The 60,245-nt window shown below is 38.9% G+C and overlaps 4 protein-coding genes across 7 annotated transcripts in view; 3 read left to right on the forward strand and 1 right to left on the reverse strand.

Annotated features, from left to right (window-relative positions):
• The window catches only part of LOC108434376 (transmembrane protein 25), a 14,005-nt gene extending 206 nt beyond the window's left edge, over positions 1-13,799 (forward strand). Inside the window, exons 2-9 of one of the 4 annotated variants that reach the window (XM_017709444.2) lie at positions 3,374-3,455; positions 3,566-3,916; positions 5,517-5,807; positions 7,561-7,692; positions 8,854-8,887; positions 9,173-9,276; positions 10,175-10,261; positions 10,729-13,799. In XM_017709444.2, the coding sequence (XP_017564933.1) occupies positions 3,374-3,455; positions 3,566-3,916; positions 5,517-5,807; positions 7,561-7,692; positions 8,854-8,887; positions 9,173-9,276; positions 10,175-10,261; positions 10,729-10,802 (1,155 nt within the window). In that variant the 3' untranslated portion in view covers positions 10,803-13,799. Of the gene's footprint in view, positions 1-3,373; positions 3,456-3,565; positions 3,917-5,516; positions 5,808-7,560; positions 7,693-8,853; positions 8,888-9,172; positions 9,278-10,174; positions 10,262-10,728 lie in introns of those variants that run through there. The other 3 variants (XM_017709445.2, XR_005131749.1, XM_037546900.1) reach the window with 3 other exon arrangements.
• Positions 13,800-17,534: 3,735 nt separating this feature from the next.
• LOC108434377 (T-cell surface glycoprotein CD3 gamma chain) lies at positions 17,535-26,852 on the forward strand. Its single transcript, XM_017709448.2, has 6 exons — positions 17,535-17,665; positions 19,020-19,112; positions 20,699-20,890; positions 24,039-24,179; positions 26,056-26,105; positions 26,354-26,852. Exons 2-6 carry the CDS (start codon positions 19,052-19,054, stop codon positions 26,411-26,413), a joined length of 504 nt encoding a protein of 167 aa, XP_017564937.1. The 5' UTR covers positions 17,535-17,665; positions 19,020-19,051; the 3' UTR covers positions 26,414-26,852.
• A 4,526-nt stretch (positions 26,853-31,378) lies between these two features.
• On the reverse strand, positions 31,379-37,825 carry LOC108434370 (T-cell surface glycoprotein CD3 epsilon chain). The gene is made up of 5 exons (XM_017709440.2): positions 37,653-37,825; positions 36,637-36,834; positions 34,516-34,653; positions 33,550-33,602; positions 31,379-32,767 (listed from the first exon to the last, which is right to left on the reverse strand). Exons 1-5 carry the CDS (start codon positions 37,786-37,788, stop codon positions 32,708-32,710), a joined length of 585 nt encoding a protein of 194 aa, XP_017564929.2. The 5' UTR covers positions 37,789-37,825; the 3' UTR covers positions 31,379-32,707.
• A 2,040-nt stretch (positions 37,826-39,865) lies between these two features.
• LOC108434371 (myelin protein zero-like protein 2) lies at positions 39,866-52,791 on the forward strand. The gene is made up of 4 exons (XM_017709441.2): positions 39,866-39,970; positions 51,280-51,440; positions 51,754-51,964; positions 52,252-52,791. Exons 1-4 carry the CDS (start codon positions 39,910-39,912, stop codon positions 52,416-52,418), a joined length of 600 nt encoding a protein of 199 aa, XP_017564930.1. The 5' UTR covers positions 39,866-39,909; the 3' UTR covers positions 52,419-52,791.
• The last annotated feature ends 7,454 nt before the right edge of the window (positions 52,792-60,245 follow it).

The raw sequence follows: 60,245 nt of genomic DNA on the forward strand, positions 1-60,245 counted from the left end.
TTGAGTGCATCATTACCATCACCCTTCACTGTCGTCGTCCTGAAGGAGGTTGTGAGATGTAACTGCGCTATCAGTCGTGCGGTTCTTGTGTCCTGCTGCTAGAAACAGCCTCGACGTTCGTTTGTGCTGTAGGTTATTGATCAGGGACTGCAGGACGCTTGTGTTGTCTCGGTCAGCATATGCGCCTGCAGCTGGGCCTCAGCGAGATAAACACAGCTGGGCCTCGTTCACGCTACTGCCGGTGCTCCAGGCACATAGTCAGGCGTTCCATAGGCCTGTGATGGAACATCTGGGCTGATAAGCAAGAAATACAATGTTTTGTTTAAAGATTATTTCGTTCTATTATTTTAACAAATTCTCACCAAGACAGATACACAAGTGCAGCACAGGTTAGCTTTCTTAAAATGCTGGGTGCTAATGCTAACTAGGGATGCACGATTATATCGTAATCATATCGGTATCGGCAGAACCTTTTGATAGCTTTATTATATGTTTTGATCAGCCGTTTCAAACCAATGCTTGATGATGTTTTGATTGTATCTCAAACGAGCAGAACATTTAGGCCAATATACTAAAAGATCTGTATTTTACTCATTTTACTGTGTTTGTAATCTGACAGAAATAAATGCTACATTTGTCTGTAATGCTAATCAAGATAGATTTCTACATTTCCACACATTATTGGTGAGTAATATATTGGCCGCTGATGAATATCTTTCAGTCCTGACTGCTTAAAACAATCTTGCTTCCCTAAAGATGCTTTGCTTGAGGCCAATTATTTGCCAATAATGTGTGAGAATGTGCCAATTTATTGCACAACCACAGGAGAGATCCAAACAGTTCTAGGTCACAATTTACACTGTTGGAAGGGTCATTAAGAAATGGCAGTTAAGGGGAACTGTGGAAGTCAAGGCAAGCGATAGACTGAGATAGAATTGCTCACATGCTGGCCAAGGTATGTTTGGAGAGAAAACAGCATATGATGAAAGGAACACCTTACTTGATTAAGATGCTTGATGTCCTAATCCTAACAACATTCCTGATTATTGATGAATAATATTTTCCATCACCGTTTACTAGAAACAGCCTTACTTCCTGAAATGTTTAATGTCTAATTTTAACCTGAATAATTACGTTATGAAGGCGGCACGGTGGCGTGGTGGGTAGCGCTGTCGCCTCACAGCAAGGAGGGCCTAGGTTCGATTCCCTGGCTGGGTGATCAGGGTCCTCTCTGTGTGGAGTTTGCATGTTCTCCCTGTGTCTGCGTGGGTTTCCTCCGGGTTCTCCGGTTTCCTCCCACAGTCCAAAGACATGCAGTCAGGCCAATTGGACATGCTAAATTGCCCCTAGGTGTGAGTGTGTGAGTGACTGTCTGTGTCTGTCTGTCTGCCCTGCAATGGACTGGCGACCTGTCCAGGGTGCATCCTGCCTTCCGCCCGAAGACTGCTGGGATAGGCTCCAGCACCCCCCGCGACCCTGACGGAGAAGCGGCTTAGAAAATTGATGGATGGATGGATGGATGGATAATTACGTTTTCCATTTATCGGCCAAAAATAGACAAGAATGTGCTGATCTATTGGACAACCGTAGATTTCAAAGCTCTCCACTGTCTGAAATTATCACTAAGAAATGGCAGTTAAGGGGAACTGTGGAAGTCAAGGCAACTGTAATATGCTAGATGTTACCCTGTGACCTTGTCTGCCAATAATATGTAGGAATGTGGGGATATATTGTGCAACCGTACTCTGATCAGTGATAGCTGATCAATTCTGCCTCCCTCAGTGAGTAAGCCATCCAATTAGCTTGCGGTGAACAGCTTGATTGATTAACTGCCAGCTTTATCCTCTCTTGCCTCTGTTTTGGGTTTCCTGTGGAAGCTCAAGAAATCCTGTGAATTATTGATCAGCTGGTCATCGACAGCGTCATCACACCCTCACTCTTCCATCCCTATTCGGTCATCTTGGAATGTTAGATCTGCTGAATGAAGAGTATTTTTATACTTTTTCTTGTTAAGGGAGTAAAAACAAAAATGAAAAGAAAATATAGGAGAAATAGACCAACAAAAGACTTGATAGGTAGATATTCCTACCTGTAGACATCTACGGGGCTACAATAGATCCTTTTGGGATGATTTCACAGATTTCCAAACATTATTCCTGTTGCTAACTTTGGTAACACCTTATATGCAGAGTATGTCTATAAGAAACTATGATATACATATTTATAAAAATACATTACACTTTATAGCCATACATCTGCATTATGAATTGTTAACATAATGCATTATAAGTAGTGTTAATAACACACAACTTCTGTAATCTTATTCAGAATATATTGGCCACCGATAAATATTCAGTCCTGCCTGCTTAAAGATCTTGCTTGCCTAAAGATGCTTGACAGTCGATGCTAATTTAATTTTTCATTTATTCTATATTATTTATTTTAAATATCAATATTATTATTAATGTATAAGAATGTGCTGATTTATTGTAAAGCCATAGAAAATATCAAAACACTTCCCAAAACAATTTCCGCTGTTAGAAACGTCATTAAGAAATGGCAGTTAAAGCGAAACTGTGGAAGTCAAGGCCAGCTCTGGCCAGCTCTGGAGATATGCTAGCCTGAAAGGTAAAGCAAAATCCCCACATGACGGCAAAGAGCCTGCAGGAAGGTTCAGCTGATACAGGAGTGATGGTGCACCGTTCTACCCTGCGGTTGTTTCCATAAACATGACCTGCATGGCAGAGGCATCAGCTGCAACCTTACTCACTGACAGTTTTTGGAGATCGCCAAGAAAAGCCAGAGATCAGAGGTGAATCAATGTTTGCTTGGGGCTCACAGATTGGCTCTTGATTACAGTGTGGGGATTGTTCAAGGACATCATCCAGGAGACTCGCTGATGCCTTGCAGACACCCGAAAGACATCAAGCCATTTAAATGTCAGGGAGTCCATGTCCTGTAGGGTGAAATGTGTCGTGAATAGCAGTGAGTCGGTTGAACTACAGCTGACATCTGTTTTTGAAAGACAAAGTTCCCTGCCTTGTGCTTGGTATCGCCTCATTCCCCGTCTTGAAATTGATTTAGAACTGAAATTGAACAACGATCATCGTATCATCCTAATTACAATGTGTAATCCAATCAGGAGCCAATCAGCTAATTACAATGTGTAATCCAATCAGAGCCAATCAGGTGTGTCGTTGGTGGGCTGTTTACCCAAAAGTCAGTATTTCTGATTGGATGAAATCAAGATGTTTTTTTAATAGATTGAATATCTTTACTAAAATTCTAAGATGTGGAAAATAGTACAAATTGAAAATTAAGTATAGGCATCCACACTTTTGAATGGTACTGTATATGTGTTTGTTTCCTTTAGGACACTATGGAGTGGGTGTGTCTGAGGAAGGGGGTGGGTCTCTCAGTGCTCCTCCTGCACACCTTTACCTGGGTTTGGACAGGTGATTGATTTTTTGATTGCCCTGTCTTGTGGTGAATGTGGGTCTAACGTCTAGCTTCATTAATATGTTTTGTCTGACTGTCTTTGGTTTAAATGTACGGACCCTTTTAGGCGCAATCGAACCCGCCCCAAAGATTGATGGACAACAGCGTTCTGAGGTCACCCTGCAGGAAAACGTCTCCCATCGCTTCAACTGCGAGTCGGAGGGCTGGAGTGCACAGGCTCCGCCCCTACTGACCTGGTACCTGAATGGGGAGCGGCAGAGCGAGGTGACTGGCAGCCAGGGCGCTGCACGACTGGTGATGACATCACCAGAGGATTCGGGCAGGGTGAAGTTCAGCTCGGAGCGAAACAGCAGCTTCACGCTCCGGCCGAGGAAATGGGACCGCGAGCTGGTATGTGCTGCCAGAAACCCAGGAGGTGGTGAGAGCTACAACGCTACGGTCATCCTAAATGTTCAGTGTAAGCGGTTCCATCTCTGATGATTAGACTGTTTGGTTTGGGTTTATCAGGTTACAGAAGATTCAGGCAGATCTTTGAATTTTGTGGGCTACAGTCGGTTAATGACAGAATTTTATGGGGCTACAGTCAGTTCAGGCAGAATTTTGTGGGCTACAGTCAGTTCAGAAATACTTTTGTTTGCCTACTGTTGGTTCAGACTGAATTTTATCTGGTTACAGTTAGTTCAGACAAAATTTTGTGAGGCTACAGTTGGTTCAGGTAGAATTTTGTGAGGCTACAGTCGGTTCAGGCAGAATTTTGTGAGGCTACAGTCAGTTCCGACAAAAGTTTGTGAGGCTACAGTCGGTTGAGGTAGAAATTTGTGAGGCTACAGTTGGTTCAGGCAGAATTTTGTGAGGCTACAGTCGGTTCAGGCAGAATTTTGTGAGGCTACAGTCGGTTCAGACAAAATTTTGTGAGGCTACAGTCGGTTCAGACAGAATTTTTTGAGGCTACAGTCCATTCAGACAGAATTTTGTGGGCTACAGTCAGTTCAGAAAGACTTTTGTTTGCCTACTGTTGGTTCAGACAGAATTTTATCTGGTTACAGTCAGTTCAGACAAAATTTTGTGAGGCTACAGTCGGTTCAGGTAGTATTTTGTGAGACTACAGTCGGTTCAGGCAGAATTTTGTGAGGCTACAGTCGGTTCAGACAGAATTTTGTGGGCTACAGTCGGTTCAGAGAGAATTTTGTGAGACTACAGTCGGTTCAGGCAGAATTTTGTGAGGCTACAGTCGGTTCAGACAGAATTTTGTGGGGCTACAGTCGGTTCAGACAAAATTTTGTGAGGCTACAGTCGGTTCAGACAGAATTTTGTGAGGCTACAGTCGGTTCAGACAGAATTTTGTGAGGCTACAGTCGTTTCAGACAGAATATTTTGAGGCTACAGTCGGTTCAGGCAGAATTTTGTGAGGCTACAGTCGGTTCAGACAAAATTTTGTGAGGCTACAGTTGGTTCAGACAGAATTCTGTGCGGCTACAGTCGGTTCAGACAGAATTTTTTGAGGCTACAGTCCGTTCAGACAGAATTTTGTGCGGCTACAGTCGGTTCAGGCAGAATTTTGTGAGGCTACAGTCGGTTCAGACAGAATTTTGTTGGCTACAGTCGGTTCAGACAGAATTTTGTGAGGCTACAGACCGTTCAGGCAGAATTCTGTGAGGCTACAGTCGGTTCAGGCAGAATTTTGTGAGGCTACAGTCGGTTCAGGCAGAATTTTGTGAGGCTACAGTCAGTTCAGGCAGAATTTTGTGAGGCTACAGTCGGTTCAGGCAGAATTTTGTGGGGCTACAGTCGGTTCAGGCAGAATTTTGTGGGGCTACAGTCGGTTTAGGCAGAAATTTGTCAGACTACTATCATTTTAGACATATTTTTGTGAGGTTACAGTCAGATTTGGACTGAATTTTGTCTGGTTTCACTTGGTTCAGACTGAATTTAGAATTTACAACAGAAATTTACTGACTACAATTGGTTCACTCAGAATTGTGTTGGGCTACAGTCTTATCCCCTTTCTCAGAATGGACTGTTTGCCCTTTTGATTTTGTAACTTTTCTCTCACCCAGTTCAGCCGGAGATTCTGCGAGTGAACGCTCACTACAGTGAAACCTCAGACCCTGGTCTCTCCTTGGTCCTCTTTGCTCTGGTTCGCTCCAACCCCCCTGCCACTATCACCTGGCTGGACCAGTCTGGCCAGCTGGTGGCCAACACCTCAGACTTCCTCATCCTGGACTCCCGGAGCTACCCCTGGCTGGCCAATCACAGCCTACAGGTCACTTTGAGCAGCCTGCCGGGAAACGTCTCAGTCAGCGCCAACAACAGCGTCGGCGCCGTCCAGACCAACCTCACTCTAACAGGTCTGATTTAGCTCCTCACGTGAAGAGTGCATAAGGAATTAGTCCAGTGTCTTTTCAACCTGTTCTCTGCAGTGAGTGTGAGTCAGTGGAAATCAACAGTAGGATACAAACCCAGCATATAGAGATTATTTCAGGAGTCACTGGAATATTCATTTTAATAGTCTGTTCTAATTAGGTTAGTCTAATTAATCTAATTAAGCCCCTTTAATGAGTGTAGTCAGGCAGTTCAAATTAATGAATGACAGTTTGATCCTTTGGGTGCTGCAGTACATTTGTATACATTTCTGCAGCCCAGCAGATCAAACTCATCATCAAAACATGGGATTAAATAAAGAGCGAAAATATTATGTTCACTTTTTTGTCCAGTCTAGATGTAGTTACTCTGCACATTCATGCTAAAGCAGCTGCTACGTGTCCTGAAACCAGCTTATTAGTTTGTTCGCTGATTATTAGCCAGTTAGCTGGATCATTAACCTGTTAGCCGTTAGTGAGTTTGCCTAATTGTAAGTCAGGTAGCTGATCTTTAACCAGTTAAGCGGTCAGTTGCCCAGTTACTGTGCTTATTAGTCAGATTACTGTGCTTATCAGCCAGTTAGCATGTTTTTAGACAGTTAGCTTATCGTCAGCCAGTTAGCACGTTTTTAGACACTTAGCTTATCGTTAGCCAGTTAGCACGTTTTTAGACACTTAGCTTATCATTAGCCAGTTAGCATGTTTTTAGACAGTTAGCTTATCATTAGCCAGTTAGCATGTTTTTAGACAGTTAGCTTATTGTCAGCCAGTTAGCACGTTTTTAGACACTTAGCTTATCATTAGACACTTAGCATGTTTTTAGACAGTTAGCTTATCATTAGCCAGTTAGCATGTTTTTAGACAGTTAGCTTATCGTCAGCCAGTTAGCACGTTTTTAGGCACTTAGCTTATCATTAGCCAGTTAGCATGTTTTTAGACAGTTAGCTTATCGTTAGCCAGTTAGCATGTTTTTAGAAAGCTTATCGTTAGCCAGTTAGCATGTTTTTAGACAGCTTATCGTTAGCCAGCTAGCATGTTTTTAGACAGTTGGCTTATCAGCCTGTTAGCATGTTTTTAGACAGTTAGCTTATCGTCAGCCAGTTAGCACGTTTTTAGACACTTAGCTTATCATTAGCCAGTTAGCATGTTTTTAGACAGTTAGCTTATCGTTAGCCAGTTAGCATTTTTTTAGACAGTTAGCTTATCGTCAGCCAGTTAGCACGTTTTTAGACACTTAGCTTATCATTAGCCAGTTAGCATTTTTTTAGACTGTTAGCTTATCGTTAGCCTGTTAGCATGTTTTTAGACAGTTAAATTACGTTGGCCTGCCTGTTATTGTTAGTTTTTTTTCAGCCTACTCACTTATCAGTATCCAGTGAGCTTGATTGTTAGCCAGTTAGCTGATGGTTAGTTTGTTATCAACCAGTTAGCTTGATTGATAGCTACTTAGCCTGATTGTTAGTCACATAGCTGATCTTTAGCTTGTTAGCTGATTGTTAGCTTATAGCCAGTAGCTCCCTGAGAGAAATTACCTGCTGAAAAAAATAGCATAGACCACCTGTTTTATGCTGGTCTGGTACTGATGGTTCTGGTTTAGCTGGTCACCCCAGCTTGGTCATAGTGGTTGACCAGTATTCCAGCATCCAAAGCACAACATGTGGTGTTTTTGCTGTGATCAGCCATGCTGGTCTATGCTGGTTTTTCCAGGAGGGTTATTTTGAACCTTTTTCTGATTTCTCAGAGTTCCTGCAGTCACGGGTGGAGGTGCCAATGCTGGGGATCGTCACTGGCGGCGTTGCTGGCTTCATCACTCTCCTCATCCTCACACTGATGGTGCTCTGCCTTCTGCACAAGGATAAAGGCAAAGCCATCGGTATGGCTGCCCTTAGCTTTGCTCCTGCTGACCATGTGGTATGTCTAAGGATGCTTTCGCGAGCCAAATTTGGTTCCCCAGATCACTTGTGAATATTCTGCAGGATATGTTCATATTTCGGGGGAAAAGTTATGTGATAGTCTCGGTTAATTTCCCTGGTCACTCCACCCACAAATGTTGGACAGACCTTACTGAACGCTAACAATAACCCCAACCAGCCTAATGAGAAACTGTAGAACAGACTCGGTTTATATCACAATACCTACATTTAGAGTCGGTTATTCATTCAGCCTAATGAGAAACTGTAGAACAGACTCGGTTTATATCACAATACCTACATTTAGAGTCGGTTATTCATTCAGCCTAATGAGAAACTGTAGAACAGACTCAGTTTATATCACAATACCTACATTTAGAGTCGGTTATTCATTCAGCCTAATGAGAAACTTTAGAACTGACTCGGTTTATATCACAATACCTACATTTAGAGTCGGTTATTCATTCAGCCTAATGAGAAACTTTAGAACTGACTCGGTTTATATCATAATACCTACATTTAGAGCCGGTTATTCATTCAGTCTAATGAGAAACTGTAGAACAGACTTGGTTTATATCACAATACCTACATTTAGAGACAGTTATTCATACATTTAGAGTATACATATATAATCAGGCTCATGTTGCATGATGGCACATGTTTCATGCCCAGTTTCGATTAACACAACTACAAAGCCTGCATTGCTACTGGTATTGATTTCTGCAGTTTCTCATTAGGTTAAATGGGATTTTTACCTGCCAAATATTGAATTATTGAAGAAACCGAGAAGGACATGATATTGCGATAATTTCATGGCTCTGTCAGCAACACCGGCTCTAAATGTAGGTATTGTGATATAAACCGAGTCTGTTCTACAGTTTCTCATTAGGCTGAATGAATAACCGACTCTAAATGTAGGTATTGTGATATAAAATAGGTCGGGTGTTATGGTGAATGACATCAGGGCTGTGATGATCTTCAGTGACCGCATCGCAGCCGTGATGGCACTCGCGATAACACAGAACCTCTACTGCCTAAATATCACAATGACTTTGTAGACATGTAGTTTCTTCAGGAAAGAGAAAAAAATAATCTTTCCATCTTTCTTTCCTTGTTTTGGTTAGAAGAGCCTGTTGCAATTCCCATAGCCTTGAAATGGTAAGTAAATATAAGGCCGTAAATATAGGTAAAAATTCATTTTTCATTATTGGTAATATCGAATGGCTATTTACATTGTACATTGCACTTGATTAGAGTGACATAATTAATACTGGATCATCCAAGGTTTGTCCAATGAATCTGTCCAGTGTCAGTGGTCATATTTTAATTGTGCTCTGTTAATATACATATTAATTTCCGTTATCTTTTAATAGAATCATGTTTGTTTTAACAAGTGTTCCACATTTTTGGCTCATAATGTACGTGTGGGGTGTATTTTTGTAGTAATGACTCAGCAAAAGTGCAGGTGGATGGTGTGTATCTGCCCCGGGAGAACATGTCCCTGCCCTCCAACGTCCAGCTGAATGACCTCAGCACGCTCTGCAAAGGCAAGATCAGTTTGAATCTACACTGAATCAAATGAGTCAAATGTAGCCATTAAATGAATCAATAATAATAGGAAATAGGAATGAATGTAATAAAAATTAAATATATCTAGGTCTAATTTCCCAGCATTCCTTGCTATTTTCAGTTGTATGTAGACATTATTAAGATGTTAACCCCCTCTCTATGGATGCTAGGCTGCAAAAGCCCATTTTGAATTCATTGCCTTTGTGATGTCACAAAAACAACACCTTTGCAAATGATAAGTGGTGTTTCAGGCTAGGCTGCTTTTGAAACAAGACACAGCCAATCAGAGCAGAGCACATTTGCATATGCCACTCTCTGTGGAATGGCTTGGCAAAAAATCAAATCGCAGTTGTCCAAATACCCCAGATGTATTTGATTGGCAGAGACCAATTTGGAGTCCAAGTTTTGCTTGTTTAGTTTAGAACTGGAACAGCAAGTTGACTATCGACTAGTGTTTGTTAGCTTCAGAGCTAAACTAAGATTAAGTGACCCTTATTAGTCCCACAATGGGGACATTTCACCTCCTCATTTAACCCGTCTGTCAAGTGAAACACCACATACACACTAGTGAACACACACTAGGTGGCAGTGAGAGCACTTGCCTGGAGCGGTGGACTGCCCTGTCCACGGAGCCCGGGGAGCAATTGGGGGTTAGGTGTCTTGCTCAAGGACACCTCAGTCATGTACTGACGGCTCTGGGGATCGAACCAGCGACCCTCTGGTCGCAGGGCCGGTTCCCTAACCTCCAGCCCATGACTGCCCCTTATCTAAACTAAAGAATAAGAAGAAATGTGGATACCAATCATGTCTTGGCTGATCTGGAGTTTTGATGTGGAAAGAACAGATGGCAGTGTGTGATGTGTGAAATGCTTTCAGGACGGCCGAACTCCAAACAAAGCACTTTAGCACGCAAGACGGATGAGGAGGAGGAGGAGGACCTGTCCTTGGCCTACGCAGCCAGAGGTCAGCGGTTAAGACTTCTAAACTTGTCTGTTTGTGGGCATTTAGTACTGCACACACATTTATAAGTTAGTGTATCATTGTCGGGGTGGCACAGTGTCGCCTCACAGCAAAGAGGCCTTGGGTTCGATTCCCCGGCCGGGTCCTCTCTGTGTGGAGTCTGCATGTTCTCCCCATGTCTGCGTGGGTTTCCTCCCACAGTCCAAAGACATGCAGGCAGGCCAATTGGACATGCTATATTGCCCCTAGGTGTGAGTGATTGTGTATGTCTGTCTGTCTCCCCTGCGATGGACTGGCAACCTGTCCAGGATGTATCTACTGTGCTGAGAATGGACCACCACCCAAATAATATAGACACCATAAACTGACCAATGATCAGTACAGAAGAGGGGGACAAACTAGTGTTTCTAATAAAGTGGCCAATGAGTGAATATATGATTTAACAGTGTAACTCTGTTCTGTCCCCTCAGGTTTCGCCAGGTACCCCATGGTTGGTTACATCTACAAAGTTAACAGCACAAGCAGTGATGAGATCTGGCTTTGACTTGATTTCACAGTTATACGCAATATGATCACTGCTTATTGTCTCACGTCCCCATTAGGCAGGGAGGTGTGTTTGGTCCCCACTTGGACAGTTCAGGTCATTTTAACCATTTTAAATATCTAGATTTTCCAACATAAAATATTTGATTGTCCCAAAGAGAAAATATTACATATTGATGTACAAAAAACAACAAACAGTTTTAACATTAATGTACTACGTACAGCTAGCTTTTACATAAGTGTGTTAAATCGGCCTTCATAAAAATCATTTTTATAATTTACATTTTCATTTTTCATTTGAAATAATTATAACATTTACTTTCATCTGCTTAGAAGTGCTTGTATTGCCAAATTCCCTTTTAAGTAAACAGGTATTAAGAGTATATTAAGATATGAAGAAAGTTTGGACACACCTACTCGTTTTCTACTTGTTGGAATATTGAAAACAGTAAAACTATATAGATGTTCTTACAGAATTTCTACAGTCAGAAACATGGGCCTTCTACCAAATACAGCTACCTTCCTCATGCAACTCAACGAATTGGCTGAAATGTGTTAACAAGGACTGACCAATTAACAATTAACGAAAACCATAAAGCAAGAAGGATGGTTTAATGATCGTGGTAAGTCGGATCTGGAGGAAGATGATTGAGGGTTCAGGATTGGTGGAAGATATATCAATATCCTTGATAGATAGTGAAAATATGGAACATCAGAAGGTCCTTATAAGGTTAAAGAACAGAATGAAAATATAGAAATGCTAAATATGAAGAAGACTGAGGTTTTGACTGATCAGTGACCAGTAGATGTGGAAGTGATGGACAGATTTTACCTACTAGAATTAAAAACAGAGGATCCAGCACTCACCAAATGACAAAGATTGGTGTGTGATGGAAGAAGGATGAAGGAGCTTGGAAAAATCTTCATATACATGGACTGAAAACAAAGATCAGGACAGGCCAGGCTGTGGTCTTCTCTGTGGGTGTGAGACAGGAAAAATACAAATGTTTTTGAACCTCGATGGTCGTGAAGACCTTTACGAGTTCCCTGGACGGCAACAAATAAAGTGAGCCTTACCTTTCAAGAACAGTTAACCAAAGTGAAACTCTTACATTGGACACATAAGAGGAACAATGTGGCGTCTGCCCATGCCCCTGAGCCCCGATGGTGGCTGCAAGAGCCTGTCAGAAGGTGGGGCCCAAACATCAAGCAGAGACGAATCCCAGTGAGGACGGCAGGGAGAGAGGTGCGAATGAGTGGGGGACAGAGCGCACAACCCAAGCTCTGCCAAGGGAAAGTCCCAGTGCAGGGCGGGAGGGTGGGAGAACAAAGCCACTGCCTGAGTAGGGACTCCATTAGCGGCCGGTCGCGAGTCTTGGAGGTCAGCTTGTCAGGGAAAGCTGTACCGGCGGCAGGCACAGTCGCACTGACTACTTCAGCGGCAGGCAGGGCTTCTGCAACTTCTTCGGCAGCAGACAGGGACCTCCGTGACTTCTCGGGACTCGCTCTTTGCCCTCGAGCCTCTCGTTGCTGTTGCCGGCACCATCCTCCTCCTGCTGTCACTTGCGTCCCTTGGCGGAGCTCGGGCTTAGCACTCCCTCCACCACCCTCTCGCTCCTCTCTCCTCTCTGGCTGGAGAGTGCATGTACCTACGATTAATAATCCGATAACTGAATAAAATTAGATTTAGTAATCGCACCGCTTTACCTGCAAATATGAACATACATCATCTAGAAGACGAAGAATATTTTAATCCTTTATTTCGTCAAGCATATAGTTGAATTCAGTGTCGCTCTGAAAGTGTTTTGCCATGTCTTGCTGCTCACTTATTTCTGTTTTTTTTGCACATGCTCAGACTGAGAAAAAGGAAAGAAATCAGAGTAAGTGTTCACATGCACAGAGAAATCTGATTACTGAGCTAAAATCCATCAGATTTATAGGCCTTACTCTGATCTAAGAAATCAAGAGTGTTGTTTACATAACCATCTGAATAATCAGACAACTGCAGAAATACAATATTATGATTGGATTATTAAGTGCATGTAAACACACTGAGTCAGAGCAATCATGAAGCAGCCATTCAGAAAACCGGACATTCTGGAGAAACGCTGACCACATGGTTCCCAGACATCTGAAATTACTTTACGGCACTTAATAATAATAAGAAAGTTTCTGATTCCAATTCTAAATTTCCCGCCTCATTAAACTCCTGAATAAAATCTAATAAAATCTCATTTAAAATGTATTTAATGTTTTTTAAAATAAATAATAAATGCATGTGTAGCCATCCATTGGAATGTTTACATTTGTCTCGGAAACAACTTTGAAACTTTAATCAAGTTCAAATATAAGTTCAATTTAAGTTCAAATATCAAAATTGAAAACTCATGCAACATATTGCTTTGGTGTGCCCAAACCCCACCCCCTGTAATACATGCGCATACTTTTTATTTTTCGCTCACAATTCCTTCGTATTGTATCTGGTTCCCACAAGTTGCACTAACCTGAATGTTCTTTGCAAAAGGAGGCCTTACAGAATAACGGTTTCCATGACGACTAGTAAACTGCGCTCTATAATCAAACACCTTCACCTTCGTTATGTATACTTTGAATGTATTTGAACGATGAAGTAAATCAGTTAAATTATCCTCTGCATCAAATATGCAAGTTAATAAGTCGCGAGATGCCGTATGAATTAGACATAAAAACTCTAAATTTGTGTAAGTTTCATAAATGTCATCCAAGCACAGTCAATGCTATGTGGAATGCTACATGTCCTTTGTGCTATATAAGAGAATGTGCAATACATTATATATTCATAATGCAAGTACAGTATATTTGTACGAATTAAATTATACTGCAGAGGATTATAGCAGAATGGTAAACATGTATTTGTTTATCTATGTGTATATTTACTGTACATTTGCTTATAATGTATGTACTGTATATATCTATTAAAGATGAGATGGACGGTCATTGCGCTTTCCGTCCAGCAGGAGGTGCTAGAACGCAAAGTGTCGTTTTTGTGTTCTTCCTGTTCCTTTGGAAAGTTTCTGCATGTTTTTCTTCCTCAGACGAAATTCTAATTTCACTTGTAATTCATGTTTATAGACAGTTTGAGCCACAAATGAATGTTTATCCTGCTGAAAAAGCAATTTGGGCTTAGATTTGTGATATAAAAGCAGCCACTATCAGCCCAGTCTATTGGAGTCACTAGCGTTGTGCCATCACTTTGCTGTGGAATGTTCTAGATATTCTGAGGTAAAAGTTATCTTGGACAAAACAAGGAAACGTTGCTCTCAATATATTTGTTGACTAGAACCAGACTGGTGTAGAAAAAGCTAACTTATAGGTCCAAATTACCTCAGTTTTTCTCCTTACATCAAATGCAGCTGTGTATTTGCTGCCACAAGTGCATCACAGAGCTAAAAACATTAGCAGCCAACTTGAAGCCTGTTTTTTGTTCATTTTTATAGGACTTTAGGTTGTGACACTGGTTTAGAAACCACATGAGCATGTCTATTAGAGATGTCTGAACAAGTCCACATGGCTTAATCTAGGTGTGATGCAGTTAGCATCATGCTAATTGGTCAGTCATTGGTTTTTAGCTGCGTTAGCCTTGTAGCTTCAGAGCTAAAGCTTAAGAAGCAGACCTTAGACACCAAATGTGTCTTGACCGACTGACTTGGTTGTTAAAAGAGATCTTTTTCACAGTAACCAAGCAAATATGTGAACCTATGAAAGTGTTTTCTTCTGCCCTGATGAAGAAAAGAGCATGCATGAATTCCATGCTAGACTAAGCAGATTTCTGCTGGTCTAAACTGGCTAAAGCTGGTGTATGTTGGTTTCTGCTGGTCTAAACTGAGTCATCCTGGTTTATGCTGGTCTAAGATGGTCTATGCTTGTCCAAGCTGGTTTGTGCTATTCGGGTGCTGGCCTAAGATGGAATAAACTGGTTTATACTGGTCTGGTGATTGTCTAACATGGTCAAAGATTGTCTGGTTTGTGCTGGTCTGCGATGGTCTACTCTGGTTTAAGCTGGACTGGTGCTGGTCTGCGATGGTCTGAACTGGTTTACGCTGGACTGTTGCTGGTCTAAGATGGTCTGAACTGGTTTATGCTGGACTGGTGCTGGTCTAAGATGGTCTGAACTGGTTTATGCTGGTCTGGTGCTGGTCTAAGCTGGTCTGAACTGGTTTATGCTGGTCTGGTGCTGGTCTCAGCTGGTCTGAACTGGTTTATGCTGGACTGGTGCTGGTCTAAGCTGGTCTGAACTGGTTTATGCTGGACTGGTGCTGGTCTAAGCTGGTCTGAACTGGTTTTTGCTGGTCTGGTGTTGGTCTAAGCTGGTTTGAACTAGTTTATGCTGGTCTTATGCTAGTCTTAAACTGGTCTGAACTGGTTTATGCTGGTCTGAACTGGTTTATGCTGGCCTTGTGTTGGTCTAAGCTAGTCTGAACTGGTTTATGCTGGTCTGAACTGGTTTATGCTGGCCTTGTGTTGGTCTAAGCTAGTCTGAAATGGTTTATGCTGATCTAAACGTCTCTAACCTTTCTATGCTGGTCTAAACTGGTCTAAGCTGGTTTATGCTGTCTGGTATGTCTAAAATGGCCTAAAATGGTTTATGCTGGTCTGGTATGCCTAAAATGGTTTATGCTGGTCTAAACTGGTCCGAATTGGTTAATATTGATCTGGTCTAACCTGTTTTTTGCTGGTCTAAACTGGTCTTGGTCTTGTTACATTAACATCCATTATGAGTGAACAATGTTTTCTCCTTCTCTTGTAAAGATGCCATTTTGGAGATTCAAGGTTTTATTCCGACAGTGACGACATGCTGGTTTGCTAGTGACCAACTGTGCTGATCTAGCAGAGTGTCTATGGGAAATTTCTATAGAAACGAACATTGCCACATCTAATGAAACACTGTTTTCCAAGTTCACTGCGAGAATATAACGTGTAATGTTTCTGGTTACTTTTAAACATACGAAAGAGTCTGCTGTTGCATTTGTTGGTTAGGAACAGGTGCCGATAGTGGGTCGTGCCTTCCTGTGGCGTACAGTTACCGTACAGGAAGTTGTTTGTGGTATCCCGGCTGTGCAAGGCCTCTTTAATTCATCACACCCATGAGGAACAAGCTCCCAGTTACACCAAGCTTGAAACGTTACAGGGTGTATTTGGGAATGTTTTGAGAACAATTTAATTGGAGGGCAAATGAGCCAAATCAGTTCTATGAAAGGATAAATTTAGGATGAAAATAATTCATCATTATATATAGACATGTAAACAAGGCTGTACAGTATACCAAATTTGTCCTACATAGGGCCTGTACAAACAAAATGTTCAGATGCTTAAATAAATGTATAAGTATACTGACCTGAAGATTGGCAAATAAATCCATTTCAACCTGTAGAGTGAAACAAGTCATGATTCTCAATAGTGGTGACTTCTATGTTGTAGAAGCCTGATAATTCTTTTATAATAGTGCAACCCCTTTCTATTGGTTTATTGGCCAGTTTGGCTTATAAGTTTTAATTGTGTTGAAATGTCAATGGAGACCCAATTGAGTTGAGGTTTTGGCCCAAACTTGGAATGCTAATTTCTTTGTAAGAACACTTTAATTAGCTGTTTTAAAGGGATTCTTCAAGGGTTCTTTACTAAATGTAAATGTTTTAAAAACAATTCAGTTTTTCAATTTAGTCATATTTAATTTCACCCACTAGTTAGGATGTCCCCCAATGACATGATTTCACTAGTGCTAGGAGGGCGAAGGCAAATGCAAGCTTTCTCCTGGGTGAGAGACAGGGAGCCATCCTACCCACCCAGAGAGAACAAGGTCAGTTTTGTTCTTTTGGACTCCCAGCTACAGATGGCTGTAGCATCACCCGGAATCAAACTTGTGAACTCTCAAGGATTAACCAGCATGTTTATGTGATGGATATTATCACATGGGCTTGGGAAATCTTTGATAAACTGTTCAAATAAAGAATAAAGACGGTTTGTTAATGCATCCACATGAGCAAGTTAGGACTACTGTTCACAGCAGAAGCCGTATTTCAACAATGTCCAGAAACACTGCTGACTTCTCTGGGCTCGAGCTCATCTGGGATGGACAGATGCACAGTACAATCGTGCACTGTGGCCTGGCAAGTCAACTGTTCAGATTGTTTCTGAAATAATGGACATTGTGTTGTCAGTGTCAAAGAAGTAAAGAGCCATCCAGATACCAGACGTTACCAGTGTTAAGTAAAAAATCCAGGACCTGACATGAGGGTATGTTAATAGGCAACTTTTGCGAAATCACCATTAACACTGAGAGATACACATTTTGGAGCAAAATGTACTGCCTTCTAGGTCATGTGCTAGACTGGCCTACCTGCAGTCCAGACCTGCCTGACCCCAAAAACCTGTCCCACATTATGAATTCGATAAAACCCCAGTGAAAGCCCCAAACGGTTGCCCAGTTCAAGGTTTAAGTAACATAAGAATAGCAAAAAAGTTCATTTTCTAAACTGGATCAGTTTGTGTCTTCAGTCCTCAAACATTTTTTGACTGCTGTTAAAAAGAAAGATGATGTAACAAAGTGGTAAACATGATCTTGTCACAAAATTCTTGAAGGTTTTGCAAAAAAATAAAACAAAAAACCAACAGAATTCTTTGATAAATCCAAAAATTGTGCTTTTTATGCTGTTTTCAATTTCAACCCTCTTTAAGAGTGCAAGCGTACATCGCTTGTGTAGTCTCGTATGAGAGAACAACACACAGAAAACAGATACCCACACTTCCTCCCAACAACAGAAGCCACTGAGAGAGAACAAGAGAGACGCTCTGAAAGCCTCGCAGAGAAGCCAAGAGCTGGAGTTTGGGGTAAGATGTTTTCCTTCGTTAAATTTTCATCCAAAATTTTCCTGATATCTGTTTATGAGATTATTGTTCAGTTTTTATGGACGAATTTTGGCCTCTCCATTAAAAACGTTCATGCTTTTCTTGGAATGTCATAAAATGACCCTTATCTGTCAGAATTTGTTGATTGCCAATGATGAAAAACACTTAAAAGCATTCATCATATCTGAATAGACTGAATTTGTGAAGCTATAGTGATGTTTTGAATAGTCTGTGTAGTTAATGACCGCAAGAAATGCAGAGCTAAAATGGTCGAACGAGAGAAGGCAAATGGCGTCGTCGTCCATTTTGGATTCACCAAACAACAGAACCTGTAGCTGCTGTTTATACAAAAGACTGGGTTCTTTAAGGGTTCTTTAGTGAAATGGTTCTCTGCATGGTTATGTGCTTCTTCTTCATGATAGAAAACCTGTTGGAACTTCAACAAATTTCAGGCTTATTATTCAGTTCTTAGTCTCAAGACTTCACATTCAGAAAACACTGTACTAATTATGTAGTAACTACTATGTAACTAATATGAAATTTATATAGTTAAAAGTAAAAAGTGAGGAATTGAACTGTGAGCGTTTGCTGTTTAACCTCATACAATATCAGGCATATTAGAGCTTAATGGTAATTATCGAATAAAACCTATGTAATTACAATGTATGTATAACTGTGTATTATAAGACTTAGATAAGATATTAGACGATATATCTGCATTATGATTATAATTTTAGACAATTAGGAGAGTTAAATCTATATAAAATGTCTGCAAGAATGGTCAGTAACACTCTTAATTATGTTCTAACTACTGTCTAACTAATATAGAATATATCACTGCGGTTGGAACAAAACCTTGTATCTTAATTTTTGTCATTTTTCAGTTTTTGACATAATTTGGAAATACCTGTTGCCCTTTACACTGTATGTAAATTTCATGTTGACTGGATCAAAATAAATGGCCCAAAATTACATGTAAAAACATCTGGTTCCATTGATGTACATTAAAAGTAAAGTTTATTTTTTCCTTCTCCTGTAAAGTTACCATTTTGGAGATACAAGGTTTTATTCCAATTGCAGTATTATGTAGCTATAACAGTGAGGAATTGAAGCCCTGTTTATCTCCTTTACACACCAGGCTTATTACATCCTAAGGCTTATTTAGTACCTACATGGACTACCCCACAAACTAATAGAGCTTTTAAGCTTAAGTTAAAGATGTTTGTAAAATAAGTTACAACTCAAGTTTTAGAAATTGAAATTCAACTTGTTCTGGTCCTATAATAAGAGTATGCAGTGGTGGTGGAAGAATAATGTTACTTGTTTTTCTTCTTAGCTGTAAAGTAGAGAGAAAAGCAAGCGAGAGAAATGAAGGGTCTAACTTTGCTCCTTTTTGCTGGCTTGATGTTTATTCAAAGATCGACTGCTGGTAAGTCCTCTCATGTCCATATTTAATATATGTGGAGTACAATGCATAGTTATGATGCATAGTTAGTCTTCAGTTATGAGCTTGAATCTATTTTGAAAATGTGAATTTGTCTCTATACTGTGATAGTATTTCTGTGTTTGTGTAAAAAATGATATCTTGGCAGGTGAAAGTGTCTCAAAATCAAAGATTATTCAACTTATTTCTAAATATTTATGCTTGTTTTAGATCAGTTCATCTACAAAACGGGTTGATTGGTAGGTAATAAAACATGAGTTGAAAATCGTATAAAATTCCTACGAAAGCTCAAAATGGGAAATGTTTGATATTGTGACTACGTTTAAGATGCTTTCATTCGCCAAGATAGATTTTATTGCAATGCAAAATTTGAATAATGTTGATCAATCCATCAATACAATAAATGACCATTCAAAAGTTTGGAAACAATGTTTTTAATAATGTAAAACCAATGTTGTTGGTGATAAATGCATAAAATGATTCCAATATGCTCACCCTGTATGACTTCACAGCTGTCTAATAATTAGTACCACTTAAATGATAAAGAAGAGCTTTAAAAGATTCTAAATTGACTGAGAAAGCTGTAGACGTTTTGGTGAATAGTAATATTTCATTCCATATTGTATAAATACATAAAAATAGCAAATAATGTTATTATGGCAAGTGATTCCAAACTTTTGAATGATAGTTTAATGCTGGGAAAAAGTTCTACACTGAATTTACTTGATTCAAAGTTACGGTTTATTGTTAAACACGTATGCATGTCATCACTGTCACTCAAAAACCTTGTATCACTGTTTTTTATTTTTATGTATAATTTGAAAATTACAGTTAGCCATTACATTCTTTTCAAATTTCATGATGAACCGGCCAACAGAAATGGTACAAAATGAACTGCATGTAAATCTCTTTGCATTAGCTTCAATTACAAGTTAAAACTGGTTTTTCTTCTCCTGTAAAGTTACATTTTTTGGAGAAAGTTTTGTTCCGACAGCGACGATCCCACCATTATTAGAGAAATAAAGATGTGTTTTCCATCATGCCAGGTCTTATTCTTTTCAAAATTTTTCATATTGTCAGATATACAGGTAATATATGTACTTCCATTCAAATTAATAGCGCTATATTCAAATTAATAACCTCCTATCTTCATTTTTCAGATTTTGAAATAATTTGAAAATGCCTGTTCTCCTTTACATTGTGTGTGAATTTCATGATGAATGGACTAAAAGAAATGATGCAAAATGACTGGGAAAAAAAAGTCTGGTTCCTTTGACTTACATTAAAAGTAAATTATGCTTTTTCCTATTCTTGTAAAATGTTACCATCACAGAGATACAAGGTTTTCTTCTTACAACAGCACTATACATATATATATATATATATATATATATATATATATGTATGTGTGTGTGTACGTATATGTATGTATGTATTTGAATCAAGTAAATTCAATGCAGCACTTTGTTAATATAAGAAATGCTGCTGCTACTACTAATAATGATAATGTAGTGCATCATTTATTAAATATGATAAAACTGGCTTTGTGTAATGGCTTTTCTAATTTTCAGCTGATCTGTCGATTAGTGCAACCACAAATTCAGACTCTGCTGAATTAAGATGCAATAATGGCAAGTGGCAGAAAGATAACCTGGAAAAGCCATTTAACGTTCAGTACACTGAAGACCGAAATGAAATACAAACCTGCATGGAGGATGGTGAAGAACCTGAGAAATTTACGCAGATTTTAGTCAGAGTCAGAAGTGAGTACCCTGTCTTTCCTTCTTTCCTGGCTTTACAAAAAGTTCATGTTTAAATTCAGTACAGTAGCTCATCTGCCTTAGCATTCAGAGTTTACTTAACTTCAAATAATTAATCAACAGATGATTCTGTTAGAGGTTCAAAGAACACAAACTTTTTTTTGTGATCTTTTTATTTTATTTTTTTCTCAAAAAGAACAGGTTGTGGGGGGTCCACAGAAGGATGGAAGCATACATTGTTTCGTGTACTCACAGGTCAAGGACAAATAAAAGAGCCAACACAGATGATTAATACAGAGCATAGTTGAAAACTACAGTTTGTGAATTGAACTATTTATGGGTCATTCTACAGAAACGTCCAGTTTTCTGTCTCTCCATAGGAGTCACTGGTGTTACTGATCCTCATTTGTGCTGCACATAATAAAGAAAACATTAGAGACATTTTTAATGAAACATGCATTTTACAGAACGGCTGCTATGGAGCATCAAACCACATGTCGTCACTCATGGAACATCCACTAAAATATGAAATTTAATTTCAATTGTCTTTTATTCTATTCTATTTCACAATTACCTGAGAATAAAGTCGGTCACACCAGTGATGTCAGCTAAAAGCTTCATATGAGATCATGAGCTGAATGAGAAAATCTTTGAGAACTGAGAGACGCAGTGGTCTCACCATGAGCTTTTCTTCATAGATCCTCAGAAAACAGGTGAAAGGAAGTCGAGCGATGTCATCAGGGTGACTTTTATTTCAAAATAAGAGGTTTTTGGTTGCGCAGTAACACCAGTGGCACGACTCCTGGGGAACTTTCATGATATATTTTATAATATTTATTTGGCTTTTGTTTCTGTATGCCATTTAATTTAGATTCCATAGTTGTGTATTGATTATTGCAGCTAAAATTGCAGCAAAACATTTTTTCTATATAATACGGCCTCAGCCTTCGCACATGACTGTGGGGACGAGCTGTTCTGTGGTCCTGGGAATTCTGTATGATTGATTTAAACACCAGTATTGCTGAATTGACGACTCAAAAAGGTGTAAATGTGAAAATAACTTAAATAACTTAAATAAATTGTAACCCAAACATGTTGTTAAAGTGTAATGTATCTGTAAAGGCTAGGGACACAAAAATTTATGTTTCTATAGAATGACCCAGAAACTCTCCCAGTTGCTAATAGTTACTGCTTTGTTTCATTCAAGCTACATTTTGAAAGCCTGAAAACTGAAAGTTGTAAAACAGTTGGTTTTGGTGGCTGTTAAACCTGCCAGTAGCTCTGAATCGTCATTTAACAAGGCGATAATGGATAATTAATACTGAGCACTCTGGATAAAATATCTACTGTGATCGTCTGTAAATCTTCTACTTTTGGACATTCCCAGAAAATGTGCCGGGAGCACTGTTAGAGATGTTATGAGCTCAAATATTTGACTTTTTAGAGTTAAAATTCCAAGTGACTCATGATCAGCAATGGAGACTGTTTATTAGAGCATCTATTCATTTACACAAAGTCAGGGTTCCTACGTGTCCTGGAAAAACGGGAAAATTTGGACATTTATAAACCAGCTTCAGTCATGGAAGACCTCTGGAAAGTAAGAAAACTGATTAACTATCCTGGGAAAAATATCAGCAACAGGGTTCCCATATATTTTGGAAAACCTGGAAGAACTTGTTTTCCAGTCATGGAAAACACAGATAAAATAAGAAAACTGATCAAATGTCCTATAAAGATATTAACATCCACAACATCCTGGAACAACAGGAAAACATTGACATTTATAGACTAGATAGAAAATAAGACACCTAGAAAATAAGAAATTGGACCAATTCTTGTGGAAAAAATATAATTGTCAGGTTTCCCACATATTCTAGAAATCCTGGAAGCTTTGTAAAACTTTGAAGTTTGCAGATTAGTTTTCTAGACATGGGACACAAAGTGAAAATAAGAACTACTTACTGTCACCCACTGGAAATATTTACTACTAGAGAGAAAAAAGAAAAGAAAAACTATAAAAAGTCCTAGAAAAATATTAACATGAAAGTTCCCGCATGTCCTGGAAAAACCTGGAAAACCTCAAAATTTATAGACTTATACAGTGAGGCTACCAGCTATCATGTATATAAATCATGGAAATTGTCCTGGAAAAATGATTTTCTAAAGAGTGGGAATTTTGAACGTCCAGTATAAGCTTGATGAGGTCGGATCTGGGTGAAGTTCTAACAATGGTGCAGAACGTTATTATTATAAAGGTAGTGTGCCTCGTCAAAAGTTTAGCGACGACTTGCTTCCTTTCGACTGTCACTTTTCAGTGAAGAAAGAATTAACTCTCCACAAACCTCAAGGAAGCCATGCAAGCAAATTTTCACAAGTATTTCTATAGAGAGGAGAAAGTTTTTTGATTGACATGTCCAAAAATTTGGAATCTCATATATATATATATATATATATATATATATATATATATATATATATATATATGTGTGTGTGTATATATATATATATATATATATATATATATGTGTGTGTGTGTGTGTGTGTGTATATGTATATATATATATATATATATATATATATATATATATATATATATATATATATATATATATATATATATAATGTTTCTTTTTTTTAGATAACTTACCTTCAAAGTTAAGTATTTTGTGCCTTTTCCTGTAATGTTATCATGTTTGTGTGATTTTTTTTTTTTTTTTAACATAAATGATGTATAACTTACTAAATTCTGTGTTTCTTATTAGTCTTTTTGAGGTAATTTAATGACAAAACATAGTGGAATGTTGTAAGATAATTACTTAAACCTGCCCTCATGCAGTTTCGTCTTGTCACTCGGCCCACTAAAGATATTTTAGAAATTCTAAACATGGTGGCATGTGATTAATTAATATGATGGCAGGTGAACTTTTGAACGGTAATGTGTAGGCTGATTGTTTTACACTTATATTTTCAGAAATATTTCTGTGATATTGTTTTTTTTCCAGCTGTTAATTACACTGTGTGAAAATTTGATGGTTCAATATAAACAAAGTATATTAAAGTAAAGAACATATGTAGCTTGTACATGTACATATGTAAGTATTATTACTATCACCATGTTCTTGTTTAAAGCTGGTGCTCTTTTCTTCTGCAGCCTGTAAAAACTGCATTGAAATGAATATTGCGGCCATCGCCGCCATCGCTACAGGCAACATACTGGCAACCATCCTCATTGGAGTGGCTGTGTACTCCCTGACTGCCCAGCCTAAGGGCAAGAGCTTCTCCGGCAACAAAGGTGAGTCCAATCTGCTGTAAAGGAAGTCGTGGTGACCAACCACCAACTTTGAGCTGGACCGTCCTGTAGGTTTCAAATCTAGCACACCTGATCCGACTAACCAAGCCAGGAAAGAATGAGTTTGATAAGGCGTGGTGGAAGGTGTATGGTCCACTTTACATGCTTTGTAGATACTTAATTTACTTTCCAGGTACATTCAACTAAATGCTAAACTTACCTTAATTTAGTTTAAATCTGCTCTAATCCTAACCCTAACCTTAACCTCAACCCAAAACCTAAACCTAACCCTCACCCTGGTCCAAATCCTACCCCTAACCCCACCACTGTTTAGAATCAACTGAGTTTCAACAGATAGTTTGGAAACAATTTGATCGTCTGGAGATAATCTATAGGGGACTATAGTGGACTGTAGAAAGACCACAAAGATAGACCACAAGAGCTTTCTTTAGGTTCGTCATTCCCAAATGTTCTACAGTCCCATAAGCCTACTAAACGTGGATGTGTACCACAGCTTGGGATCAGGTATAAATTCAATGGGATATCTACTAGTCGTGCAGTTGGGTCAGTTGCACTGGGGCCCATGGCACAGTACTCTATGAAGAGTGGCCCCCTAAAATCTTTGTTATATGACTTATATCACCATTTATTACATTTTACATTTTACATTTTTCATGGGTACATCCTTAAAAAAGATGGTTCTTCAAGGGTTCTTTAGTAAAGAAAATGGTTCTATATAGAACGAGGAATACTCAAAAAGCTGCTTCGCGTAATTGACGGGTTCTTTGCTTGGTGAAATGGTTTTGCACATTGATGGAGTATGTTCTCTATACAGTTTGATGTAAAGCCTTTTTAAAAATGGTTCTACACAGCACCCAAAAGAGTTCTTGTATTGTTACAAGCTTGACGTCATCACAATAAAACAACCCTTTTTGGTGCTATATAGATCCCTTTTCATAGAGCATCTACAGCACATTCTCCATCACTCAGAAGAACCATTTCACCATGCAAAGAACCCTTCAATCATGCAAAGGTTTTATTTTGAGGGTTCATGGTTATATGTAGAACTCGTTTCTTTACTAAAGAACCTTGAGGAACCTTTTTTCATATTACAGCTTCTATACTTTTCAGTTCAGTTTCTCAAAGAAATCTGCAGACACACCTCCAAAGTTCAGTCTTAGAAGCTGGTTGATGATTTTCTGAAGTAATCAAACCCATTTAGTGATGTTGAGGTCTGGACTCTGAGGTGGTCAGTCCATCAGTCTGGAACTTCTTGCCAGTTGTGACCTTCAAAAACTGGTCTTATAACTTGTCAAACTAAACAACTTAACCCCTAAATTGTCCAGGAGTGTTGGTGGGTCCAGACGTCCATTACTAATACTAATACATAGTGGTTGGGACAGTGTAGTGGGTAACACCTCTGCCTTCTACACTGTAGAGTGGGCTTCAATCCCCACCTGGATAAACATCCTACACTATACCAATAAGAGTCCTTGGGTAAGACTCCCAACACCGCCTTGGCCTGCCTATATAAAATGATCAAATTGTAAATTGCTCTGGATAAGAGCATCAGCCAAATGCCATAAAAAACATGCAACTAATACTTATTATTATTATTATTATTAATATTATTAACTTTAGAATAATGCATTTGCATTATAACTGTGTAATTACTGATTAACAAGCCTTAAAACAGAATAAGCCTGCAATTTAAGCTCATTCTACCACCTTCTACTACACATTTTTATTCTGAACTAAAGCGTACGATCATCTGTCAGGCCTGAAACTACCCAGAACTGACAATTACGGGTCAAATGAAGGTAAAGGAAATTCTCAAACCTCTAATAGTGCTTTTCTCTCTTTACATCTTCCTCTCTAGCTTCAGATAAAGAGCATCTAATACGGAATGGAGATGGAGACACGTATCAGGTATGTGAACATTCACTTCCTGTATAGACTCTTAAAGCTTCCTCAGGCGTTAACTGGAATGGAAACTCTGTTTTGTAGACGTTCTTTGAACCTTTAAAAACTTCCTCAAAAGTTTCAAGTGTTTCCACAGTTGGGACCAAATTTACTAGCATTAGAATTTGATTAGCATTAACAGCAGCATTACAGTAAAACTGACCACTTAATTTGGTTTTAATTGAATTCTTAATTCTGGTCATGCTCTCTTTCAGCCGTTGGCTCCGGGTCAAAAGTCTGAGTACCAGACTCTGGGAGGAGCCAGGAGGAAATGAACTTCACCAGAACCTTGATTGTCGCCGTCGTCGTCATCATCATAATCATCGTAATCCTCATAATCGCCGTCATCATGAATTCCAAATGATAACGTCTTTAGATTTTAATTCTGAGTCTGCTGGTAACATGAGTACATCTTATTACTAGTGATACTGTTCATTCAGTTTCTTCCTTTCTTGATTTCTGTTTATATAAATACTTCTAGTTCTTACTTTCTTTTTATCTGAAAAATAATATGTTAATACTTGTTAATAATTTGCTGTTCTTGAAATATTTTCTCTGAGCAATTTTCAAAATTTCATGCTTTCAGGTGTACTTCACACGTGCAGTAATTTCAGTTACTTTTTGTCTGTTTGGCCAATCAATGCTTAATATATATTTTTTTACAATTTGTAAAAAACAAACTACCTTAATAAATTCCTCCTAGTAATCATGTAATGAGTCTAACTGATTTCTTAGGGCTTTAAAGAGATAAATGGCTAGTTGGCTTATTCTGGAATGAATGCTTCAAAAAAGTATTGGGAATTAATGATTTCAATTTCTTTGTAAGATTTTCAAGAGTCAATCCTGCCAACTGAATAATTCGTAGTGGTTACTGGACAATTTCTAGTACTTATTGAATAATTTATAATAGATTTTGAATAATTTATATTAGTTACTGAATAATTCATAGTAGATGCTGAATAATTTATAGTAGTTACTGAACAATTAATAGTAGCTACTGAATAGTTTCTTCCAAGAACTGAAAGATTTATAGTACTTACAGAAAAATTGATAGTAGTTACTGAATAATTTATAGGAATTACTGAATAATTCGTAGTATATACTGCATAATTTATAGCAGTTACTGAAAAATTAATAGTAGTTACTGAATTATTTTTTGCACATACTGCAGGTATCATATCATTTTGTTTGGATTTTCTCTTTTCGTAGCATCAATGTTTTCGTAATACTATTCTGTTAAGTTATGCAAATGCTAGCACCATTGAATTTCATGGTTTTGGAAAGAACGATATTATTATTTTATGCATTGTCTGTTGTCTTTGTGTACTATCATTGTATAAGCTCATAATACTGAAAGTATGCAGACTGCAGTATTAGAGTTTACCTGGTTATTTAGAAAATGGAAAATGTATTGTATTTGAGGTTTGCTCGCATTGGCAGGTGTTCAAAAGCATAATGAGGTTTTATTGACTAGCTGCTAATCTCTAGCATCTAATGCTCTGCGGTTTCCTTTTGGAACCAAAAGGAGACACCGACCGAACTACTGTGAAGATTCAGCACTCATGCACTCTCACATATGATATGTAACATCCTGTGTGCATGAGAGACACCCACGACCTGAGCAAAGTTACACGGTCATAGAGCAAATCCTTCCAACACATATGCGTCTCCAAGCCTCTCGCTATCTCTATATCTCTGACTGTAAGTTTCCAAAATACACTCATTATGTGTTTTTAAATTGGGGTGCATCAAAGTCTGACAGTTACTATAAATGAAATGCACTATTTAAACCTGTTGGGGAAAAAAAAAGTCCTTAGCTTACAGCCTAATCAAGCTCTGCTGTCACAGTGTGAGGTTCCTGGCTTGTGGCCTAGTCAAACTCCAGTGTCACAGTACGAAGTCTCCAGCTCATGGCCTAGTCAAACTGCTCTCTGCTGTCATGAAGAGAAATCCCTGGCTCATGGCATAGTTAAGCTCTGCTGTTGCTGTGTAAAGTCCCTGGCTCACAGTGTTGTCAAATTCTACTGTTGTGGTATGAAGTCCTCAGCTGGTTGTGTAGTCAAAAGCCACTGTTGAAGACTGAACTCCCTGGCTTGTGGTCTAGTCAAACTTCGCTGTCATATTGCACAGTCCCCATCTCGTGACCCAGTCAAACTCTACTGTCACACAGCTACATCCCCATCTCTTGGCATAGTTAAACTCCACTGTCACACTGTTACGTTCCCATCTCATTACCCAGTCAAACTCTGCTGTCACACTGCTACGTCCTCATCCCGTGGCCCAGTTAAACTCCATTGTCACACTGCTACGTCCTCATCTTGTGGCCCAGTCAAACTCCGCTGTCACACTGCTACGTTCCCATGTAGTGGCATAGTTAAACTCCACTGTCAGACTGTTACGTCCCCATCTCATGGCCTGGTCAAACTCTGCTGTCACACTGCTACATTCCCCTCTTGTGGCCTAGTTAAACTCCACTGTCACACTGTTACGTCCCCATCTCATGGCCTGGTCAAACTCTGCTGTCACACTGCTTCATTCCCATCTTGTGGCTTAGTTAAACTCCACTCTCACACTGCTATGTCTCCAACTCTTGGCCTAGCTAAACTCCACTGTCACACTGCTATGTTTCCATCTCGTGGCCTAGCCAAAGACACTTATCACTCTGCGAAGCCCCTGGCTTCTAGTCTAGTCAAATGACAATGTTGTAGGATGAAGTATCCAGCTTGTGACCTAGTCAAACTTCTCTGTTGAAGTGTAAATCTCTGTCTGGATGTATCGTTCTAAGAAAAACCTTTGAACCTTCATGTGAAGATTCTTTAAACTTTGAAAAGGTTCTTGAATAACATTTTTTAATACTGTTGACGAAAGCATTTTGATGGCCATGTGTAAATCCACAGTCCACTCTGTGAATCATGGTAGTTTTCCAAGAGATTTTGAATGAAAATGTGGCCACCTATGCCCGGACCTTGAGACTAGAATGTTGATGAAGCATCCAAGGGGACTCCATCCAACCCAAACATTCATTCTCTTCAACAGATATAGGAGAAAAGGGGAATTCCACTAGTATGTAACAGCTTAAGATGTAAAAACAACATCATTCATAGTGGTTTGATTTGAAATGCAGCATTCTAGAGAAGGTTAGTGTTAGTGATAGGAACCAGAAGTCTGAAGAGTTTACTGCCCCTAAAGGCTCATTCATACAATGCTATTACATGAAACGTTAAGCAAACTCTGTCTGATAACTGTCACATTGTATACTATCCAATATCTAAGTTATGTAATCAGTCCTTTATTAACTTAAATCATGGTATTGTTTAAACTGCTTTACAAAAAAGTGAAATACATTTCTGAATCTGCAAGAGAAGCAACGGAAACTTGCAAAACAACTGTAACACTGTTTTTAGAGCATTAAAGAGCTCTGAATAAGATCTAATGTAAACACTTCCCTGTGCAAATTTTCCTTTTCTGTAAGGGCATCTAAAAGTAGCTCTGAGTAACTGATAATGTGCCTCTGTATTTCAGCTTTTTCCCCTAAATCATCTCTTTGAATTTCTGTAAATGACAGCCTGCTGTGGGTGTGTGACACACTGTCTGAAAGCAGACTCTAAAATGTAAATAACTTATGATACTGCATGCATTATGAAACTGAGTCAGTGATGCAATGGTAGATTTTTTTCATTTGTTTCCAGAGTCATTCATAAATATTTGATTGAAAATATGGCTTTATTGTGAAGTTTAATGAAAGAAATTCAGACTAAAACACAAATAAAGGTGATAAACACATGAATTTTCAGAAATATGGTGTGAAATATCATATACATTGGCATATTTGAAATTATATCTTAAAATTATATCTATATAAGTTTCCATTTTACTGTCCTATTAATCTACTGATGCTTAGGAAATTTCAACAGTACATTGCAATAATATTCATATTTTCAGCTAAATATTTTCAGCAAATATGAAATTTTTTCGACATGATTTAAGAAAAAAATAAACATGAATTAAAACTTGAACCTTAAAGAAGAAACATCATTTGCACTCTTGTAGAATAGTAACAGAATGAAGTATAGCATAATAACAATAAGCAAATAATTTCAACAGTATTCAATACTATACATTAACAAACTGAGAGAAAATCAGAGTAATTCTTTATTAAAAGTGAATGCTGAGATGGAGCTGGTGTCTTTATTTACACATATATTCTGTTGAGTGATTCTTCAGCACTGGAGCTGATATTCATAGTATGATCTGACAAAAATATGACACTGTTAATGGGAAAAACTATTAGCTCGCTTCATAGCAAATATTATAAGACTATACATTTAGACAGAGTATGGGATGTTCTAGTCTTCTTTCTACTTAGAAAAAGGACATGAGCCTAACTTTATTTTGAGAGTCCACTGTAGATGCTGCATGGCTCAAAAAGCTTTACCTTCAAACCAAAACCTAAGCCTACTCTTAACTTTAATCCAAAATGTAAACCTAAGCCTACCCTTAACTGTATCAAAATCTAAACCTAAACCCAAACTTTAACTCTAAATGTAAACCTAAACCTGACCTCAATTAACCAAAACTCTAAACATAAACCTAATGTTAACTTTGACCCAAAATATAAGCCCAAACCCAACCTTAATTTGAATCCAAAATCTAAACCTAAACTTTAATCCCAAATCTAAACCTAAACCTGACCTTAACTTCAACGTAAAATGTAAACCTAAATCTGACCCTAACCTCAACCAAAAATCTAAACTTAAACTCAACCCTAACATTAATCCAAAATCTAAACCAAAACCCAACCTTAACTTTAATCCAAAAAGTAAACCTAAACTCAACCTTAACCCAAAATCTAAAACCTAACCTTACCTTTAACCCAAAAAGTAAACTTTACCCCAGTCCTAACTTTAACTCAAAATCTAAACATAATCCTACCCTTAAATTTAACACTAACCTAAACTTCACCCTAAACTGAGCCCAAATTTTAAATCCAGAACTGAAACCTAATCCTAAACCTGATCATAATCCCAAACCTAAACCCAATCTTAACTTCAGACCTAATCCTAAATTTAGCCCTAACCTGAACACGGTTGATAATCAGTTGAGTTCCATCAGATAGTTTGTCAGTTAAAGTGTCTGTAAATGATCTACAGGAAACTTTCAAAATAAAACGTGACCCAGAAAAGCAGTGAGTTTTGTTCTAAATAAGCAGCCAAATAATCACTCGGTAACCAACCTCAGCATAACTGTGAGCACATTTACAGAGCGAAGCTTTTATTTGATGATGTGAGATAAAGAAGAAGAGTTTGGCAACTATTCAGCTCCACAACATTTTGAAGAATTTACACTTTTCTAAATGCCTTAAACAATATGTAAGAAGTTAATACGGCTACTTAAGCACTTTAGTGAGGAGCGTAATCTACTTTTTGTTAACTTATATTTCACTCAACATTTAGCTCCTAATTCTGTGTGTTTATTTTCTGATTTATTACATCTGAATTCTCAATCTGTGGCAGCTGTAAAGAGGACAACGTGCCCTGAACAGTAGAATTTGGTAATTGTTGTACCCCGAAGGTACAACAGTGCCGTATATACACTACTGCTCAGAAGTTTGGAATCACTTGTTGGATTAATAACTGTTGTTGTTTTCAAAATGAACTTTTATGGTGTAGATGCTATAAACTTGATTCCAGAATTGTTCGTTTAAGAAAAGCCTTCAAAGGAGGTTCTTGAAGGGTTCTACAGGAAAGACTATGGTTAGTTAATGGGTTATATAGCGCTGTTCTCGGGACAAAATCTCAGATATTTTGATGTTTTTCAGTTTTTTAAATAATTTGAAAATACCTTTTGTTTTTAAAAGTAGATTTTTTCCTTCTCCTGTAAAGTTACTATTTTGGAGATACAAGGTTTTGGTCCGACAACAGTGATATCTAATAATCTGTTAATAACAGCTATTAAACAATAAATAATAAGTGAATGCCCTTTAAAATAAAGGCTATTAAATGGTTCTTGGCTTGGATGTAAATCATTACGAAAAAGCAACTACAACTGGTATGGAACCTTCACATTACATGGAGGTTCTTCAAAATTTAAAAAGGTTCTCCACACCCAGAGATCTCATGTAAATGAAGTTTGAAGAACCACCCACTAAATACAAGAAGAAGTTGATTACAAAAAGAACCATCGACTGAAAAGAACCCAATTTGGAATCTGTGGTTTTAATGTATCTGCCTCAAAATTTGTTTGACTTGATCACAGTTCAAATACAAGGCATTCTGGTTATTAATACCAGTTGTCAATTAAAAAACAGTGATTCCAAACTTTCAAATTAAAAAAATAAATCAAAGGTGTTTTCAAAGCACCTCAAGCAAGGTTTAAACTGCCGGCTCAGCCAAAAATTTAATTTACACACATTTCCAAACCTCACACGCCGAACATGTCTTGTAAATTAGGTTTTTGACTGAACCATTAGGCTGAAGTTGGGGACTGTATTAAACCACGCTTTAAACAGATCCTGAGTTTCAAACAGGTGACCCCACTGAAGACGCTGTTTGGGAGCGTCCATCAGGTCCTCAGTGTTTCCGTACTGCCTCAGCGTACACGTCTCTGCTGCGTGTGGCTGGATTCAGAACCTGCAGAAGGACAAATTTTAAAATCAAACCTTTAGCAAATCTTTAAAAGCATAAACACTCAGTGGCCACCCACCTTTTACTTCCATTAACTGGCCACTTTATTAGAAACACCCACCTTGTGGTTCCACTAACTGGCCACTTTATTAGAAACACCAACTTTGTGGTTCCAGTAACTGGCCACTTTATTAAAAACACCCACCTTCTGCTTCCATATCATTAATAACAGTAAATCATTATCATTTATTAATTTCTTGATATTTAAAAAACATTGGAAATATTGACAAACATCTTAAATACCTTCTAATGTCTAGATAACTTTCCAAAATACACTGTATGTTATTATTGAACCAAATAAAAGCAAATATTAAGTATATTGAGTGATTCCAGCCTTTTTAACACTAGTACATGCGTCTGATTACGGGTTATAGCCCATTTGTTGCTGTATGATTAATCAGACGCCCTCTACCCTGTTCATCATTGGTCAGTTTCTTACCACGAGACCAGGTATTATATGGGAGTTGGTCAGTTCTCAGCACAGCAGTGACACCTCTATGGTAGTGTGTGTATCAGACACAGCGGTGCTGCTGGCGTTTTCACACTCGTCAGTGTCACTGCTACATTTGAGCGTTGCAGAAATATCCAGAGTGGCTGTGTGACCACAAACTGACCACTGATAAAAGTCTGGTGGACGACTAACACAAACAGTCCATCAACAAATGAACTAGATGATCTAAAGTTTAAGGGTTTTTTATATTCAACTACACAACTGCTTTTCAAGGTACCTGGTAATCGGGGTTTGGAGGAGGAGGAGCGCCTGCCTGACGGCCTGGTGTTGCTGTAAGATATAAAACACAATTTTAAGCGATCTCTGATGATGATGTCTGCTGTGCTTGTACATCACCACTGTCACGCAAAGACTGTGCATCTGCTTTTTTTGTTGTTGTTATGTATTTATTTATATTGTGTATGGTGTATTGTGCATGGTATGTTGTGTATTATATGTTGTGTTTAATAGGTTGTATATTATTGTGCATGGTATGTTGTGTATTATATGTTGTGTTTAATAGGTTGTATATTATTGTGCATGGTATGTTGTGTATTATATGTTGTGTTTAGTTGGTTGTATATTATTGTGCATGGTATGTTGTGTATTGTATGTTGTGTTTAGTTGGTTGTATATTATTGTGCATGGTATGTTGTGTATTATATGTTGTGTTTAGTTAGTTGTGTATTATTGTGCATGGTATGTTGTGTATTATGTTGTGTTTAAAAGGTTGTATATTATTGTGCATGGTATGTTGTGTATTATATGTTGTGTTTAGTTGGTTGTATATTATTGTGCATGGTATGTTGTGTATTATATGTTGTGTTTAAAAGGTTGTATATTATTGTGCATGGTATGTTGTGTATTATATGTTGTGTTTAAAAGGTTGTATATTATATATTGTGTTTAGTTTCTTATATATTTTGTACTGTATCTTATATATAGTGTGTGTTATGTAATATATTTTATATATGTTGTGTATGATATGTGTTATGTTGTATTTTGTGCATGGTATGTAATATATTGTGTATATTGTGTATGATATGTGGTATATTGCATACTTTGTGTATATATTGTACACTTTGAAGATGGTGTATGGTGTTATATACTGTGCTTAGTATGTTATATATTATTATTATTTCCACTATAGATATTGTGTACAGTATATTGAACATTGTGTAGATTGTTTATAGTGTGCTGTTACCTCTCTGACGAGGAGCAGGACCGGCCTTCTTCTTAGCGCACAGGTAGACTATGAGGATGACCCCCAGAGTGACCAGAATATCTCCGATCACAATCGCTGTAGCCCAACCCATGTCCAGGTCCACACAGTCCACACACACTGCCCAAAGAGAGGGGGAGAGAGGGAGAAATGAAGAGAAGAACAGAGGAGAGAGAGGAGGAGCTTTCATGCGTTCTCTATGCTTTATTATGTTTTATTCTGTTTTCAAGATCATTTTCAAACTGATTGTTTCATATCTAAGTATGTGCGAGGAGTGGAGTGGGGGGGGGTGGGGGGTCAATACTGAGATATTGATGTGTTCAATCTTTTTTTAGTTGAAAGCCAAAGTAATGCTAGCAAACTAATATAAAGCAAATACAAGCTTCTGTCTGATGCAGGTGGGCTTGGTCGGCATGAGTGTGAGCCTGTTTATATGGAGAGCTGCTGTAAAAAACCCAATCATTTATATGTGGCGCACATACTAAACGCGTTGCAACTCTGTTATTACATTTAATATTTCATAGATTTTTGATATTTCATGATTTGTGCAATTCAAGATTAAAATAATTGATCACAAGCAATTTACATTACATAATTATATTTGCATGATATTCTCTATTTATCATTTTTTATTGATCAGATACTTTTACGTATTTCCTGCTTCATTTTCTTTCAAAATAGAATTTTTTCACTGTGAGCCAACCGTCCCTACATGATTGCACTAAATCCAGGAGATATCGAAAAAAATGTAAATGTTTTTTGTTTTTTTTTTACTGGAAAAACTGAAAGTATCTGTTTTTTATGCTAATGCATGGTATGTCTGGGATATACAGCAGAGAGTGATAACTGTGCAAAACAACCCTGGTGTTCCTTAATTTGACTATATTTTGAATAAAACTGAATATGTATTCGATAATTAGTATTTAACGTTAATTATAAAATAATATATATCATTTGATGAATAGGCCCATTCAGCCTTAGACAGTTTAGCTAACGCTGTTAAACTGAATGACTTGCTAGCAATTAATTCTAAACGTGTCTGTTTGTCGCGGGTCAGCCTGTACGTCCACAGTGGTCAGTTAAATGGATTAGTGTGTGGAACTGGAGCCTTCAGTGTTTCCTATCACTGTACAAAAGAAGCTCAATGCTGTCTTTATTGTTGGATGCACTGCATTAGTTAGGTTTGCTATGGAAACACTCGTTTTTTGTTTATATTGTCAGAGTAGCAATAAAAGGGAATGAATGCGTTAAGTACAGTTGTGTACAAAAGTTTTGGCACTCCTGGTCAAATTCAATGTTTTAATGCATAATTACTGTTTATTTGTTATGGCAAATTTTGTTATGGCAAAGTCTTATTTTTTCAACATGTTAAACTCATAAATAGAAATGATTCACAAAAAATGTATAAAATTGTGGACACAAACAAAAATATCCTTGAACTATCAGCTTTTGTAGATCATGTAGTGTATTTATATCTTTATTCAGTGCGAGTCAGAACTGTTCACAGTGGTGGTGATAGGAACCAGACGTCCACCTCTAAAAGCTCCTCAGAAAGTTCCTACATGAAATATAATGGTTATGAGTTCACTGCCTGATGACACTGTTTTATGATGATTTTGAGAAAAGTTTGACCTTTTTACAAATCAATTGATGGTGGCGGGTACATGCAGGGTGCTGTGAGGCAAAATTGTCCCTAAAGGAAACTACCATCATCAACATTCCATATAAATGTATAAGTTGACCATGTAACCTGTTTCCTGTGTTTACATCTAAATATTTGACTTTGTTTACATCTAAATGATTAAATGATGCAAAAATGTAAAATATATTTTACTGATGTTGGAATTTTCCAATGTTTACAGTATAAATCACTAAGATTTCTATTTTTTGTGCATACAAAGACTTTAAAAGGGTGCGAGTCAGCGGTATTGTCAATCCCTAGTAGGCTTTTTTCTTCAGAACCACATGACCTGAAGTCTGAATAACACTCGAATGCTTTCATTACACGCCTGCACAGTTCTCACAAAATGGGAAGAATTAGAAAAAGAAACATTCAGAAACATCTTTCAACTGATTCAGTGGAAAAACATCATTAATACTTACCCTTTAGCTTGGTGTAGAAATAGTATTTGTTTTTTTCTGTGCCGCACTGATAAAATCCATTGTTCTCATCTTTGTAGTTGCTTATGGTTAAGTTTTTGTCTGTTCCAACTAAATCTGCCCCATCTTTTTTCCACTTAGTAGGCTCTTCTGGACAGAACAGGGTGACTGTAGTACCATCGATGTACAGGTTAGATGTTTCTGTGTCAGAGAACATCAATATTAGTTTACAGCATTTTCACTCCCCATGTGGCTCAAAGTTACCGGCAGTCCTGACTCTTACACACACGTCTTTATGAAGATTTCACTCAGCCAATGCAGAGTAAAGCCTTATTAGATCCACTGAGGATGCATTACTATATTATCCTCAATTTGGAGGCACATGGGAACATATTTCAAAAAAATAAATGAAATAAGTAAATGAGAATGAGCAAAAGAGCTGCCTTTGTCATCTCCTGCTCCCACTCTGAGGCCCTTTTGGGTGATTTGACTTTGTCAGTTCAACCTAAAAAAATACTTCATGTGGTAACAAGCAAGCAAGCTATTTTAATTGAACTCAAAAAATTACATTGATATAAAAACATTCAGTTGCTTGTTACCACATGCAGTATTTTTTTAGGTTGAACTGACAAGCTTGTTTTACAGTGTGTATATATATATAAGGAAAAAACCTACTTTACTTTTAATGTAAGTCAATGGAATCAGAATTTTTTCCAAGTAATTTTGAGTCGTTTCTTTTAGTCTTCAACATGAAATTTACACAAAATGTAGAGGGTAACAGTTTCAAATTGTGTCAAAAACTGAAAAACAACAAAAATGGAGATACAAGGTTTTCTTCCGACAGCAGCAATATATATATATATATATATATATATATACATTTTCCCAGTTTTACACAAACTTTGCAACTTAATCTTACACCACTATTTCACTTTTTTAGCACAAAGGGTTATTAAGAAAAAATATGAAATGGCCTCAACACTCCAACAGAAAATGATTAAAGGAAAATATATATTTACCATGTTTATTCACTTCATCTCCATCTGCAGTAGTTAATGTTAATCCTGCAAAGAGCACAAAAAGGCTGATCAGTTCACGTCTGTTCATTTTCTCTCTTTCTGTTCTTCTTCCAGACCCAGTTCTTCTCCCCAGCATCAAATTCACTTCAGAACACCTAGAGGTTGTTTCCTGCCTTCTCGTTTGCTCTCTCTCTCTCTCTCTCTCTCTCTCTCTCTCTCTCTCGCTCTCTCGCTCTTCCTGCTTCCTTTGAGGTTTTCTCAGACTTTCAATTGCATTGTGTGATGTCAGTTTACTTTTTAGCGATGTCAAAGTCTTGAATCAGTTCTACTAAAACTATTAGAAAACAGTATAAGAGCATTCAGCGTTCAGGCTACTAAGGCAACGTTGACCCTTACACTTAAATGTTTTCTCTACGTTTAGATATTACAAATAGAATGCTCTTTTTTTTTTAATAGAAATTCATATCTTTTACATATCTTGTGCCAAATAAACATATTTTACCAAACATAAGAGTGAATCAAACAGAAAAGTCTTGCTAGGCTTTTTGAACCTGTTTGAATTGTTGACCAGCAAAAAGCCCTTTAGCACCATCAGGTGGCGACACATCCTGACAACAGGCATTTTCAAATGGAGAGGTTTTGTTCTGACAACAGTGACAGTGAATATTATATGTGTATTGAAACGTAAATATAAGCTATATAACAGTAAATAAAGAATAATAATGCTATTAGTTCATGTTGGGGGCAGTCGTGGGCTGGAGGTTAGGGAGTCAGCCTTGTGACCAGAAGGTTGCTGGTTTGCTCCCCTGAACTGACAGCATGTGACATGCTGAGGTGCCCTTGAACAAGACACCTAACCCCCAACTGCTCCACAGGTGCTGTGGATAGGGCTGCCCACCACTCCAGGCAAGTGTGCTCACTGCCCCCTAGTGTGTGTGTTCACTAGTGTGTGTGGGGGTGTGGTGTTTCACTTCATGGATGGGGGTTAAACGCAGAGGTGAAATTTCCCCATTGTGGGACTAATAAGGGTCACTTGATCTTAATCCAATCTACACATATTATCTACTGTATTCTAAATGTTTTTGTTTTAGAAATTATATAGCTGTTATTTAAAATAACTTTTATGTTTTGTACTATATATGTAACTCCACATGTTGTATTATTGTAGCAATCATAATTTATAAAACTAATAATAAGAAGAATCATTTAAATTACATATATGATGTGACAGGCGACCTGTCCGGGGTGCATCCTGCCTTCCACCCGATGACAGCTGGGATAGGCTTCAGCACCCCCCGCAAGCCAGAAGGAGAAGCGGCTTAGAAGATGTGTGTGTGTGTGTATTTTGTTAAAATATATAATTGTTAAAGATTGGCCTCTAAGTGTTTATAACAGTGGTCTACTAATAGTTAGTGGTGGGTGTTAATAAATAATAGTACTTCAATAATTAAATAAGAACAATAATAAATAATATTAATTAACAAAATAATAGTACAGGTGTTAATTTAGATCACACGCATCTTACATCTCAATATCGTACATTTACTGCTGCATTTTAAAGGTTTTAGTCTTAGTATTTTATTGAAATTGCCAATTTATTTGTAATACATAAGGAACTCCATTCTCTGTAATTTAAAATAGCAATCAATAAAATATATAATGTTAGGATTTTCTTCATTTACATTATTTTTGTAAAATATACTATATTGTATATATTATGTATATGTATATATTTATAATAGTACAATAAATAACACTTTCACTGCTAATTCATATTTTACACATGTACACATTATTTCATCTTTAATGTTGCATTACAAATGTTTTGTTTGCCAAAGGTGTTGTGTGCATAATGTTTTAAACAAAATAATGAAAAAAATAAACACTCATCATAGTGTAATGATATCAGTGGAATGACATTTATTTCTATAGATTTCTATCTATTTCTTTCAGCTCGGCCTTCCTCCCTAGGACTGGTAAGAAGTGTCTTTCCTGGACTAAGATTATATAATAGTGAATTAGTTAAAAATACAAAGGAGTCAAAAATTCTAGCAGTGGCAGGGCTGCCATCACTAGCCAATCCCAGGCTGGGAGGTGGGGCTTAGCTCCAGCACAGGTGGGGGAAGTCCTGCAGGAGGAGCTTGTGTCCAGCACCCCAGACTGGAGTCTCTCTCTCTCTCTCTCTCTCTCTCTCTCTCTCTCTCTCTCTCTCTCTCTCTCTCTCTCGTACACACAAAGCCTCTCCAACACCAACGAGATGGGTGTGAACCAGGCTCTTCTTCAACTCCTGCTACTCCTGCTCAGCCTGGATATTTCAGGTCAGTTTTTAGAGAAAGAAAACAAGCACAAGAGTAACAGAGGGCTGTTATTGTCAATAGTGATCAGTCAATAGAGGTCAGTGGTATAGTGATAATTGACTGATGTCAGTGGTGTAGTAATAATTGACTGATGTCATTGGTGTAGTGATAACTGACCGATGTCAGTGGTGTAGTGATAACTGACCGATGTCAGTGGTGTAGTGATAATTGCCTCATGTCAGTGGTGTAGTAATAATTGACTGATGTCAGTGGTGTAGTAATAGTTGACTGATGTCATTGGTGTAGTGATAACTGACCGATGTCAGTGGTGTAGTGATAATTGCCTGATGTCAGTGGTGTAGTGATAATTGACTGATGTCAGTGGTGTAGTGATAATTGACCGATGTCAGTGGTGTAGTAATAATTGAGTGATGTCAGTGGTGTAGTGATAACTGACTGATGTCAGTGGTGTAGTGATAATTGACTGAGGTCAGTGGTGTAGTAATAATTGACTGATGTCAGTGGTGTAGTGATAACTGACCGATCTTAATGGTGTAGTGATAAATGACTAATGTCAGTGGTGTAGAGATAATTGACTAATGTCAGTGGTGTAGTGATAATTGCCTGACATCAGTGGTGTAGTAATAATTGACTGATGTCAGTGGTGTAGTGATAACTGACCGATGTTAGTGGTGTAGTAATAATTGACTGATGTCAGTGGTGTAGTGACAATTGCCTGACATCAGTGGTGTAGTAATAATTGACTGATGTCAGTGGTGTAGTAATAATTGAGTGATGTCAGTGGTGTAGTGATAACTGACTGATGTCGGTGTAGGGATAATTGACTGAGATCAGTGGTGTAGTAATAATTGATTGATGTCAGTGGTGTAGAGATAATTGACTAATGTCAGTGGTGTAGTGATAATTGCCTGACATCAGTGGTGTAGAGATAATTGACTAATGTCAGTGGTGTAGTGATAATTGCCTGACATCAGTGGTGTAGTAATAATTGACTGATGTCAGTGGTGTAGTGATAATTGCCTGACATCAGTGGTGTAGTAATAATTGACTGATGTCAGTGGTGTAGTGATAATTGACTGTTGTCAGTGGTGTAGTGATAATTGACTGACATCAGTGGTGTAGTGATAATTGACTGATGTCAATGGTGTAGTGATAATTGACTGAGGTCAGTGGTGTAGTAATAACTGACCAATGTTAATGGTGTAGTGATAATTGACTGGTGTCAGTGGTGTAGTAATAGTTAACTGTTGTCAGTGGTGTAGTATTTGTTGTGTACAGTGTTATAGAATGTTTGCCGTATCCAGTGGTGTAGTGATAATTGGTTGTAATCTATTGTGCAGTCATAATAGATTGTTGTTATAAGTGGTGTAGTAATAACTGGCTTCATCATGTTCTATAATGATTTTGTTCAGGTTTGAACGTCTGTACCGGGTGTCCTGTGCACTCTGGCTGCATGGCTGAGGGCACTTTAATGACTTTCCAGTGTTTGTCTGTGTGGAGCCAGCACTGTATTGTCTTCTGCTTCCACTCCTGTAGTGTGTTTCCTCCATGCGTGCTTTCAAAGCTGCCTGTTCTTTTCTCCTCCCTTTTCCCATACAGGGTGGTTAGTTGAGCAACAACTTTAGGAGGAGAACAGCTTTCAAAGGCAATGCGCTGCAGGTTTGCTGTGTTTTCTTTAAAGCGATACTTCAGTAAACATCACATTTACACAGTCAGGCTTAGGGTTAAGCGGAAAGGCACAGTGCTGTGCAAAGGATGATGGGAGTGGAAATCCTACCTCCCGCAACAGCATCATAACAGTGGTGGGCAGTGACCTTGACTCAGTGTGGAAAATGGGATTAGTAATGATAGTGCTAGCAGAGCAGATCATGCTAGAAGTAATCACATGGTGGGCGTGGCCAACAGATACTCCACACTGACCGGCCACTTTATGAGACCCAACTCACTTGTAAAGTGTTATAACACAGTTTCAGGACGCAGGCAGCCCAGATAACCACGGTAATTTTACAGTTTGCTCAAGTTTTAAGTTATTCAGGGTTTTTTTTCCAGTAGACGGGAACAGTTTGTCCAATTACTGTAACAGTCTGTATATAAACAAGGATAAATGTTACGTTTGCATTTTGAATCTTTCTGAATATAAATGGTACAGAAAAATGTCTCATCACCCACTGAACACGTCTGAGTGTGTGTGTGTGTGTGTGTGTGCTTGTTTTTGTGCCTGCAAGGCAACAAGTTCTTCCCTGCCCTTCCCTATAATAATCACACACACACACACACACACACACACACACACACACACACACACACACACACACACACACACACACACACACACACACACAGTAGGTGAGGTATGTAAACAGGCATTGACTTGTTTCTCTCTGTATCTGCTCTGAAGCAACAAGTGTGTTTGTGCAGCTTTTCTATGTGTGCATTTGTTTTGTTTGTGTGTGTTTAGTGCGTGTTTTATGTGTGTATGTTTGGTGTGGGTGTGTGTGTGTGTATGTGTGTTATCTGCATGTGTGTGTGTGTGTGTTATGTGTGTGAGAGTGGGTAAATAAGTGGCAGGTGTGTGCATGAGTGTGTGTGTGATAGGTGTGTGGGTTTGTGTGTGTTTGTGTGTTCAAAGTGTGTGTGTGTGTGTGTGTGTGGTTGTGTCCAGATAAATGTGCATGTAGGAGTGTGTGTATATAAGTGTGTGTGCAGGGGTGTATGTGTGTGTGTGTATATAAATGTGTGTGTAGGGGTGTATGTGTGTGTGTAGGTATGTGTGTGTGTATATAAGTGCATGTAGGGGTGTGTGTGTGCATGTAGGTATGTGCGTGTGTATATAAGTGTGTGTGTAGGGGTGTATGTGTGTGTAGTATGTGTGTGTGGGTATGTGCATATGTATAAGTGTGTGTGTAGGTATGTGCATGTGTATAAGTGTGTGTAGGTATGTGTGTATATAAGTGTGCGTATATGGGTGTATGTGTGTGTAGGTATGTGTGTGTGTGTATATAAGTGTGTGTGTAGGTATGTGTGTGTGGGTATGTGCATGTGTATAAGTGTGCGTGTAAGTGTGTATGTGTGTGTGTAGGTATGTGTGTATGTAGGGGTGTATGTGTGTGTAGGTATGTGTGTGTATAAGTGTGTGTGTAGATGTATGTGTGTATAAGTGTGTGTAGGGGTGTGTGTGTGTGTGTGTGTAGATGTGTGTGTGTAGATGTGTGTGTGTAGGTATGTGTGTGTGTGTGTGTATATATAAGTGTGTGTGTGTGTGTGTATATAGGTATGTGTGTGTATATAAGTGTGTGTGTAGGTGTGTATGTGTGTAGGGGTGTGTGTGTGTGTGTATAGGTATGTGTGTGTATATAAGTGTGTGTGTAAGTGTAGGTGTGTATGTATGTGTGTGTATATATATAGGTGTGTGTGTAGGTGTAGGTGTGTATGTGTGTAGGGGTGTGTGTGTGTGTATATAGGTATGTGTGTGTGTATATAAGTGTGGGTGTATATAAATGTGTGTGTAGGTATGTGTGTGTATATAAGTGTGTGTGTAGGTGTAGGTGTGTGTGTGTATATATAGGTGTGTGTGTGTGTACCTATAGCTACAAAGCTAACTTGGCCAAAAAGCACTAGAAATCAACAGTAAAAATAAAAATGTGAAACATTAGAGTTGTGAGATTTGACACTGAAGGCCACTGAAGTGTTTTGTTTGTGGCTGATCTGAAAACAAATGGACACCGTAAAGAAGGAAAGTGATGTCACAGGTTGCGAATGACCCGAGGTCAGAATGTATGGCTGAAGGTCGTTTGAGGTGTGTCAGGATGAAGTGCTGTAAGTAAGAATGTTCACCAGATGCTGAAGTGGCTACAGCAGCAAAACAATAGCAAAGCCATTAGACTCGTTTTACACAGGGCTATTTTAGACTTTACACAGGAAGAACTACTGTAGACCCCCCCATCTACCTCCCACCATCTCTCGCTCACACACACACACACACACACACACACACACACACACACACACACACACACATACACACACACACACACACACATTGTTTCACTCAGGCATTCATTGGCCTCTTTACCAGAAACACCTACCTTGTACTTCCACTAACTGGTCACTTTATTAGAAACACCTACCTTGTACTTCCACTAACTGGCCACTTTATTAGAAACACCTATTGTAGCGTGAATGTCTTTTTTGTGGAGGCTAGTCAAATGACTTAGCAGTCTGTAGTCCAGATGTTGCTTAAATAGACTCTCTTGGTGTTTTATGCTGCTTGCAGATGCTGATAAATACATGAACCCTTAAAAGAAGCTGGTAAGCTGGTAAAAAATCATCTGTACACAGTTCTCCACCAATCACAGATGTCACCAATCAGCCACACCATGTTTAATGTCCAAATTTGTTCCTTTACTTTAGCACTGGAGCTACAATGCTAACTTTGCCAAAAAGCACTAGAAACTAACAGTCACCCAAATATTTTCTGTAAATACAGCCACAAAACTTCTCTTAACCCACTCAAATCACATCCACGTCTACCAGATGTTCCAGGTGGGTGTTAGAGACCAGTTTTCTCTGTAGATTTTTATCATTTTTACAACTCCTGTTTTTCACTTTGACTTTCTTTGTCATTATGCCAGTGGATTATCTTACATCTGATCTCATTACAAATATTTCTGAAACATCAATAACTTGTACTAAACAGATATTCTGACTAGAAACTAAGGGCCTCTGAGCTCTGTGTGGTACTGTATATGGGACATATTATTATATTTATTATAAGCATGCACTCATATGTCCAGGTTTTGTGCAAACTTGTAGGAAACTCTTACAGTACTTAATAATGAGTCACGCTCTGTCCTAAACCACATCGAGAAGTCTGCACTACCATACTGAAGATCTGGAGATAGTTGAGATGGTTGAGATGTTTTGAACATGTGTTTATAAAAAAAAAGATTTGGGTGACTGTTGACTTCTATTGTTTGTTCGTAACTTTAGCCTCCAGCGTTAAAGAACCAAAAATTTGGACACTAGAAATGCCTTGGCTGATCCGCTAAGTGGAAAACTGTGTACCTTTGATTTAAATGTTGGTCAGTAATAATGTTCAATGTTTAAGGCCTAAATCAAGATGTTGAGAACTCACTTAGTGCCAAAGATTGAAAGTTCTCTATTTCTGGCCGTCTTGAATGGTCAACAGTTGATACATCTTCTAAACCAGACTCTTATAGTTCATTATGAGAAGAGGTAGACCTCAGAGAAGGTTTATGGATGTAGTGAAGGTGGACATGGAGATGGTTGGTGTGAAAGTAGAGGAGGCAATGGATAGGGCAAGATGGAGGCAGATGATCTGCTGTGGCGACCCCTAAAGGGAGCACCCGAAAGAAGTAGAAGAAGAAGATAGTTCATTATGAGTTTTATTGGTTGAGATTTGAGGTTTGGGTTTACAGTTTTCAGGGCCTCAGAGAAGAACCAGGAGCTGCTGGACGTTTTCCTGTGTAAAGAGATTCATTTTTCATTCTTGAGATAAAAGAATAAAGAGATAGAAGACTCGCACAGCGTTGGTGGGAGGGTTCGGTGCTGAGTGTGTGTGGTGTCTGATGGATGACGCGTTAAAGGTTTTTTCCTGAACCTCAGGGCTTTTCTCGCTGCAACACTTCGCCAGCACTGCTGGGTCATACACGACCGTTTCTCTTCTTCCAGTTTCAGGACAAAAATGTCCCAATTTTGTATTAAAACCACAGAAAATCAGGACTAACCTTCAACGTCAGGAAGAAAAGCAGAACCCGTATTTAATTACAGGTTCCATTCTTTTCAAGAGAATCAGTTCTTCAACAAAATCTGCAGACACACCTCCAAAGTTCAGTCTTAGAAGTTGGTTGATTGTTTTATGAGGTAAGCAAACACAGATTTACACCCATCAGCCTGTAAACTCTTTCAAAGCTACATTTTCTCCTCTCTCTCAAAGATGAAAGCTTTGAGTGCAGTTTATCAGATGGGGACCGTTTTGATGTCTACCAGCTCTTCCAGGTGGTTGTTAGGAGACACATTTTCTCTGGAGCTTTCAATACACTTTTTGAAAACATTTTTTGGCCAGCAAGTGGAGGTGTTTCTAATAAAGTGGCCAGTTAGTGGATGTACTAGGTAGGTGTTTCTAATAAAGTGGCCAGTGGAAGTACAAAGTAGGTGTTTCCAATAAAGTGACCAGTTTTTATGGAAGTACAAAGTAGGTGTTTCTAATAAAATAAGTAATAAATAAATAAATAAATAAATAAATAAATAAATAAATAAATAAATAAATGGTCTCTGACCTTTATGTAGTGCTGTATATGAACCATATTATCATATTTAAGGACTTATATGTGTGATGCCTTATTCAGGCTGTTGACCTGATCTCTACGTTCTCTCCTCTGAACTATCCAGAGGTATGAACGTCATTAACGCTCATGTTGGCTTTTTATCAGAGATTTGATTCATCAGCAGCTCAACGCCACCATTCATATCCCATAATCCTCTTTAATATGGCAGATTATCTGTGGTCAGTCTGGCTTCTTTAGCAATGCATGTCCTTCATGTCCAGCCATGAAGGCTGTGTTTATTATTATTTTTTTTTCTGTGTTTTATGTGGTTTAAATGGAATTATATTACATTATTTAAATACAATAATTAAACAATGAATTCTGTAGTTATGCAATAAATTACACTCACCTTTACAAAGTAGGTGTTTCTAATAAAGTGGCCAGTGAGTAGCCAAGGTGGGTGTTTCTAATGAAGCGGCCAGTGAGTGGAAGCCCAAGGTAGGTGTTTCTAATAAAGTGGCTAGTGAGTGGAAGCCCAAGGTAGGTGTTTCTAATAAAGTGGCCAGTGAGTGGAAGCCCAAGGTAGGTGTTTCTTATAAAGTGGCCAGTGAAAATATAATTTTGTCCTATTTAAATAACACATTGAGGAAAAACTGGCCAAATGCCTGCTATTATACAATTATACCTAATTAGAAAATTCCGGATCAGAAAAGGGCGAATGCTTAACAGACTTCATGCCTCGAGTCTCTCTCTCTCTCTCTCTCTCTCTCTCTCTCTCTCTCCTTTATATAAGTGGATGTGGGCTGGAACTCGTCATTAGCTGAACTTGGCCTTTCTCCATTTCTTACACATAGATTACACTTCACTCAAACACAACCATCTACATAAATATGGTTTAGACTCTTCTATCGCCTCAGCGCTGACGTTTATAAAGCAGATGCCTCAGTGCTGGAACTCATCCGCTGCTCTTTGAAGTGGTGTGCAAATACTTTTACACACACATGTATCATCTCCTCACATGCAGACACTCGAAACCATGAAACATCATAATTATCAGTGCTTATTTTCTGGTTTCAGAGACTTTCAATAAGTCAATTTAGCATCATCACTGAATGCAGCCTATAAATATTCATTATTACCCACCGAATATTCATTAGAGTTAATAATCAATTAGACACAAGGGGGCTTATTTTGAAGACTCACAACACTGGAACAAAGAGCAGCTTCTGGTTATGAATGGAGGATCGTTTTAACAGCCTGTTTACAAATGAATGGATGTTTCAAATCAGTGTTAAAACCCAGGCAAGATGTGTTTGGTGCCTCTTTAGTTTCGCACTGGAGCTACGGTGCTGATGTAGCTAGCTAGCAATAGAAACTTGCTCTACCAATTAGCATGGCGCTAACTGCACCACAAACTTTCCTCACACCTGTTTTGAGTTGTTTATGGATCTCCTATAGACTTACCGACTCTACGCCATACTGTGAGCTATAAGCATGGACCTTTAGCATAGCCGAAGCAGTAGTAGCTGGTTTTAGCCTCAAAGCCTGAACTTTAGCTGTAAATGTGTCCATTTTATTATTACCTACTAATCTAATTCTGCTGTGGAGCCACAACATGGCAGTAAAAGAGCTACATGTAGCTTCAGAATCGTATATTGCTTTTTTTGTCATTCTCTCTCTGCTCCCTGAGCCATCTCTGTTATGATGGATTGTCAAGGGAAGAGTGCTGCGGTGTTCTGGTTGGTGTTTAAAGCTTCATTACATTCACAGACACTCAGACATGCTGTACAGACAAGGCTCAGTCTTACTCCCTGAAACTAGAGTCAGAAGAGGAAGCTACTGCTAACAACATGAAGAGAGAAATAGACCCTGCATGTGTTTGTGTAGAGAACTGTAATGGTTTCTTTATATTCCCTTAGCTTCTATGTATTAGTTGGGTAAGTATGTGGTGAAACCATTGGCATAATATGGAGTTGCCCTTTTTTGACGCCATCACAGTGTCCACTCTTCTGGGCAGCTTTCCACAAGAAATTGGAGAGTGTTTGTGGGAATTTGTGCCCATTCAGGCCAAAGAGTGTTTGTGAGGTCAGATAGTGGTGTTGAATTAGAGGCTCTGGCTCAATTTCCATTCTAGTTCATCCCAAAGATGTTCCGTGGGGCTGAGGTCAGGGCCCTGTGCAGGCCACTGGAGTTCCTCCTCACCAAATGCATCAAACCATGTGCTTATGGACCTGCTTTGTACACATGGGCTCAGTCACGCTGGGAGAGGAAAGGATCTTCCCCAAACTGTAGTGTATAATTGTGTAAAGTGACTTGTGCTGCAGCATTAATATCACCCTTTACTGGAAATATGGGATCATTATCCCTCCTCTACCAAACTTTACTGTTGGCACTGTGCACTCCGGCAGGTAGCTTCTCTTGGGATCCACCAAACCCAGAGTCATCCATCAGACTGTTGTCCATCAGACTGCCAGATAGTGAAGTGTGATTCATCACTCCAGAGAACGTTTCCACTGCACCAGAGACCAGCATGCTTTACACCGCTCCAGCTGACGCTTGCCATTGCACATAGTGATCTTAGGCTCATATGCAGATGCTCAGCCATGGAAACCCATTTCTTGAAGCTCCTGACGCTCAGTTCTTGTGCTGATGTTGCTTCCAGAGACAGTTTGGCACTCTGTAGTGAATGCTTCAGTTTGCATTGTTCCCATTTCACTACAATAGCACTTACAGTTGTCTAGGGCAGATCTAGCAGGGCAGACAATTCTGACTGACTTGTGGCAAAGCTGGAATCCTATGACAGCACCATTTTACTCATTTTACTGCCAGTGTTTGTCGAGATTGCATGGCAATGTGTGCAGTGGGTATAGCTGAAACACTTGAACTCAATAATTAGGAGGGGTGTCCACATATCTTCGGCCACAAAAGTGTATTTTACTGTCCTTTATCACCTTAATAGCTAGAACCTACCACTTCAGTGTTATATGGTCAGACTCTGTTGGTATCTACCATCATGTTACCCAAAGAAATTGATCTAAAACTTTAGAGTACACACTTAAAAATTATGATTTTTCAAGGGTTCTATATAGAACCATTAACACTCAAAAAACCCTTTGGATAAAGGGTTCTTTGCATCATGACCAGGTTCCTCAGATTGATGGAAAATGTGCTGTAGATGGTTCTATCTACAATTTTTTTGGGAAAGGGTCTCTAAAGCACCAAAAAAAGGGTTCTTCTAGACAATACAATAGAAGAAACCACCTATTTTCCAAAAGACTCTAGAACAATCTACAGCTCACTCTCCATCAAGCTGAGGAACCATTTCACTATGCAACGAATCCTTTAATCATGCAAGAGTTCATGGTTCTATATAGAATTATTTTCTTTACTAAAGAACCCTTAAAGAATCGTCTTTAAGTGTGTGTCTAAAGTGCATAGCAGGTGAACTTAGAGCACTGCAAAATAAAGTGTTACTCAGAAAAAACTTTTCCTTCATCTTTTGATAATATAGAAAAACAAACGGCTCTTTGAGGTCCTTTATGGTAAAACTTCATTTAAAGCTCATCAGGGTTCTACGGATGTCCTGATAGAGATAACAGGGTGGTGACTATGTTTGATAACGTGATTCTGGTGGAGTTAGGAAGTAAAATGTTCTCTGATAAGAGAAAACAGGTTCCTGCTTCATCCCAACTCCCACACGACCTATTAATAAAAACCTGGATCATACAGAGCGTAATAGGTCAGATCCACCCCTAGTATGAAATACACTGCTCTATATTTCAGTGAAGGACTGTTGGGCCTTCAGTTCCAGCCGCCGGTGTCAAAATTCAAAACACAAGAAAAAATCTACTTCTACAATAATGCTAATTCCTGCTAGCACCCCTATGGGATTTCTAATAGTGTGTTAGCACTACGTTAATGATGGTATACTTTTTGTGGTCTCCTATTACAGACGCAAAAACACCGGCCCTGGAAGAGAATGATGTGGCAGGAGTTTTGGGGTGACATCTGGGGTGGCCGGTCTGAGTTCAGGGAGGGCGCTTGACCCCCCTCCACACATCTGCAGTCTGTTTGTTGATAGGAGGTGCGTCCAGTTTCAGACAGCGTCCACTGCTGGGGATAGTATGGGCCGCTAGAGATCAGCCAGATAGCTTGGAGGGCAGTAGAGTAAGTGGGGAACCGAGGGGAGAAGAGTGAGAGCAAAAGGGAGTGAACTCACCCCACCATCAAACACTAATCAGACTATTTTTATCCCTCTACCCATCTCTCTCTCTCTCTCTCTCTCTCTCTCTCTAACTCTCTCTATATCTCTCTCACTCTGTAACTCTCTTTCTCTCACTCACTCACTCTCTCTCTCCCTCACTCCATAACTCTCTCTATATCTCTTTCACTCCATAACTCTCTCGCTCTCTCTCTCTCTCTCTTGCTCTCTCTCTAACTCTCTCTATATCTCTCTCACTCTGTAACTCTCTTTCTCTCACTCACTCACTCTCTCTCTCTCACTCACTCCATAACTCTCTCTATATCTCTTTCACTCCATAACTCTCTTTCTCTCTCTCTCTCTCTCTCTCGCTCTCTCTCTAATTCTCTCTATATTTCTTTCACTCCATAACTCTCTCTCGCTCTCTCTCTCTCTCTCTCTCTCTCTCTCTCTCTCTCTCTAACTCTGTATCTCTCTCACTTCATAACTCTCTCTCTCTCTCTCTCTCGCTCTCTCTCTAACTCTCTCTATATCTCTCTCACTCTGTAACTCTCTTTCTCTCACTCACTCACTCACTCACTCACTCACTCACTCACTCACTCACTCTCACTCACTCCATAACTCTCTCTATATCTCACTCACTCTGTAACTCTCTCTCTCTCTCGGTCTCTCTCTCTAACTCTCTCTATATCTCTCTCTCACTCCATAACTCTCTCTATATCTCTCTCTCACTCCGTAACACTCTCTCTCTCTCTCTGTCTCTCTCTCTCTCCCTCTCTCTCTCTCTCTCCCCCTCTCTCTCTCTCTCTCTCTCTCTCTAGGTGTCTTTGCCATTCATGTTTATACGTCTGGTAATGTGGAGGCTGTAAACGGGACAGATGTTTGGCTGAAATGTTCTTTCTCCAGCTCCGCACCAATCAGACGCTCCGTCCTCACCATCTCCTGGAGCTTCAGGCCTCTGGGTCCCGGACAGGAGGAGACTGTACGCACCTGCATAACGACTTAATAAACTTCAGATATATTAATATATTTAGAGTATGAGCACTCTCACACATACACACATAGGACCTATTATTACAGGTACATACGCATATATAACACATACTGGACATATTATTATAACAAATAGGTAATTACGTATATATAATACACACAAGACCATATTATTATCAGATATAGATAATTAAATAAATATATATTTATATTGTATATATAAATATATTATATATTGTGTGCTACTGTACCTGAAATGGCCACTCAGTGAGGGTCACTGCCCTCTGATTTACATTCTTCAGGTGTTCTACTACCATGAGAAGCCCTTCCCTCCATCCGAGGGACGCTTTCAGAAGAAGGTGATGTGGGCGGGGGATGTGTCATCGCGGGACGCCTCCATTGTAGTGCGAAACGTCAAGTTCAGTTATAATGGAACCTTCAGCTGTCAGGTGAAGAACCCACCAGATGTCCACGGAAACGTGGGAGAGGTGCGGCTACGAGTGGTCACTTCAGGTAGGTCAACCGCCGATCTAGTGAAACAAACCTAAACCCAATAACGTAGATATACACTTCTTGGCCACTTTATTAGAAACTCCTCCAGTTATTGGAAGCACAAGGTAGGTGTTTCTAATAAAGTGGCCAGTTTTTGAAAGCACAAGGTAGGTGTTTCTAATAAAGTGGCCAGTTTTTGGAAGCACAAGGTAGGTGTTTCTAGTAAAGTGGCCAGTTAGCAGAAGCATAAGACCTATAGACTTGAATCTGTTGTGAGGACTAACTTTCTTCTCTGCTTTCTTTTTCAGCCTCCTTCTCTGAGATTGTAATTCTGGCTGTTGCCATTGGGGGCGCTGTGCTGCTGACAATTATCATCCTGATTGCTGTCGTGTCTATCCGGCGGTGTCGGAAGCTGGAGAGGATGGAGCGGGACGGCATTCCCAGGAGACACAAAGAGGAGCCAATGCTGTGGTGAATGAGAAGAGAGAGAGAGAGAGAACGATAGGGAGAGAAAGAGAGAGAGAGAGAGAGAGAGAGATGTAAAGCACCAGTCAAAAGTTTGGTATTTCTCATGATCATTAGTTCACTCTTATTCTAAAATTTGGAAACGACTTATTATAACTTTTGACTGGTACTCTTGCGCCTCCCTCTGACCTGAATGTATGAATTTCATGGTTTGTTGAAATATGTGAGAGTGGCTTATCGGTCCAGGACTAACTAACTGGATCTAACTGGCCACTTTGTTGGAAATACCTGCCTTGTGCTTCCACTAACTGACCACTTTATTGGAAACACCCACCTTGTACTTCCACTAATTTGCCACTTTATTGGAAACACCTACCTTGTGCTTCCACTAACTGGCCACTTTATCAGAAACACCAACCCTGTGTTTCCACTAACTGGCCACTTTATTAGAAACACCTACCTTGTGTTTCCCCTAACTGGCCATTTTATCAGAAACACCTTGTATGTCCACTCCAGCTACAGTTTCTAGAGCCTACAGTTTCTAACCAGCAACATCCAAATACAAGAGAGTAGTTTCTGATAAAGTGGCCAGGGCTAATAAAGTTCAACCCATTTGTTTTTCTAGAAAACAGTAGGTAGTTTCAGCATTTGCTGGGCTATTTTTTCATGTCTGTGCCTTATCAGTATTCCTGTATATAAAGTACTAGTGATATACTTATTGTTATTAAAGTCAACACTCCTTTTCAGTAGGAGCCTTATTATTCGAGGCTCAGGGAATGATGTGTTATTGAACATTTTTCAAGGCTGTGATGTAGAAAATCTCTATTTTTCTGCTTTCATATCAAAACCTTTTAGGATTTCTTTTACTTCGTCATTTTCTTTACATCGTTTGATTACGGCAGCTGCCCTTTACACTGTGTGAATGTTTTTTGATGAATAGATCAATAAAAAACGGTCCAACATGACTTGGTATGAAATGTTGTTGCATTAATGCACATTAAAGTTAATGGGCCTAAAACTAGCCTTAAATCATGTACGATACCCAGAATGCATTGTGCTAATACAACACAATCATCAGGAATCCCTGTGGTGCTAGCCAAGCCTTCTTAAAGGAATAACAAGCAAATAAAAATCACTGTCCATTGTCTTTTGCTCCCACCTTCAAGATACCTTTCCTCGCCTCGTAGCAGTGGAGGCTAATGCGGCATTGCTGTAGGAGGAGAGCTTATTTATGACAGACGTGGTGATTTAAGTTTAAAAAATATTCATTCTATATTTGTGTACTATTGAGTTGAAAACTGAAGACACATATCTTCTAAGCTGCTTCTCCTTCTGGGTCACGGCGGGTGCTGGAGCCTATCCCAGCGGTCGTCGGGCGGAAGGCAGGATGCACCCTGGACAGGCTGCCAGTCCATCGCAGGACAGACAGACAGATTCACACCCAGGGGGAGTTTAGCATGTCCAAACGGCCTGACTGCATGTCTTTGGACTGTGGGAAGAAACCGGAGAACCCGGAGGAAACCCACACTGACACAGGGAGAACATGTAGACTCCACACAGAAAGGACTGTAGTCGCCCAGCTGGGGACTCGAACCCAGGCTACCCACTGCACCACCATGCCACCCTGACAACTGAAGACATTTAACTGAACTTGCCGTGACCCTGTACCTGAATTACGTTTCGTTTGTTAAAACTAATGACTGAATGTGCCGTTTTGTCACTACCCAAACAATCATAACACTAGCCAAATGTTTCAGTACTGACTGTTTCGATGGTGACAATTTTAGCTCATTTTGAGCCCAAAAATGCAGCCAAAACACGAACAGCAAACACAGCTTTAAACAGCTGTATGCATGTAAATCATCACATTCTCCATTAAAACACTGAAAAAGTGCTTTATTGCAGAGAGTACGTGTTTCACTGATGACAATTTTAGCTCATTTTGAGCAAAACTCAAAAATTCTAGCAGTGCATGAGTAATAATCACAGCTTTGAACAGCTGTTCACACATAAAATCATATTTTTCATTCAAATATTTTAAAATGACCTGTCCAGGGTGTATCCTGCCTTCCGCCCGAAGACTGCTGGGATAGGCTCCAGCACCCCCCCGCGACCCTGACGGAGAAGCGGCTTAGAAAATGGATGGATGGATGGATGGATATTTTAAAATGTGCTTCATTTCAGAAATCATAGGTTTCGGTGATGACAATTTCAGCTCTTTTTCAGCAGAAGTTAAAAATCCTAGCCAGTACATGACCAGCAAACACAGCTTTAAACAGTTTTACACACATAAAAATATTAATTTCATTAAAGCACCATTAAAAAAGTACTTAAAGGCAGAAAATATGTTTCAGTGATGACCATTTTAGCTCATTTTATGCAGAACTCAAAATGCTAGCCAGCACATGAATAGCAGACCCGGCTGTGAACAGCGGTTCACACATAAAATCATCATATTTTTAATTAAAACACGAAAAAAGCAGAAAATATGATGATTCTTAATGTTCCACGCTGATTCTTACACTTTGGGACACATTTACTTCACCATGTGGACATGAGGGACAGGGATGCAGCCTCAGTTCCTACTCTAAAAGGCTAAAATAAGCTCCACCCATGAGACTAAAACTGGTGCTGATGAAAACATGAGACAGCATTTTGTTATTAAAAAATAAACTCATGAAACTCAGGTGTTGAGATCAGGAATCGGTGAGGGTCAGTTGGATTCTTCCACACCAAACTCACCCAGCCAGGCCTTTATGGAGCTGCTTTGGTCACTGGGACGCAGTCATGCTGGAACTGGAAAGGTTCTTCCCTAAACTGTTCCCACAAAGTTGGAAATGTGCATTTGTCCAAAATGTCTTCATGCTGAAGCTTTAAGATTGCCCTTCACTGGAACTAAGGGTTCTAGACCAACCCCTGAAAAACAGCCCCATATCATCATCCCTCCTCCACCAAACTCTACAGCTGGTGCAGTGGCAGGTAACATTCTCCAAACCCAGATTCGTCCATCGGACTGATGGATAGGGAAATGTGATTCATCACTTGTTAATAATTAGGAGGGGTGTCTCAATCCTTTTGCTCATATGGTGTATCTAAGCTCTGAATATGTATGGTTTTTTCATTAATCTAGTTTGGACTTGCTAGTTTTAGGATATCAGCACGTCTTTAATCATGTGTTGGTGAGGTAAAGCCTACGAGGGGGACGTTTTGGTCTCATCAGGATGTCCTGTCTAGGGATGATAAACAGGCCAATCATTTTATCATCAACTGAGTCACTTGTCTCCAGACCAGCTCAAACACAGTGAAGAAGAAGCCGTTAGCAGGATCCACTCATTTCTGGCTTCCGTTTGGATGAATGCATCTGAAACTGCTGTGAATGATTCAGTGTAAGTGGTATGATGATAAATGTACCACTGGCAGAATGAATGAGCGATTCATCGCTTAGTTTGGGGTTTTCTGGGGGTGACCGGACTGTCCGACAGCCGTACCGGCTCTACCTTCTCTGGATGTGTTGCTGTTGATGCCACAGTTGTTGTAACAAAACAAAATATTGCTAATGTGCCTTAATTATACTGTACGTTTACATAATGTGCGATGAAGGTGACTTAAAACAGTATCAAGTGTAGAGCTCTTTTTGTTGTTTTGCTACTACTTAAACATTACAACATTATTTTATTTGTGTACAGCTGTTCAAAGCTGTGTTTGGCTAGCATTTTTGAGTTCTGCTCAAAATCAGCTAAAATTGTCAATCCCGAAACGCATATCTGCAATTAAGCACTTTTTAAAAAGTTTTAACGAAAATATGGCGATTTTATGTGTGAACAGCTGTTCAAAGCTGTGTTTATTACTCATGCACTGCTAGCATTTTTGAGTTCAGTTCACAATCAGCTAAAATTGTCATCAGCGAAACACATACTCTCTGCAATGAAGTCATTTGTTAGTCTTTTAATGAAAAATATGACGATTTAATGTGTGAACGGCTGTTCAAAGCTGTGTTCGCTGGTCATGGACTTCTGCTCAAAATGAGCCAAAACTGTCACTGCCGAAACACATATTTTCTGCCATTAAACACTATTTTATTTTTATTTTAACATAATAACGTGACTAAATAGTCCCATGAAATATATTAGATTACCATTCTGCATGATCACGTTTGAGTTAGAAGGGCCAAGATCAGGAAACAAAAGCCAGAGAAGCACTGAACTGTCCAGTGCCTCAGTGCTCCAGGGAAGTAAACCAATTTTAAGGGGATGCCGCCCCCTGTAGGGTGGGTTGTGTTACTGCAAGGATAAATTATTTTCTTATTCAAAATGCTTCCACTTCTAGATATTTTGACTGGGAAAATTATGTATGTTATTTTAGCAGAAGTCTGTGCAGGGCTATTACTGTGGTGAAGTAAAAGTAAAGATACTCTCCAAAACAGCAGCTCAAGTACTCCAGTTCTCAGTCAGTACTGAGTAACTTAACATTGGCCAATTTCTTAGTCAATCCAGCATCCATCAGCACTCTATTCTTCTCTTTTTGGTGTAAAATAAAATGTTAATAGTCAATAAAGTTAAACCCAAAAGAGAGGCCTAAACTGGGTAGTAATGGTAAACATAAGCTTTTTTAAATGAAACAGTAGAAGCCATATCGCCCCCTACGCTTCCTGTAGTGTATTACAGTCTGTCAGAGCGACTGTGTGGATCATATGAATATTATAGAGCTTTTTTAAATGAAACAGTAAAAGCCATGTCGCCCCCTATGCTTCCTGTAGTGTATTACAGTCTGTCAGAGAGACTGTGTGGATCATATGAACATTATAGAGCTTTTTAAATGAAACAGTAGAAGCGATATCGCCCCCTACGCTTCCTGTAGTGCATTACAGTCTGTCAGAGCGACTGTGTGGATCATAGGAACATTATGGAGCTTTTTAAATGAAACAGTAGAAGCCATGTCGCCCCCTACGCTTCCTGTAGTGTATTACAGTCTGTCAGAGCGACTGTGTGGATTATATGAACATTATAGAGCTTTTTAAATGAAACAGTAGAAGCCGTATCACCCCCTACGCTTCCTGTAGAGTATTACAGTCTGTCAGAGTGACTGTGTGGATCATTTGAACATTATGGAGCTTTTTAAATGAAACAGTAGAAGCCATATCGCCCCCTACGCTTCCTGTAGTGTATTACAGTCTGTCAGAGCAACTGTGTGGATCATATGAACATTATAGAGCTTTTTAAATGAAACAGTAGAAGCCATGTCGCCCCCTACGCTTCCTGTAGTGTATTACAGTCTGTCAGAGTGACTGTGTGGATCATATGAACATTATAGAGCTTTTTAAATGAAACAGTAGAAGCCGTATTGCCCCCTACGCTTCCTGTAGTGCATTACAGTCTGTCAGAGTGACTGTGTGGACCATATGAACATTATAGAGCTTTTTAAATGAATCAGTAGAAGCTATATCGCCCCCTACACTTCCTGTAGTGTATTACAGTCTGTCAGAGTGACTGTGTGGATCATATGAACATTATAGAGCTTTTTAAATGAAACAGTAGAAGCCGTATCGTACGACATGAAAAGACGTGTCTACAAATGACCAAATTTAGGACACGGGTCAAGTTTGTTCGGGTTCAATATGGTAATTTGTGTCCTGAGGATTTTAATTTCTTGATTCAATATCGTAAATCGTGTCCTCAGTGTAATAAGTTTCTTAAGATAGTGATTATTTACCTCAATTACATAATTCCTGGCCTCAATATAATAATATAATTACTAGCCTAATTTTAGTCATTTTTGGCCTGAATATATTAGTTTGTGGCCTAAATGTCATTTGTGGCCTCAGTGTAGTAATTCAAGGCCTTAATATAGTATATTGTGTGCTTCACAACATTAATTTGTGGGCTCAGTATAGTAACTTTTGACATCAACATAGTAATACATGGTCTCAGTAACAACTTCAGTATAATAATTTGTGGTCTCAGTATAGTAAATTGTGATCACTGTATATTAACTTGTGGCCTTAGTGTATTAAGTTGTGGCCTAAATATAGTAAATCGTGACCACAGTATACTAATTTGTGGCCTTCATATAGTAATTTGCCACCTCAATATTGCAATTCTTTGCCTTAATGGAGTAAATTGTTGCCTTAATATATTAATTTGTGGCCTAAATGTAGTAATTTGTGGCCACACTTTATTAAAAAATATTCAGCATGTCACTTTTGGGGTTCTGTATGATTATACGAGTAGATGTGTCTGGATTTCTGACCGTATTAGAACTTTATTGCAGATCTTCTGGCTGGTAGATCTTGGCTTAAAATATCTGAAAGTAGGCCTGCTGTTTCTGGACCAGCTCTATTTTGAACCACATGCTGACCAGAACCAGCACGTCCAGCAGAAGCACCGACCCCAGGATTAGCGCACTAGCTCTGAAGCACACAGTGTGCGAGTGCTGAGTCGGCACGTGTGCTTCCATCCGTCATTGTGATTTGTGTTCTGCTCTACGCTCGGCACTTTTGAAATGGAGATATTTTTTATGAAGTCATAAGGCTGTGCTGCCATTTCATAACGTCCAGTCTGAAAATGAATTATGCAAAATAAACCCACTGGCAGAAACAGACGTAATCTGCCAAAAGTAGCCACGCAGTTAAAAGCTGAATACAGATGTTAAAGGGCCCAGACTAAATTTTTTGGAATTTCATTTGGAAATCAGCATTTTTGTGATGTCATAAGAACTAAACCATTCGGTCGAAAGGAGTCCAGCTCCGCCCATTCACATTGAAGCTATAAGGAGTGTTTCAGCCTGGACTGCTTTCTGAATGAGCTGCAGTACAGTGCAGCCAATCAGAACAGAGCTCATTTACATATATCAGTCTTAAAGGCACAGCCAGCTTAATTCTAACCCTACGTTCACACACCGGCAGTGACTTTACACCCCTTTTTGCCCAAATCACTCAATACCTGTGGGCGTTCCTGAACTCCAAATGACCATTGGTTGCCATGGTTTCACTGATGCCAAGCACAGGATTCAGTCCTGTGTATAATATATAATATTAACATATTATATATTAAGGCACTTTAAATTGCCCTTTAAGCTGCAAGTGACGCTACAATTTTACATGTTATTATACTCAAAACTCGTAGCTCATTAAAAGTTGTGTGTCTTGCGATACACCCTTTAGATGTTTGCTGCTTTTGTTAATTTGTGACATCAAAACAAAGAAAAAAAGAGTCTCAAACTAGTGCAAATAGAAAAAATGCAAATAGAATTCATTATATAACTATTACTGTTCAATGAACTCCCTGAATTTGAATAATTTTGTAAATACCATGTGGTGAACGATGACAATTCGAACAAATTATAATTATTTCCCCAACAATATCTCTCCCAACAATGTTTAATACGGCTGTTGCTTCTAGATGCTTCCAATTCACAATAATGGTACTTACAGTTGTCTAGGGCAGATCTAGCAGTGCAGAGATTTCACATTTTTAACAAATTGTAATGATTTCCCCAATAATATTTTTATAACTTGACTTCATATTTCTGACTGAAATATGACTAATATGACAATGACTAGTCACTGAGCTCTCCAGTATGACTCATTGTACTGCTAATATTTGTCTATGGGGACTGCAAGGCTATCTGCTTGATTTATTAGCAATAGGTGTGGCTGAAATACATGAACACAATAATTAATAGGGGTGTCCACACACTTTTGGTCATAAAGGATGGGACCTTAAAGAGTCGTTTCTGAGCCGGCTCTCGACATGCCCCCTCCGTGTTTGAAGTGGGGAAAGTGACTTTCCTTCTTTCGGCATTTTCAAAGGCAGCTTTGTTCAGGACAGCGGTGTTCATT

This window comes from Pygocentrus nattereri, chromosome 17 (genome assembly GCF_015220715.1).
Source record: "Pygocentrus nattereri isolate fPygNat1 chromosome 17, fPygNat1.pri, whole genome shotgun sequence".
Taxonomy (NCBI): Eukaryota; Metazoa; Chordata; class Actinopteri; order Characiformes; family Serrasalmidae; genus Pygocentrus; species Pygocentrus nattereri.

Coding starts and splice junctions, on each gene's coding strand:
- LOC108434370 (XM_017709440.2), bottom strand. CDS start 37,788: ATGCTGGGGAGAAGAACTGGGTCTGGAAGAAGAACAGAAAGAGAGAAA. Junction 34,654..36,636: donor TTTCTACACCAAGCTAAAGG/GTAAGTATTAAT, acceptor CTCTTTGGGCAG/TGTGTGTGGACTGTGTGGAC. Junction 33,603..34,515: donor TCCTGCTCCTCGTCAGAGAG/GTAACAGCACAC, acceptor TATATCTTACAG/CAACACCAGGCCGTCAGGCA.
- LOC108434377 (XM_017709448.2), top strand. CDS start 19,052: ATGAAGGGTCTAACTTTGCTCCTTTTTGCTGGCTTGATGTTTATTCAA. Junction 20,891..24,038: donor GATTTTAGTCAGAGTCAGAA/GTGAGTACCCTG, acceptor TTTCTTCTGCAG/CCTGTAAAAACTGCATTGAA. Junction 26,106..26,353: donor GAGATGGAGACACGTATCAG/GTATGTGAACAT, acceptor GCTCTCTTTCAG/CCGTTGGCTCCGGGTCAAAA.
- LOC108434371 (XM_017709441.2), top strand. CDS start 39,910: ATGGGTGTGAACCAGGCTCTTCTTCAACTCCTGCTACTCCTGCTCAGC. Junction 39,971..51,279: donor GCTCAGCCTGGATATTTCAG/GTCAGTTTTTAG, acceptor CTCTCTCTCTAG/GTGTCTTTGCCATTCATGTT. Junction 51,965..52,251: donor GCTACGAGTGGTCACTTCAG/GTAGGTCAACCG, acceptor TTTCTTTTTCAG/CCTCCTTCTCTGAGATTGTA.